The sequence below is a fragment of the Thermobia domestica genome, chromosome 7, assembly GCF_964235325.1.
Source record: "Thermobia domestica chromosome 7, izTheDome1.hap1.1, whole genome shotgun sequence".
NCBI classification, from domain to species: domain Eukaryota; kingdom Metazoa; phylum Arthropoda; class Insecta; order Zygentoma; family Lepismatidae; genus Thermobia; species Thermobia domestica.
The window spans coordinates 66,408,606-66,480,694 of record NC_137460.1 but is presented as its reverse complement, the minus strand read 5'-3'; the positions used below and the strand labels follow the sequence as shown (position 1 = coordinate 66,480,694).

Below are 72,089 nucleotides of genomic sequence, written 5' to 3'. Positions count from 1 at the left end.
AATAGCAGTAGTGGTATTCGCTGTCGTATTAGTATAGTAATAAGTAGTAGCAGTAGTTGTAATAGTAACAGTAGTAGCAGTGGCGGCAATAGTGGAATTAGCACTAGCATTCGTAATCGCAATAGTAATAATAGTATTAGCAGTAGTAGTTGTAGTATTAGTATCACATACGGTGTAGAAGTTTTACATATCTTCTCTGTTACTTGTAATGCATTAATGAGTGTAGTATAAGACTTTTACGTCCATGAGCTGTATTATTGTATAGTAAACATGGCTGGATAGAGCAAGCACAAATAACAAATAGACAGACAGTATAGGGATATAGAAAACAAACCTTGGGTAACTTTTCACACGATTTTCCTATTTGAGAAGGACAAATAGACAGTGCAATATTATGACGACATATTTCTCATTTTCCATTACATATTGAAGGATTGACTTGATTTATCAACTTGGTTGTTCTCAGGCCGGTTACGCCCGGCCCGTTTAGAGCCCGGCTCCTTTGTGCCCGGCCAGTTTAGAGTCCGGCCCATTCTCTGCCCGGCTCGAGATTCGGGCCGGATCGGGTCGAGACGGACACAGAATACAGATCCATCCGGGCCGTCTTCGGGCCTGGCTTTGCAGGGCTCTGGTCTACAGACACACGGATAAAACCGTTTTATAAGACTTCCAGCATTTATGCACAGCATAGGTTTGAAGGTCATTTCTATATCAACTTCATGAATTAAAGGGAACTTGTATTCCTCGAAAGGCATTTGTTGGTCCTTCAAGGTCAATCGAACAATGAAAAAACTGATACTAGGAGTATTTTAACACGCCACTCACTACAACGATATAACAGAATGCTGCCTCCGGCTGTTAATAAAAGGCTTAACTAGCTGGAACTCGCTAGTACAGGAGCAACGTTATATGCCAAACAACGTTGTACTGTGTAAGAAATGCTAGGGGTTGTTCTGTCTATGTGCGCCGCCTCCTTGGTGTTCCCTGGTTAAAGCACTCACACAAATAATCTTGTCAGGGCGCTGCAGGCAAGATTTTTAGTTTCGAAACCTAATAAACATAATGAAATAAATATTTCTCGCTTGACACTATTAAAAAATAAACAATTAAAACATAGAGATGGGAGTTAAAATTTCTAACCTCTAAAACATAATTGATTGTTTCAAATGTGTTTTTGCAAAGGCAACCAAGGAACACACTAAGTTAGTCACTTTATACTTTATGTCCACAACAAAATCCTTGCAGGGGGCGCGGTGGCTCAGTGGTAGAATATTCACCTCTGGTGCTTGGGGCCCCGGGTTCGATCACAGTCCCCGCCAAGTGAACCTTGTGGTGGACAAACACCGTGCTCGTGGGTTTTCTCGGGGCACTCCCGTTTCCTACCACTTTCTTCATTCCACCATTTCATTCATCTCTCATCATCACCGTCTCCTTTAGCCTAACCGGCATAACCGTGGGACGCAAGACTCAAAGATTTCATTTTCAAAATCCTTGCAAGTTCTTTTTGCAATACCAATAAAATTATTTTCTTTTATGATGATATTTTCATTTTAATTTGTATGAATGTAGTATTTTCTTTTAGTAACGCTTGATAATATCACTGCCTCTTGCACTCATTGTGCATCATGTAAGTTGTTGAAAATATACACTAAATACCACGATTAGGGTATATATATGTTGGGAATATGCATTACAGGAATTAAACTTGAACCCGGGTTTCAACCTGTTTCTTTACGTTTAAGTCAGCCGTGATACCGACTGAGCTAGGACAGTCCCAACTTATCCTTATATTACCGGTATATTTTACTTTATCACAGTACAGCCCTTTATGACAGTGTTCATAAAAGATTTTAACTAAAAAGAAATCAAAAAAAAGAAATCGAGACTCCCCTAAAAACATATAACTCGTCCCGCCATTTATATGCACCCACATACATTTTGGAAAGTCGGCGCCGTTGGTTCTATCTGTTGTGTTTGAAATCAGTGTTTCTTTCAGAAACTATGTTCCGGGGGGGGGGGTGACACTTCGTATTCCGGGGGCACTATCGATAACTTTCTATTTTTTATTATATTATAGATGTATTATTTTAGTCTCTTCCGGGAGGCACTCTCAGAGCTCCGGGCGGGCAGTACCCCTAAAAACACTTCTGGAAGAAGCACTGTTTGAAATACACCTAATCTAATATAAATAAAATAAAAAGTTTGTTTGAGTGTCTGTCTGTCTGTATGCATGTATCTGTGTGCTGCCTGGACAAGAGTACCGAGTACCAGACAAGAGTACCAGACAAGAGTACCGAGAGTTACCAAATTTTGATCTTGGGTACCTTGGCCCAGGTTCCGGATCAAGACGAAGTGTTTTTTTTAAATCGAACCAGGAAGTCTCAGGAGACGTTTACAGGGACATGTAAAAGTAGTAGAAGATAACCGATATTAGTGTCGAATTCAAAGTTTTGGCGGTCGCTGAGATCAATGGTGAAACTCCGATTGCATTAACTTCCAAATTAACCCCACTTAGTTGAGGGTCGGGGTACCGGAGATGATAACTGACATGTAAAAATAATCCAAAATGGCCGATATTAACGTCAAATCCAAAGTTTTCGCACTAGCTGAAATCAACGGTGATACTATAGAGGCGTTGACTTCCAAATACAGCCGCCATGCGAATAATGGGTTTTTCTGATAGTTATTAATAAATGCAAGAAATAAATTATTAATAATAAATGGGAACAGATAGGAATGCATTTTGAAAGAAAGAAACGAAATTGCAAACATACATAACCATGTCTGACTTTACATAATCTATCCTAAACCACGATCACTAATCTAACAAGAAGAAAGTAGACTTTGGTAAATTAACTTCGGGGTCATTTTTCGCGAGGTAGTATTGCACATTTAAAATATGAATATTTAGGGATGCGCACGAGTCGAGACATGTCTCGAATCTGGACTGAAATTCGAGTTGACCCACTTTGTAAAATTCGAGACGAGTCAAGACAAATTTATTTCTCGACTCTAATTTTCGAGCAGAGACACGAGTCGAGTCGAGACTTTTCGTAAAAATCTCGACTCGACTCGAATGTGTCGAAAATCTTTCTATAATTTTTAATATTATTTTGAAGAAAGTATTCAGTCAGAAACAGCCTTGAAACCAATTCCATTATTTATTACTTTAGAAAGGTAGCGAAGCATAAACTTAATGTTAATCTTTCGAAATCAAGATTTAATTTTCAGCTCAATTCCGTTAATTAAAACTAATAATTAATGTCGTGATATTTGATTGTACTTCAAATATAATAATAATAATAATAATAATAATAATAATAATAATAATAATAATAATAATAATAATAATAATAATAATAATAATAATAATAATAATAATGCTCTGGGGGACATACACGTGAGCATGTATCTAGTATAGCTCGAGCAAGGCACAATGACGACCGACGCGTATCGCACACTGCTTGCAGACTACGTACACCCCTTGATGACGACCATGTTTCCCAACGGTAGTGGCATTTTTCGACAAAATAATGCACCATTTCACAAGGCCAGGAGTGTGATGAAGTGGTTCAAGAAATGTTCAACAATGTTCTATATCTGTTGACGATGTGCGAATTACAAGGGGGATGAGGGAAATCCCCATTGGTAATACTATATACTCCTATAGCCAAAGGAGATTTCCCTCCATGTCAAAGAACTATGTGCTGTGTAATTAAAATGTATGAGTTGTTTTATCTGTTGTGTGTATGAAATAAATTATTTAAAAATGCAACAAATAAATTATTAACAATACATGTGATCAGATAGGAATGTATTTTGAAAAAAAGAAAAGAAACGGTAAACATACGTAACCGTATTTAACTATACATAATGTGACTAAACTAACCGATGGTAACTAATCTAGAATAATGTAGGAAAGATGCAAGAAAGCAATTAATAATAATAAATATCAATATATAGAAATATATTTTGAAAGAACAATGTTTCCCAGAAGTAACTTTGTAAATTTAGGATTTAGGATTTAGATTTCTGGGGTTTCGGCATCTGAGACCATTTAACCCGTCACATTCGAGGGGTGACATCTCTAGGCGAACACACTTTCCGGGGAAAGGGAAGGAAGAAAGGATTGGGGAAGAAAGGAAGTGATCTGAAACCTAAGGTATCACCCTGGCATCTTCCTGGTGTGAATGTGGAAAACCAAGGAAAATCTTATTCAAGGTGACTGGCCTGAAAAACTTTTAAATTTTTCGACCGAGTGCCCCCACCAGGAATCGAACACGGGACCGCCTTCATGTAACCATATAAACGTATGTTTGTCTATTCCATTACATTGCGAATAGGCGAAATTGGAACAATGTTGCATCGGAGTCAGTCAATTAGTCCGAATAAAATCTGTTATTCATAGCACAATCCCTTCGAGGACATTTCCAAGATCGAGGCAGTAACCCACATGGTCGAAAGTAGTGTTTCCACGAGATGAGACGAGAGAAGACTTCAAGCTGTCTAGTCTCGTGAGACGAGACACGAGAAATGTCCCGTCTCGTGGCAACACTAGAGCGGATGAGGCCCACAGAAAGGAGCTGTTATACAAAGTGGTTAAAATTACAGCTTTTAACCACTTTTGTTTGGTTATCAACACAACACACAACACGACTACAATCTTCCAATCAGTGTGTCTTTCAGAAAAAATGTTCCTGGGAGGGTATATTTAGGATTCCGCGGGTACTGCTGGTATTATTCTATTATAGATGTATTATTTTGGTCTCCCCGTGGGGGGTACTCTTAGAGTTCCAGAGGGCAGCACCACAAAAACATGTCTGGAAGAAACACTGCTTAAAACAACGACTACTTCGTTTCGACCACGAGCGAACGAAGGGAGGGGGAAGGGGCCTGGCCGCCCTTGCTCACGAAAATATATGTGTAATATAGCAAACTACGTATATTAAATATCAGGCGTAATATAGCAATCAAGGAGATGACCCCCTTAAAAATTCTTCGGGCGCCAATGGTTTCCAGTAATGAATTATTACGACAGGAATATTTGTCAATATTGTCGGTACAGTCGAAAGGCAAGCCTTCCCCACTTATTCTGAAATCTTTTTTTTCAAAACCTCTGGCGCCACTTCAAAATATAAGAAGGCCCATGTGACTTTCTGATTTCAAAAATGACTTTGGTTCGAATAACATCATAAAATAATAAAACGAAACTAAATTTTATTGTCAAACCAGCATCCTTTCAAACTCAGTACAGGAAAAGGCCTACACGTTTCTGTCTTTGTTCGGAACGAGAAAACTCATGAACAATAGTTAGTTGATGATGAAACTGGCATTAAGAGAACTTGTATTTCTATAAAGGATTTTTATACATAGATATAACCACCAGCCCTCGGAATGAAATATTCTGAAACACTGATCTCAAAGAATGGTTTAATATTTTACTTGAATCTGGAACAGTATCACTAAATATTTAAACTTGAATCGGTTGGAAAATAGAAATGAAAGCTGTTTGTAAGAATCATTTAAAAAATAACTTTAGGTCTTCCTTGTTCTTTTAGGATAGTCCTCATTTGAAATAATAAACGCTGGTATACTTTCGAAGGCAATAATTTATTCCGAGTTAATAAATTTTTAAACAATTTCAAAAAAATGTATTTTCATTTTAGAGATATGAGACGATACGAGGAATTTCAAGAGACGTCTCGTCTCGTCTCGGAAACGAGACGGGACAAGTAGTCTGTCTCGTCTCGTGTCTCGTATCAAAGGTTTCTGTCTGGTCTCGTGGCAACACTAGTTGAAAGAAAGAAACTAATGAAATCTTTGGGTTTTACGTCCCACGATTATGCCGGTTAGGCTAAAGGAGACGGTGATGATGAGTAATGAATGAAATTGTGGAATGAACAAAGCGGGAGAACCCCGAGAAAACCCACGCACACGGTGTTTGTCCACCACAAAGTTCACTTGTCGGGGACTGGGATCGAACCCCGACCCCAAGCACCAAAGTTGAACGCTCTACCACTGAGCCGCCGTGGCCCCAAGAAAGAAACAAATATGTAAACAGTGGCGGCGGTTGGACGTTAAAAGTGGGAGGGCAAGACATGATCTGAATATTTGATATCAATGTTAGTTTTCCTGGTTGCTTGTAACACTTTGACGAAAGGTTGTATAACTAATAGGATACTATCTTTATCAGTTAAGATACCGTATTTCATATTTTAATAAGTAAATTGACAAGAGCAACGCAAGTAGATACTAGTCCTTTGTACTCATAAACAACGAAGGTGTAAGAAGAGATTTGATTCCTTGCTCATTAATATCTGTCTGGAAAATTGTGTGATCAGATTAGATGCCTATTTAATAACAAATTTGCAAAACAAATAAACAGAAAGGATAATATTAATCAAATAATCATAGTAATGAATAATGAGCCTTGTTCTGCAAAAGTTATATTGTAACTGGGAATTAATGAACAACTTATATTTTTAATTCCATGCATGCTATTATATGTGTTATTACTCTTAGGATGACAGTGAATACTACAAGCATATGCTACGACATTTAAAGAAATACTTTTGCAGCTTTCCGAAACATGTTCGCTGCCATTAAGTACAGTTTTCACTTTCTTGGAATATATAAAAACTCAGCAATATTTAGTCACTCCACATTTCAGTTATACAAAATAACAGTGGCGTATTTACGATTTTGTTTCGGGAGGGGCTTTGCTAACTTTCGGGGGGGGGCTTTGCCTGGAAATGTGAAAATTCTGCAAGATATTTCATTTACTTTACTATACTAAGTAACATTTCGTGGGGAGCTTAAGCCCGGAAGCCACCCCCCTAAATACGCCACTGCAAAATAATCCTGAAACCTAGAATTATGCTAAATTTAATAAATTTAATTGTATATACAAAACTGTATATGTACACCCATAAACTCCTATATTACACTGCAAAATTAATATTCCTTACTGAGCTCCTTCGTAGCTAAGCGGTTAGCGTACACGCCTTTGACGTGGGAGACCCGGGCTCGATTCCCGGGGGAGCTCACGTGGTTCGGACTTTACGTCGATCATTAAGTTCACGTCTCATATAACTTCGCTGCTGAACAGAATGTTAAACTGAAAAACAATCAAATCAAAATATTCGTTATTATTAGAAAGAAAAAAATACATTTTAGGAACTTGATTTTTGTGCAATTAAAGAATAACTTATGAAGGACTTCTTTTCTTGCGAAATGTTATCTCAATTAGTTCCAGAGCGGCTGACTAACATATCGAGCCCTTGCAAGAAGAAATTAAAGTACGCTCGAATTGTGGCTCCAATAGGTTAATTTTTGGGCCATTTTTAGTGGCAGTTCAAACCAATTCCTGTAGCTTTCTTAATTCCACGGAAAGACAACCAATACGTACTCATGGAATGACAAATATTTAATGGCACCATTTTTATTCTATGAACCAATAATACATACGAAACTTTATATTTCCAAATGAAACTCTATACATTTATGGGTAATTTCAAAAAAGTGGGGGGGCAACTGCCCCCCTTTGCCCCCCCTAATCGCCGCCCATGTATGTAAAGATACATATATGAGTACACACACACACGGATAAAGTAGTCATACATGTATTTTAATCTTCTGACTACTTAACCCCGACTAATTTAAGATTGCAAGAAAGTAATTATTAAGAAGAAATATAAACATATAGAAACGTATTTTGAAAGGGAAAAAAAGCAAACCGTACCAGCCGTGATATGAATCTGGGTTGCCCACTCAACAAGCAGACACCTTACCGAATTATCTGCGGCAGAACTTGCAATTTGTGGTTTTGAAGCTTTATTTATACTGTGTGTGTTACGTAACGACGCTACGGGATGTCATTACTAGTGCGACCATCTCATTCAAGACCCTTTTTGTAAATTGTTTGAGGAAAAAAGAGTGATTTCGTAAATCAACAAAACGGATCTTGTATATAGAGGGTGTAACTAAAAGGTACGACAAAACTTCATGGGTGGATTCCTCACTGGTAGACAAGCAAAAACGTTCCGATGACCATATGTCGGGAAATGCATCGTTCCAGAATTACGGCCTTTGAGCCGACTACTGGTGTGAAATAGTCACATTCTGGTCGCTCCTTAATGTGTCTCAATTTAAACCTCAATATATCAAACTCTGATTAAGATAGGAAGGTAATTTTAGTAGCAACGTGTTCTGCAAAAATTAAGCTTTCCGCTGATATGCATTTTATGAGTGTATCCCCAAGGAATGCCATCTCCAAAATGCTGATGAAAAATCAAACAAAAAACAAGTAATTACCCTCGCATGTCCACCGTGGTACTCCCACACATACATAAAATATACAGGGTGAGTCAAAAGTCCTTGGACACCTGCATAAGTGAAAATCGACGGGAAAAGTAAAAAGTAATGATGGGAACAGAGGTTTGATGAGGGGCCGCAACTTTTGAAGTGTATGTCATCTTGAAATCCGCCATTTTGGATTCACGTCATTTTTTTAAATGGGAAGGGGGTGTACGACCCATCAAATAACACTAGCTTGAGCTCAGGAATTTAGTGGTGTAATTTGTTTTTCCTATCTAGTACAGTTTAGAAGTTATTAATGTTCAAAGGTGGGAAATTACCTTGATACTGAATGCTACAACACATGTTCTACGTGTTGTCCATTTCGTACAATGCACAACTGTAGTCCCTGCAACCACTCTGACTGGAGTCTCACACGGAGGAGATGTCTCCTGAAGTTTGGTCACAGGCTTGTTGGATGTGTTCCTCCAGGTGTCTCAAATCACGGATTGTCTCAGCATACACTATCTGCTTAAGATGTCCCCATAGATAAAAATCAAGGGGCGTTAAGTCAGGGGATCTGGGCAGCCACTCCACGGGACCACGGCGACCAATTCACTTCCGTGGCAGTTGTTCATCCAACCATTGACGGACACCAAGTCTATAGTGTGGAGGGGTCCATCGTGCTGAAAATAAGATGGGAAAATGCCGTCAGCGTTCAGTGTGGCAGGGAACACAAAGTCCTGCAACAGCATTAGATACTGTGGTGCAGTTAAGACGTTGTAACTGAAAAATGGCCCAATGATGCGGGTGTCCCATATGCCACACCAAACCATCACCTTCGCTGGACTATGTTCTCGACTCGGGTCAACCCAGATCGGATTTGCGTCACACCAGTGTCGACAATTATGTCGATTAACCTCCCCGTTCAAAGTGAGATACGCCTCGTCACTGAACAGTATGCCCTTGACAAACTCAGGATCCTGTTCGTGTTGCTCAGTAGCCCACATGCAGAACTCCAACCGACGATCAGGGTCATCCTCGTTCAGTTTATGTTGCATGTGCAGCTTGTAAGGATGCCACTGATTGGTGTGCAATATCCGGATAACGGAGGATTGGCTTATTAGACATGCTAGGGACACACGACGGGTACTTCGTGTAGGACTTTTCACAAACGACGCAACAACCGACGTTGCAGTTTCGTCATTGGTGGCAGTCTTTGGTCGCCCACTACGTGCCGTATCTTGAACAGAGCCCGTCTCCCCGAATTTGGTGATCACGTGAGCCACCGTGCTGTGCGATACCGGTTCTCTGTCTAAGTGCCGTCGGTTGTAGTCAGCTGCTATTGTTCGGTAGCTGCGTTCCACTGATATAAGGATGATTTCGATCTTCTGTTCACGTGTCAGACCTATTTTAGATCACCTGGAACAGAGAGAACTGGGTCAGTATCAAGGTAATTTCCCACTTTTGAACATTAATAACTTCTAAACTGTACAAGATAGAAAAAAAACAAATTACGTCACTAAATTTCTGAGCTCAAGCTAGTGTTATTTGATGTGACATACACTTTCCCATTTAAAAAAGACTTGAATCCAAAATGGCGGATTTCGAGATGGCGGCCATGAATGACATACACTCCAAAAGTTGCAGCCCCTCATCAAACCTCTTTTCCCATCATCACTTTTAACTTTTCCCGTCGATTTTAAAACTTATGCAGGTGTCCAAGACTTTTGACTCACCATATATATATAGGCGGAAAGCATCGTCCTTTAGAAATACATAGATATCAAAAATATCTTCCTAGGTTAATTAGGGTCTGAGTTATTGAGGTTTAAAATGAGTCACATTAAGGAGCGACCAGAATATGACTATTTCCACCATTAGGCGGCTCAATGGCCGTAACTCTGTAATGATACATTTCCCGACTTATGGTCATATGAACGATTTTGCTTGTCTACCCATAAGGAATCCACCTCTGAAATTTTGCCGTACCTTTTTGTTACACCCTGTATATATGTGTGTTGGTGCAACAATAAGTTCCCAAGGATATAGATTAATTCATTTTTGATTTTAATCTACACAACAAATGCTTTTTATGAAAGCAAGGAGCCTGCGAGTTAAAGATGGTTAAAGACCGTAAATAAAATTGAAGATCTGAATTGCAGAACACCCGAAGTCCACCGGAGTACTTTTTTGTTTTTAGAAGAAAGACAAGAAGATTATACTTGGAATGCTATTCTGTTTAGCTGAAATTATTTTGATTTTTTTTAAAAAAAGTTTTGATTTGGACTTACGTATTATGCAAGTGAATAGCCCTGAAACATAGATGCTAACATAAAAAACAGAAAACGAAAAATAGGAAGAAAAAGAGTGGACTTGGGATGTTTTGTAATTCAGGTTTTCAATTCAAACTTCAAATGGAACTGGGGTAACTCGCAGACAATGGCTGACTTAACACTTTGATAATAACTGGTGTGATGGCTTGTTTGAGAACACAATTGATATGGCCTCAGTAGCTAAGTAGATTCCCACCCTTCCCCCTCAACATTGGATACGGAAATGAAAAACTTATTTAGAATTTGATTGTTGATTCCAGTATATTTCAAGCATCACTTCTCGGAATCTGGGCCTGTGATATGTTGATATATCGCTATCATCGATATCTATATTATCATATATCAACATTCGATATCGCAAATATATGGACATGAATATAATCATTCTAAATTTTCGATATCGATATTCGGGGAGTCGGGATGCGAGGTATAAAGGTCCCCTAAGACTTGCGATGGATGAAGAAATTAAAGTTACTTTTTGCAAGATTGTTTTCTAATCATAATAACTTTATTACCAAACATTGCAATGTAAATACATCCACTTGCAAATTTGCAATATTATATGATGTAATTTCTTAGGCGCTAGAACTTTTTTGTTTCCTGAAGAAAGAAACAAAAAAATCACGTGGAAAAGCAAGTACTTCGAACTTTGAACTAGAATTTACCGTAAGAATTTTTTTGTTTCTCTTTCTTGGAGATTTCCATCCCTTTTGGCCTTTGGGACCGCTAATTGACAAAAGGTGCACACATGATCACTATATGCATTTATGCTCTGAGGCAGAGTCAGAGATTTAGAAAAGGAAACGACTTTTAATAATAATAATAATAATAATAATTATTATTATTATTATTATAACAATGGGGTTTACAACTAGAGTCTTGTCTCTTTATCTTGCATGGGAAGGCCGCAAGTCTGCTACGCCACTGGTGTTTCCTATTCTGTGTTTGTCTTTTTTTGGTTTCGTTTAGATATTTGTTTTTGTGCTGTTAGGCTTTCATATGAAACTTTTATATTATGTAACTTTTTCTTTTTATGAGTTTCTTTTTTTGGGTGGGGCGGGGGGAAAGAGAGAAATGCTTTCTTCTGATATCTGTTTCTTACCATTCATCTTGTTTGAACTGCTTAAGTAAGTCATCCAACTCCATCACAATAATAAAATTGTCATTCTTAACCATTTGTTTTATTCCCTTATTTGCAGTTTGCCACACTGATATATTTGTGAGGTTTTGTCCAACGCCTTTCGAATTCGCAACCAACCCAACCGCCGAGCTTTTTGGGTTGCCTGCTATTGCAGGAAAAAGAGAATTGCAGGTGGTAATGCACTTTTGGAGTCGTGTATACAATATTTGTTTCAAGATCAAATAAAAACGACTTGCAGATTCCGAAACCTCATTGAACTGTGAATAACAAGGAAAAATGAACATTAGTAATTTATGAATAGAGGTCATAAACATAGTAAGAAACCCTTTGGTGAACAATGTTGTTGTATTTGGTGCACACATCTGCATTTGTTTAATCTGAATAGACGCATCTGGTGCCGTCTTCTAGTATAGTAGGAAGTTTGATTTTGCTGTAATTCTCGTAGGCAGTTTAGTTGAATAGAACACATGGTGCAGTGCGTGGCGTTAGATGTTTTGGTGTATGTTCATCTCATGTGTGTGGTATTACTCAAATGGAATCAATGTAGGCGTACATATTTAATGAAATGGCAGATAAGCATCTAATGTATGATCCTACTTATGTGAACTCACATGAAGCGTAAAGACTATATCATAATAATTTTCCAAATCATGTTCTTCCCGACCGTAGTACTCTTGCTGCTATCAATACGGCATGAACGTGCTACACATGATTCAGTTAGGCGCCCTTGGATAGTCTTGACTAGTGATCGAGAAAGATAATTCTTCAGATAATTAAAGAAGATCCTTGTACCAGTTCAAAAAGGCTAGCAATGCTAGAAGGTGTTTCCCACAGGACCGTGTGGAAAGTGTTTTTCACGAATAACAACTATATCCCTACCACTTGCAACATGTGCAAGGAATAAGAAAAAGATGTTTCCTGCGCGAAGACACTTTTGCGAGTGGTATTTTAATCGGTGTGTAGAAACTACTACGTTTCCTTCAATAATTATATTTACTGATGAGATTGGATTCACGCAAGATGGTGTGGTCAACATCCACAATGAACACCAATGGTCAGAAGAAAACCTTAACGCAAATTTACCTATCCGATACCAACATCAATTTCCGATTAAAGTTTATAGAGAAATATTGGGGCACGAACTTCTACGGCCATAAATTTTATCATAACGTCTCACAGGTGCAACATACCTCCAATTTCTTCAATAAAATCTTCAGGAATGGTTGGAAAATATTCCTTTCTCGAGAAAGTATCAACTTTGGTTTTTCAAACGATGGTGATCCACTACATTTTCTCCGTGATGTCAGTGTATTTCTTGATTAGTACCTCCAAGTCAGAAGAATAGGGCGAGGATGACCCATACGGTGACGTCCTCGCTCCCTTGACCTAAATCGTAGGTATTTTTACTTGTGGGAATAACTCAAAAGTATACTGTACAAAACACTAATAAACGAATTGCACAAATCGGAACAAAAAGAAATTCCAATCCTGTTAACTCGTGTAGAGTATTGTCTTAAGACTGACGGAGGACACATCGAGGATCTGTTATAATTACTATTACCGTTATCTGAATTCTTGTTCAGTATAGTACCCAGAACACAAAAGATGAATATTCCATTAATACGTCATAGTACGTAAATTAGCGTTGGACGATATCAGTTAATGAGTTTACTAGAGATCTCCCGTTTCTTCCAAAGTTTCATTCTATCATTTCTTTCATCATCATTTACTCGCAATATCTACCATATCTACTATTAGATAGAAAAAGTGAGATGTCAGTGAAGGTACCATGCTACACTCGCTCTTCGGTAAATAGTTTTTCGAATCCCTTGCCTTGATGTTCGTTTCCATACCATTTCGGATTTCTGTATCTCTTCATTTTGTTTATCATCTTTTGTATATATGACCCTTCACTTGCTTAGATCACTGTTGTCAAATGATATTTAGTGGTAGATCTTGGTTTTCAAGTGTTATCAACCACTTTTATTTGATGTTAAACTTTGTTATGTGTGGTTGCATAATTACATATATTACAATTAGTTGCAGTGAGAAATTTACAAAATAATGATATACATGCCATAAGAAAAATGAAATGAAATCTTTGAGTTTTACGTCCCACGATTATGCCAGTTAGGCTAAAGGATACGGTAATGATGAGTAATGAATGAAATGGTTTAATGAATAAAGTGAGAGGAAACGGGAGAACCCCGAGAAAACCCACGCACACGGTGTTTGTCCACCACAAAGTTCACTTGGCGGGCGCTGGGATCGAACCCGGGACCCCTATCGCCTACATGACATAAGAGCTTAATAAACCGATAATTAGACTTTTTCTATAAAAATATCTTATTTGTTCTTATCTGTGGTTAAATCAGTCTTCCGATACCACAGCTCGCTCTATAACATTCTTTGCGCCAGTACGACCTAACTCGGAAACATGGATATTTAGATAGAAAGTGTACTACTTCCTGCGATATTTCTGTAACTATCTTTAATATGTTTTATACTTTCCGAGCTAGGCAGCCTTAAAGTTACACTTTCCTCGTTTTCGGCATTCCCGGTTTTCGCCCTATGTCCATACTGGCTTTTCTTTTTTGTTTAGGTAATAGAATGTCACCAATGGATTTTGGTTACATAATAGATGAACACACTATATACTTAGGTATATATATATATATATATATATATATATATATATATATATATATATATATATATATATATATATATATATATATATAAGGATCAGCACATATACACAAATTATTCATCAAACCTGTACTACCTCTCTCGATTTTTTTAATTATAAATATCCCCACTACTGAGAGGCTACTGGGGGGCAAGCATTCGAGTAGGAGCCAGACCCCAATAACTCCGCCCCTGTAGATTTTCCTCCAGGTTTTTTGTTTAAAATAGGGACTTCTACAGATATTTTAAATTAGATCTACTGATATTTTGTCTTCGTGACACACCAACGCTGTTTCAGCGCACGATGAATCGTGAGTGTGAACAGACGCTGTACTTTCCCAGTGAGCTCCATGTGAGGACCATGAATACGCGTTGCCATTACGTTTGGGACATCACCGAAGACGTTCTCAATGACGGGTAGGTGTCAAGGTTATTGTAAGAAGGGAAAGATGAACCACTGGCCTTTCCTGAACAATACATTATTATTTGGTGTTCATTTGCTCACATGTGGGTGACAATTGCTGGAGGTTGCACTAAAGGTCGCCCTTTTTTCAGTTAGGGTAGCATGAAAGATCTCTCTGTCCAAGTACTACCCGATGCATTGCACGAACTTCGAAAGCACGCCTATCATTAGAAACACCGTTAACTGTTCGCAAATAATAATAGCGGGAATTCTGAGAAACGACAATCCGGCATCTCGCAATATCTGTTACCGTCATAAACACGTTCGAAGCAACTCAACTGCATAATTAGCGCTTCATGGCTCCTATTGGCATGGCTGCATGGTATTGCTGATGCAGATTTTAAATCTTACATAATAGAACAGCCATACTCCTAAAGTACTACTTTAATTAAAGGATAGAAACCGATCTAGACCACGCCGATCTAAACTCAGTCAGGATATTGTCTAATGACCGTAAAATAATAACAACATTCCCATTAAAGACTTTGCCATCGGTCTGCCTTCCCTTGGGCTACTGTGCTAAGACCTTGAATCTAATATCAGCACGCCCTCTAACGACACCTTTTGTAGTGCAAATATCATTTCAGTTAGGCTATATGTGGACAGGTTCTTGAATGTATTTATACAAGCACTATTTAAAAAGTTTACTATTAACCATTTGGTTGTATTACTTATTTAAACAAGAAATAAATCTTAGTCATAAAAGTTGTATATGTAAACTTAACTAAATTATCCTAAAGTGTATGCGCGTAATACCACATAAATATGTAAGAACGTAGCTCGTATTTTACTGAAATTTCATCAATGACGAGTATTACTTCTAAATTACAGATTGCTATGGGTCATACTTTTTATGTTGTGCATCATCTTTACGTGTTTTCTCATTCTCAAATCGTGGCAGAAATTCCAAGAGAACCCCGTTGTTGTCACAATAGAAAGAAGTTATAATGAGTGGATAGTTCCTTTACCTGCTACTACGCTTGTTCCTCCGAAGTTTTTGGCACAAAGCTTGAGCAAGATCATTACTGGGTGAGTAGGAAAATGTAATAAGTCTTTAATGGAAACATATACTTTACCTTCGGAGAAAAATATTATGTAGCTAAATAGTATGATACCTTGTTTCTGTTTTTTTTTTTTTCAATTTTAATATTTCATATTTTCCCAATATAGGCCTACTAATTCTTAAATGTATTTTGACATACTCTAAACCTAAACTTATACTGTACACTATATTATAAACACATTTTGATATTGATTTTAAATATAATAATAATATTATAATTTAAGTAACTGTTATTAAATAAGTAACTGTTTTGGTATAATTTAACACAGAAAGGAAAGTCGGATTGCGAGACCTCGGGGCGCCATCTTGTCCCTAGTTTGAAATACAATCTGCGGCCCAGCGAGCTAAATCTATGGAGCTAAACATTAAATTACCTGTGATTAATTATATACATCATTTTTGATATATAATTATATTGCATGTTGCACTAAGTTGCTGTTAGTTATTTAAAGGATTATAGTTTTTATCGCTACAATATTCTAAGTTGGGGGTCGCGAAGCCTCAATGGTAGAGCGCTCACCTCTTGTGTATGGGGTCCCTGATTCTATCGCAGCTCTCGCCAAAAGGGCTTTGTTGTGGACAATAATCGTGTGTAATGAATGGTTTTCTTAGGGTTCTAGTGCTTCCTCCCATTTTTAATTCTAACTTTTCATTCATTACCATCGTCACCGTCTACCTTGGCCTCGGGGCATAGTCGTGGGACGTTAAACTTAGAGGAAAGACTAGGTTTAATTATGTTAAATATTTCGACTACTATCACGCAGCAACAACACCTTTTTAAAATGATTTGACAAGGTGGTGATGAAACATGAAGTTAGTTTGAATGAAATAAACTGTAAAATGAGTATTCTGGTTTGTAGTAGCAATACTTAAGAGAAAGGAGGATAGTACAGTAATTGTAAATTACGAATACGGTTTTCAAGTAAGTGAAAATATCAAACACATTCAAAATAATGCAGTATATTCGCTGTGTTAGTCAGTAATGTACATTTCGAACGAATGTTGAAAGGAATGAAAGCTGTATGGTCATATCCACTAATTTATGTTCATTTAGTTCGGTAAATATTTGTTTAGTTAGTATTAGTACTAGGAGTAGTAGTAGTTAGTATTCGCGGTTTTAAGTATCAGAAATAACGATGGTCAAACAGGAAACTGGCCCAAATCTTCAGCCTGGAATATGTGTTACACCCAATTTTGTGTGTCGAATGACATAAATATGGCTGGTTTAGGAGCTGGCGTTCAGTCCAATCTGCCAACTGCAAATTATGCCGAAACCCTAAATAAAAATATATTAAATTTGATAATGGAGCAAATGGAATTAAAAAAAACAGTATTTCCAGAAGATAAATCATATTCGTGGACTTTGGCAATACTATGTTGGCCTGTTGGTTTTTAGGTAGAGTGTAAGGATTTTGTTAGATTATTCCATACAGTAAACTAACTTTTCTGACATTTTAAACATGCCTCATCCGTTGCCTTACAAGGATATTTATAAATATATGTTACTCAATCAAATTTTGATTTTAAAATTGTGTATATTTAATATTTCCCGTTACATGCATTTCAAGCTTTTAAAGTCACTTATTCAATATGTCAAAATGCTTAGTGATATTTATTGTGGTAGTACCAATCTTAGATTTTGATTGAGTTAAACCTGATTCTCATTTATAGTTAATGAAGAATTATATTATTATATAAACTCTGTTATAAATCATGTCCTTAGACCAACCATTATCCTTAATCCAATAATTGTTCCAATTTCCCTTACCTAAAAGAGGGCGTAACCCTCTAACAGGGTGCTAGCCGTTGGCTAGCTTTAAAAAAAAATCATGTCTGTGAATTAGTCTTATGCTCTTATGACAGCTTTATCTACATAATTGAACTTATTACGAAAAGCTAGCACAGACATACTTCTTTATTTCTAAATTCCGAAATTAGTTCTGGAACTTCTGGGACCCGGACTTCGATTACTGCACGCGGCTTTACGTCACGTCTTTGAGCTTTTAGATTATCAACGTCAGTAAAGATTTTGATATAAAATATTAGGTAATTTCAAGAAAGAGACAGATCTGGGAATTTATGCAGTTTAGGTATTTCATGGAGTTGGTTCAGCATCTCTGTCTATCGTCATCATGGTCATAACGAAAAGTTCTACTCTTTTCAAGTTTAACACCGCCGAAACAGTGGGTGTTCCGCATAACCACTATACGACTAGTAAAGGACTACTAGTCATCAATACTCTTGTTTCCGAGGTAATAATTCACCACCAACAAGAACTATGTCAGGGTTGGAGCTTAGCAGTAATTAAAAGCATGTAATTGGAAGATTCATCCTTATCAGAACTTACCAGGTATGTGTTAGAGAAATCTGTTTGTGCTAGGCTGGCTTTCCAAGTGCATAAGGCAATTCATTATCAGACGCATAAACTCGCATTCAGAATTAAACTCTATTACAATTCCTTTACGTTTGATTTATGACATTTAATTATTGTACCTCTCGCAATACACCCCCAAACTAGTACTTAGAAATAGAAACAATTTCATATATCAACATTATGTACGTTAACACTCTATTCTTTGAAGGATATTTGGAGACGATAAGCGAAAGAAAAAATACTACAAGAATTTTTTATCTGAAGTAGCGCACGTCAGTGCATTTACATTCAAGAATTTCCTTCAGTATGAGGCCGATGGAACACTTGCAAATCTTAACTTAACTGAAGTACAAAATAAGGTAAGTTCTTGTTCAAGTACTGATTTATTTGAAGTTATTAAGTGAATTTACCGAAATCAAGTGCTATGACGAATTTCAATTGAAAAGTACAAATTTCTGATATCCTTTTTAAAAATAAGGTATCTCTGACGCCGTGACTATTTAATAAATTTATAACTTTAAATCATTAGATATTATGATCTCTATATCTTTGTATCTCTAAGAGTGTTTTGTGAATAAATAAAACATTTCTTTTCCTGAGACTATGAAAAATCTACTAATTGTATAACTTCAATATCAATAATTATGACTGGGAGATTTGAGCTAATTGTAACATTAAACTGTTTAAAATGCATTGAGTTTAATCTTAGGAATTATTACTTTCTAATTTTAGAAATTTAGAATTCCTTATTTCCACATGTCAGCTGAACTTTTATTTAACTTTTAAATGATTACTTCATGAAAAGCTAAGCTGGTGTCAGGAATCAAAATGTAAGAACCAGATGCACTTGAATGACTTCTAGGTACATTTATATTTTACGCTTGTAGATTATTCATCAATCAACGCAAAGAGAAAACTTTCTTACTATTAGTTATCCTGTTAAAAGACAGAAATTAAGATATTATGCAAGCAATTATGAAAAGACAATCAATACTGACAAAAACATAAGGTTTAAGCTTTCACGCATATTAGTTCATAATCATAAAATTTTAAGTGTAAAATCCCTCTGAAGTAATATCACTAACTACTGGCGTCTCTGGCATGTAAAATTTGGGGGGGGGGGCATCAAAGAAAGTGATTTAAATGGTACTACCTAGCCCCACCTGTTTATCATCTGCGATTCTATTTGTTACCTTTCTGCTTATCTTCACGGACTCCCTGAGGTATATATCAAGAACTCTGTTATAATCGTTTCACAGAATGAATATCATATTCCAAATAAATATAATTATTATTATCTATATGTTATTCTGTCGTTAGTAAATAAATTAAATTAGAATAAAATATTGAATATTTTGAACTTCAAAATATTGGATCACGCGTCCCCGTCGTCCCCCCGCCAGAGACGCCCGTGCCACTAACACAGCCAGAAGGGACGAAATTAAAGTTTCATTATGCATACATAATTACAGTAATATTTGAAAGTAATTATTTATCTATCCATTCTTCATCACAATATTTCGTGAATATAGTATCACAGGCCAAACAAGTTCTGACGTCTTGTAACGTGCTAACTACCCAATAAATGGACTTCCGCATGGTATTAAGAAACTACCTTCATATTGTAATTAATGCTGGATTTATAGGCTGTAAGTATACTAATAATAGTAATATATTCGAAACGGGCACGAATGTACGAGCATAGGACAAGACCAAAATTTCCAGAGAAATATATGGTCTCAATAAAAGGATAAATGACTAAAGTTATATTACTGGAATTAAATAACAATTTATACATCATAAAATCTCCGGAAATGAGAAGATCAAACAAGAACATGAAATGCAGTTGAAAGTTAAAAAAGGACCTGACAGAATGCCTTAAGGGCTCTAGGCTACAATTATCAATATCATTACACAAAATGATCAATATAATTACACAAACACATACACACACACACACACACACATACACTCATACTGACACAATTTACCATGAGCTGACACAGCCAGAGTGTGGGCTCTATTGTCGACAAAAGCCACCAACTTGTCAAGAGATGCTTGCTCATTGTTATTGAGCGAAACCTCCCTCTGTGTTCGCGATTTTCTGTGTTCACAGTGTGGCAAAGTAGGATGGCATCCTAGTGCTTGCACTGGTTGTTCAAGCTCTTATATACATAAGGATTTAGCACATTTCATTGTGATGTCGTTTAACTTGCGCAACACTACTGATGATTCCTGGTGAATTACTCGTTGCGTGATTACAAGTTTGAGATTTCACAATTTCGCGCATATTGCGATACCGCTTTTTTCAAAATTCCTATGCGTCTTTGTATATTGCTATCCGTAGTTTGAACTGTCTGAAGTACAGTAGTCTTGATTATTCGAGCTAATGTTGACCGGATCTAACTCAAATAAGCAATAACTCGGTTAACACGGATGGATACATAGAAAATTTTGTGCAGTATTTGTTATTATTCTTTAATGATTTACGTTTTTTATTACTACTATATTTATAATTTTTATTTAACATACAGTATCATACATACAAACGTACGTAAGTAAAACACAATACAAATAAGGCACTGTTTAGCATACACAAATAATTCTTTTAAAAGAAGTTTTTCGTAATTTTCTGCTCCATTAAACTGTTTCGTTTCTTGGCCGCTAAATTGCACAGACGTCGTAACATTATAATATCAGCTGGTGCCGTGTCACCTTGCTGTTTGACTCAGAGCTGTACCTACTTGATCGTGATCAAATCATTCGTGTGACTGATTCGTTCAACATTTACCATTTTATTTTCATCTTCGTCATTCGAACTGTTATCGTGTGTCACCAAATTTAGAATGGTCTCATCAGAAAGTTCATACTGTTTATCACCTCGCATCCAACCACTCACATCTTTCTTTTGTTACTACCTCTGTAACCTGTAGCCTGTTTAAGAAATCTACTAATTCTACATCATTTGAAGATTTTTGGTTTTATGTCATCCTTGTGCTATCAATATTTGGCAAAATATGGTTCCAGCTTTTTAGAACGATAGATTATTTCACATTATCCCAAGATTCTGTCTGCCAGTAAATGACGTCTTTTACATTAACCTACTTTAGGCTTTCGACAACTGTATTGTTATTTTCTAGATCTTCCAATAAATATTTCCAAAGTCACACTGAACAAACAAAATGTGGCCACGTCAGGTGTGGACGTTATCTTTACGCCAGCTCCACTTGTGTTTTGTTTAATTTTCGTTGTAACCAGATTAGGTTTTAAAATATGTTCCTCCTTTGTTTCGATTAAGCTCGGATAACACGGAACCTCGGTTAATCGAAACTCGGATAATCGGGACCACTGTAGTTAAGATAGTTGTTTTTAGGTACTGTGATCTCTGCGTACCATATAATTTATCATTATTATGTACTGGCGTTCCAAAAGCATCGTGAAAAGACAAACGTTCAAATAAGTTGCTTGTAAATGTAAACAGCTTTATCTGTAGCAATTTCACTTCACTTCGTTGCAGTTCCGAAGAGGACGCTGAAGTATCTTGCGGAATTTCTAGATCTCTAAGTGCCACACACATTTGCACTATCTTATTATCAATCTTCGACAACTCCTCTTGTTCTTCCTCGAACTGTCCATCCGTGGAGATGGCCGCAATGTCTTCCAGGTGCTTTGAACAATTCCGTCGGAGTTCCTTGACTTTGACTTGATGCACCACAATAGCACTGATATCTGTTGCTGTTAGGCGGCAACTGCTTTTTCCGCGAGCGTTTTCTTTTTTTCTTTTTTTGTTTGAAAGTCCGCTTCTTTATCACTAAAGTCTCCATGATGGTTCACAAAAATCACAACACTGTCAAAAGCATAATGGTCAAAACGCATTCATTGTCTCTCATGTCACTTTCTGAACATTTTCTCCTGCGGCCCGAACAGGACCATTAAAATGTGTGCATCAAACATAGGTATTCTGGTTTGCACATATGAATAAATTTGTAGTAAACACAGAGTTTGTCATTAAATATGTTTTAATGAGGTCTTATTTTAAAACAATGTATTAACAAATAAGTGGACTGTATGTTTTAAAAGTTCTAAGTGTAAAATATGATTTGATTTACACAACACGAATACACAATTCATGAGAAAGGCAAGATGGATACATTATAATGTTTATCCATTCAGCTTGAACTTGTCACAAACACTGCTTGGCAGGCCCAAATAACACTGTTAAAAGCTTAGAGTTTGAAGTTGAAGAAAACTTAAACACAGAACCCTCTAGCGGACTACGCGATATTACCGCATATTTGCAGTTGAGGGTAATTTTCCTGAATAATGTGAAATACCATATAATTGATATCACATCCAATCCATGACTTAATCACACGTCATTGTTTCTCAACACATTTTTCAAACATTTTAGGATTTGTAAAACCCTCTCAGCTTTACAGCTGGTATGACTGTATGTGTATGAATTCAAGTTCTTAAGTTTATTCTCAAAACAGTATTTCAGGAAATGTTTAAATCTATCAGGTGTTATGGTACCTCTAAATACGAAAATTTGAAAATCTTGCTCTGGCTTTTCATTGGTGTCTTTTGTGCTAGTAAACCCCTCCACCCATTAATAAATCCAATTAAGAAGCACATGATAGAAGAACTCATGTGTTCAACAACACTTTTTTCCTTCTAATATTTGTTCGAAAATATATGCTAAACACAAAAATGTCATCCATCCGAGGAAGAGAAACGACATACGCCTAATAGTACAATGGTTCGAGACCCATCTGTTAATTATATGTAATAGTGAAGGAACCTCATGAAGTCTACCAATATTGCAGTCTTTGTTCCGGCGCGTTAAGATAAGCTCACACATATTTTTCACAAAGTACCGGAGCCCACGACTCGATCACAACCTCGTCGAGTCTAATCATTGTTGAAAAGCCCGTAGAATCCAGGGAGGGGATATAGTTTCAAAGATGTTTAAATCAATTTTACGTGTTGATCTACCAGTTCAACTACTGGTCCCAAAAGTACGTGTTAGTTGCAATTTGGGAGCCAGATCAAACCCCCAGCAGGGTACCAACAAGATTTTACTTTAGTTCTTTTCCTACCATTTATACCTAATTTTAAGCGCATTCTTAAGCCGCGCTAGTTATGTTAAATAGAAACCTCATCGCCACTTCATTTACAGGGGCTAAGTTTGATCTCTACAGGCTATACTACTAACACACATGAACGATATTTCAAAAGCTTATATTAAAAGATCATTAATTCACGTATACGTCATTAATTCAGGCACCATTTTGTAGCATTATCTTTAACTAAAGCAAACATTTTTTATTCTATAGAATTTTGAACAGTAAAATGACACCTAGGTTAAATAGAGTTCTTTACTTTTTTCTATCCTACTTCATATTTTTATACCTAAGTATAAGCTACATATCAAGAAGAACACGGGGGTACCCAAAAGAAACGGAATTATTGTGTAAAAGCTATACTTTCAAACTTTTTACAGAACAACTTTATCCGCTTCAAAATACTCTCCATTGCAACTAATACATTTGTTCCAACACTGCTTCCACTGTTCGAAACATTGTAGTCATCTTGAGAAATAGCTGACAGCTCCTACCTGTTTTTCTCCTTGACCTCTTCAATGTTGTCAAATCTGTGTCCTTTCATGCCTCTTTTCATGCGTGGAAGTAAGAAAATGTCGCACGGAGCGAGGTCAGGCGAGTAAGATGCGTGAGGCGGCGGAACCATGTTATTCTTAGCCAAAAACTGGCAAACAGAGATGGCTGTGTTTGCGGGTGCATTGTCGTAGTGGACGAATCAGTCTCCTGTCTGCCCCAACTCGGTTTTTTTTTGTGACGAATACTGTTGCGTAGTCTTCTTAACACTTCCAAATAAAAGGTTTGATTGGCCGTCTTACCTGGCTGAACAAACTCTGAATCAGAAAGAAGACGAAACAAGAACACAACAGCGCTAGCAAAAACACTCACTGCAGATGAACACAACAAGCCAGGTAAACAACACAAGCGGCACTGAATTGACAATGAGTTGCACTATATACGCCTAGCAGCATAAATGCATACTACAGAAGCTCCGCCCATCACAATGCTATTCCGGTTTCTTTTGGGGTACCCCTTACGTATGTTTTAGCCACTTTAAACTTAAAACGTCTTAACATAGTATATCGTAAACTTTAAATCATTTTTGTTAACTGATTATAGAAAAAATCGTTTTTGGTAATGTATTGTTTCAAAGTATATTAAGGTTTGTTTGTTTTAGGTCCAAAAGCCTCCCAAAGTTACCGTAATGGATATGCAAACTATGAACCCATATAATGGTTACGTTCTTAATACTATTTATGGCCCTTCTATTACATATAACTCTCTTCTGGCTAAAATTGTAAGGTAAGACAACTGTTTCTATGTTGGCTTTTAGTCTTCTCTGATTTGTGTTATACTTTCAAATTTGTAACATTATTTTCACTAACGTACTTTATCTTCCATATAATCATTGCATCATTTGTGCAAAAAGTGATAAACTTTTAAAATATCAAACGAGGAGCTTACTTTCAAAATGCAGTTTGTCCATTATGTTTCGTTTCGAGAAATTCACGAAAAACGTGTATCTCAACTATCGATATACCTGGAACGAAAGTTGTTGGCTATATTTGGAGATATCGATGATAGAAGTAACCAGTAGAAAGGAAAATAATCCTGCCTCAAGAATAAAGTGACTTACGGAGCATTGTTGTCTGGATAAGTTGCATTTTGACCCAAAGTCAAGGACTTGTTGCATTTTGAAAATAACGTCAAGTGAGTCATAAAACGTAAGCTGAATAGCCTTTCAACCATTGACTCTTCTGTTCGGATGATTATGTTACCTCTATTTTAAAGATAAGTTTGTACGTTTTGTACATAAACATTATGATTGTTATTATCTTTTTTATAGTAATGTTTTTTATTGCTACACAAAGTTAATATACCGAAATCGTACAAATAGGCTACAAGATTCAAAAACACAAAAGAGGTGATTGATATAAAAATGCTTCAGTGGCAAATACATGTTTTCCGTGAAAGTAACATCAATGTCTGTGTAAAAACTAATGTTACTTATTGAGTATAACAAAACTTTTACATCTCCAAATGCGAACTCCCAGGTCATCATCAAGGCAATTACATTCCTCTTCTGGATTACATGTTGTAGTGCCAACCTGTAGTATTTCACAATACCATTTTAACTTTTCAATCTTCAACCATTCCGTTCCAAATTGGAGGTTAAGCAATTTCTTGACATCGGCAATCTTTTCTGGCTTCAAATGGCTCTTGCATTAAAGTTCGTCTGGTTCCTGTACAGATGCCATCCGTTTTCCTCTCCGTAATACTAAGGAGAATTGTTTGGAAGGATCATCAAACCTGAACGTGGGTTCCATTTTGATCAAGAGCTTCACATTATCTGTTTCAATGTCCTTCGTCAATATGATTCTCTTCACTTCACTGATGCCGTCAACTTTCCTAAAATATTCGGTCAACTGCTTGTAATCTTTCACATTCCAGTTCTTAATAATATATCGCACCTTCCCCGTTTTTAAATATATATTATTATAGTCCTCAGGCAGTAATATTTCTTCATGTTTTTCAGTTCTCTTTCAACACGACCGAAAACGCGATCTGCAGGTAGGTATGAATGACCACGCACTGGAAAATGCAACACAATGCGTCTAATGTGAGAAGGTGCCCATTTGAACAATCAGAGCAGAAGTGCGTGTATTACAGACGTATTTTTATTCTGTCCCGAGCAACCATCTGAAAATAAGCGCATACAAAAACTGCACACATCACTTGCTGGAGTACCAAAACCAATGTTGAATTTTGTGACGAATATCTTACGAAAAAACTCTCCGTTACCTTATAATCAACCTCTACACTTTCATTGTACCAGTTCCACAATTTTCGTATGCTTAATGTGGATGACACATAAAGTCTTTTACACTTCTTTCTAGAATAGTGACATTCGTTTGCTTTCAGTTTTGATATAAACTCAATCACCTTTAACCTTTTACCTGTAAATTGTTTCGTTTTTCTATCCCTTCCTCTTCTTTCGCTGATCGGGTCCCCCTTCATCATGGTTTGCGCAATAGTCAAAATTCTCCTTTAAATTACACCAAATAAACTGACGAAGAACGATGCACACACATACTTCAACCCCTTTGAAGTTGGCACACGATAACGCACGTGAAGTTGATTTGGTCTCTTCTTTTTCGAATGTCTCTTAGGATTGCTTACATGTAAAAATGTTGAAAGGAGTATATCTTGCTCCGTTTTCTGTGGTCGTTTATATATTTTCATATTAGCTTGCCTTAAATCGTATGCTGGTATGCTTCTGCATTGAAATCGCTTGTTAATGTGACTGCATTTTGGTTGAAAGTTCATTAGATGTGGATCCTGGTCTACATACTTTCGTTCCTTTTCCTTTTCTCTCTTACGTCCTCTTTTCAATTTCTTTCTGCTGCCTTCACTGCATTCACCAACAAACACATTTCCCTCCATCTTACAGTTTCCTCCGCACAGCCCAACTACTGCGACACAACAGTATAGCTACAGTGTTGCCAATAACCTACACCATGTGACCAATTAATTTATTACGCAACATATGGACAAGCTGCAATTTGATTGTTTAACCCGAGAATAGCTTTAAAATATAAAGGGACAAGTTGCATTTTGCAACAATTAAAGACAAATTGCTTTTTGAACAGAAACTGTTGACGGACATGTTTCAATTTGAAGTATACCCCCATTTTTAACCCGCTATAGCTTCGGCCAGAACAGGACTACTTGCATTTTGTTGCTTTTATATGGTGTAAAGTCTCACGGAAATGCCATTTCAATCAATAACTCATTTTTTAAAGAAAGTGGACATGTTGCGTTTTGAAAGTAAGCTCCTCAAATTGTATAATCAGTTATCATCTACGTCCTACATGACCACAGAATACGTAACGCTCAGGGCCGTGCTGGGATACTAACGAGGGCGGTGGACAAGTACACGAAAAGGACGCCCATGTAAACGTGAATACGTATTATATATATGTAGTGTAACTTAATTAATATAGTAAACATCAGGAGGCGATTCCTGTCTCCGACATGAAACGGACCTATGAAAACCCGAAAATTTTCGGAAAAATATAAAAACAAAATGTCGGATCGAAATCGGGTAAAAGAGAATGTCCATTATTTTTAGTCGTAGATTCCAATAGTGTATAATCGAACTAGTGCAGTGGCAGTGCAAGGGTAATTCCCAAAGAAAGTGGAATATTCCTTCGAGTATTTTTATCAAACATTGAATGAGGAAAATGAACAACGATCAAGCACAAGATTTCAAACATAATAGTACAGCGGTGGACACTTCTAAATGGTACACCTTAGCCGTAAATCTCCATATGGCTGTACCATTTAGAAGTGTCCACCTCTGTACAATTAATCAAAAGTAATAGTACATCGTTCAAATTAGAACACTTAAAATTCGAAAGAAAGAGAGATATACCAGATTGTGTTTGATCTATTTTGTCTCAGTCAGAATAAACTCTCGAAAGAAGAACTTAAATGAATAGAAGTCTTTTAACGTATCACAATTATATATTCTAGGCTAGTGGTGACGGATGACAAATGAATGGCTTCCTGTCCAAGTTAAGGGTGTGTTAAAGTGGAAAAAATTAACTTTGATCCAGATTAGATGTTATAACAACAGTGCATAGGACAGTGAGATGGCGAAAGATCACGTATGATAAACGAGAGTACAAGGGATTCTTCACATGACAACAGTGATTCCTACAAATTATGTGAATAAAATTTGGGCGAAAGTACTGCATTAAACCATTTCCTCTTCGTAATACGTAATTCCGTGGAAGATAATAATTCCGAGCACAGAAGCAATGAAACTCGACGAAACACAAGCTGTTGCGCGTGTTGCACAATGATACAAAGAAATACAGATTCAAACTACCGATTTATTCTGTTTCGTACAAAGCAGGGCAACTGTGAATTACTCAGAGATACCTTGTGTAGTACGTGTGCAACGCGGTATGTGTACACGAGACTATTGTGAAGAATAACAGTTCACAGTCTGATATTATCGACCGTTGACCGCTTTGCAAAGATGACATCGACGAAGAAACTTTTTCGGCGTCCGGTCAAACACATCCGAAATTTCGGAGATGATTATTAACTCGAGCAACAAGTTCTTCGGCAGTCGTGGCTGGTGTTGTATACAAAAGCCGTTTCAACCCCTCCCCCTCAAAGAAAAAAACAAATCGAGTGGCGTGAGATAGGGTGAACGAGATGGGAGTTCTTAAGTTGACATAACCACAGCAACAGGACATGACGTTACTTAATGTCGTCACTACCCTGGAGCACTTAATGCGCAGTGTATCCATAAGCAAGGCAGCTCTGTTGACAGTATTACTGCTGAGATAATATGCCAAGGTGGATTATATTTTAAGACATACCTGGAATTTGTTAATGTACTGGTGGACAATAAAAAACACATTATGTTGTTACAGCGGTTGTGTGAGTTGCGTTTTACATTCAACAAACGAACAAGATTATACACAAACAATGCACTGAATAATGCGTAAATAATTGCGGCTTGTCCCATCAAAGGCGGGAAGAACGCCGGGATTTTTTTTAAATCTCATTTCGTGCTGCGCACTGATACGTGTATCAAGATTGAAATTTCAGGTTTTCTCAGTTATGTTCTATTTTATAAGTGTACTGACATTCATGATATATCAATTTGTTTTAGCACCGAATCAGCTCTTGTAGGTTTAGTAAGTGTTTTGGAGTGGCAGAAACAGGATTAAGAATACGTGGACATTTTTAAAATTACAATTTACAGATAAAAGGTGTTAATTCAGAATGAAAGACAAATTTTTAGGGAATTTATTTATGAAGACGCAGAATACGTAAGTCATCTGTGAACATAGATACAGCAATAAGATGTTGCTTTAATTCTATGAAACTCTCCATAATGGCGTCATTCCAGGGCTGCAAACTAATGTACAAGGGACTTGAAATATGACTATTTCGCTGCCTGACCTACCCTAACCTAACTCGAACTACTACTACTCAACTACTACCATTACTGCCTTACTATACTACTACTACTACTGCTACTAGCCTATTATTATACTATCATTGCTACTACCAGGGCCGAAACCAGCCACAAAGGTTTGGGAGGACCGTGAATATGTTACGGGGGCCAAGTCTTTAAAATTATCTTATAAATATCTAAATTGTGTTTTTTGTATTAATAATAAAATTTTGAATTAAAGTCTGGAGGGGCCACAAAAAGTTTAGAGGGACCTGGACCCCTCTGGTTGCGGGCCTGGCTACTACTAAACTACTACTACTGCCTTACTACTACTATACTATCATTACTACTATTACTACTACTAAGTGTGCACCCATAATTTTTTTTTAAATGTATTGAACAATTATCTCTTGTAGCGCCTCTCAATTTTACCTGTTCCTGGTGGATCACTGGCATGCGCCAACACATGTACAGTCTAGAAGGCGTGATTACACTATTTTCATCCAAAAATGTGAGTTTCAAACTAATATGAATTTGTCCACGTTTTATTTATCTGAACTGCGGAAACTGCTCTATCCCAATTTAAGGATGCACATTAACACTGATGTAGTAAAGTAATTATGCAGCCTATACCTAAGCTACACGAGGTTTACGTTTACGCACCCACCGTTTCAACTTTTGAAGTATTTCGTTTTATTAGCTTATTGACGTCGACCATGCCCTAGACGCCTCATGGACAAAGTCGCACATAGTACGAACTATTCGCAAAATCAAAGTAGGCGAATCACTTATCGACAATTTTCGCATGTATTACTGCCTTAAAATGGGGAGGTCCTTAAGTGACATGAATTCCCGCCTATATCTGTGTGCGTTGTGGATTACACGCACAACATTTAATGCATTTATCAAGAAATACTGAACCCACAGGTTCAGCACTTACATAACTGCATTACTTATGAACAAGGGCGCCCATCAAGGGGGGCAAGGTGGAGCGATTGCCCCCTAAGAGGAAATTGTACTTGGGAATACTGAAAACCCAATAGAATTTTTACATTACTTACAGCAAAATTTGAAACTATATTTGAAACATCGTTTATACTTGCCCCCCTTGGAAACCACAACATGGGCGCCCTTGCTTATGAACTGCACACTAAGAAAAATCCGTTCTCCGGACAGCGGTATATTGTACAAATATACAAAATCCTCTTGCTTACTACAGGAATCAGTATGGAGCATATGTTATCCATATGCTACATACGCACTGCCCTTAGATGTTACATCATGCCATTGCAGGATGTCTGACATCTAACAGTTTTCCGTATATCACCTATGTTACATTCTGCAGCTATATTCTATTCTACTATGGACATTCTGCGTCGATTTGTATGTGAGATACTGACCGCCTATCAGGGGCGGATCCAGAACCGACTACTTGGGTGGCGGTGGGTTGTCATACTGCTACTTTTAAGGGCTCCAAACTTTGGGATGGGTTTTATTTATATATATAAAATAAGAAAGTTTCCTCTTCTGGGGGGAGGCGATCGCCCCGATCGCACCCCCTGGATCCGTCCCTGCCGCCTATATTGTTTCATACGGAAAGTACGTATAGATGGAACACTAATACGGAAAGTAAGTATTATAAAACATGCGTTTTCAGTTATACGTTTGCTGTACGTTAACTCCAAAAACTACAGGAATTACTCATGTAACCTACCGTTTTGAGTACTCTACCTACATTTTTTTTGAGTATGTGCTTTGAAAACTAGCCATATGTCGGATTACTGGGAGAAAGCATTTTTTGTTGAAAATTATTGCTGTTTTCTTAAATGTTTTTGAGGTTAATCTACCTAAAGCCAAACACACCACTAACTAAAGAGTTTCAGACAGTATTGCTGAGCATGAGTAGTCGCTAATTCTCTCGCCTTTGGTCCTGGGCTCGATTTCCGGCAGGGTCAGTCGGTCGAAAAGGTGTCACAGCTTTTTCAGGCTAGCTATCCTAAATGAGGTTTTTCCTGGGATTTCCTCATCCACACCAGGTAAATGGCGGGATGGTATCTAATTTACAGCCCTCAGTCCGCTTCTTTCCTTATCCGTTCCTTATATCCCTCCCCCGTGCCGTGATTGTGTGCTCGCCGAGGATGTCATCCCTCCAACCTGACGTGCTTAAGGCCATAGATGCCGGTAATGGCCATGACTTGTATCAATAAATAAATAAATAAATAAATATTGACGAGCGAGCGCTAGCAAGCGAAGTCGGGTTAGAACGCCGCAATGCACGTTATATTTGTCCATTCTAATTAATAGCAAATCGTAATTGCAAAATTTTCCATTCCGCACACGGCATTTCCAGTCTGCTCAGTTCACAAATTACTCACATATCATTATCAATTATCTTTCCGCAACATAAACTCATTCCACCCATAAACATTGTATTTTTACGTAGTTTTGGTCCCCGTAATCCTACAGAACCCGAGATATATATATATATTACATACTTCTTTCGTAAATTTTGCAAATTCAAGCTCATAAAATAGGACAGCACCATCGTTTTCTACATACAGTAAACGTTATATAATTTTTAAAAATTAGTAGTACAGTCCTCTTTTACACGCAGTCGTTCGTTTAATCATAAATTACTGTTTTTATGTTTATGTATTCTACACCTGCATCCATTTATCCAGCGCCGTAACTTAGATTGTTTTCTTGGGAAGGGAGTAAGCATTAATACGCGTATTTGGTGCTCCTAGAAAAAAGTTGTTTCTCTAATCTTGGGCTCCCTCTTTCCATCTTTCTCTTACTCTTTATGGGCCCGGGTCGTTAGTTACACCTTTGATCCCGTTCCATACATGACAAGAATTAAGGGGGCAATATTGACAAATATCAAAGCCATACAATAAACATTACTTCTAGGCCCCCTAATAGAAACTTTTTTTATTGAAATGGGCCCACGACTCATTTTTGTTTTATTTACCTTTTATGTGTTGTTTTGTTTATGTAATATAGTGAACATATTCGATGCTTCATTTATAATTTCATGTTCGTATCGTATACGGAGTAAGAAAATGTTGTCTTAAAATGGGTCCCCTCGAACGGCGGAGAGCTTCTTTGGGGAAGCATTTGCCCTCTCCCTCCTCAAGTTACGGCCGTGTCACTTATTACATACTAGGCTGGTAGCCAGCCCGAAAATCTAGGGGAAGCCCGGTAGAAGTTTGGGAGGGAGTCCCGATCCAAACGTATTATAGTTAATCATCATATTATAGCTCAGCATACAAATTTTTGACTAGAAATTGGCGACTAGAAATTTAGAGCTAGCGACCAGTGTTCAGTAGGAATGGTTTCTCTTGAACTCACAGGGCAGCGCATTTTCTGTTTCGTAAGAAAATAATTGTCACTGAGTGAGAGAAAACACGAAGTCTTTCTTTGTCAAACCAAAGGCCGTTTGGGGGGAAGGGACATCTCAATTTGTACGTGATAGATACTGTCGACCATTATTTTTGGATTGGCGAGTGCGTCTGACTTTGAAATTTTGCACCCTGTTATAGTTCATTTGCAAGCGTACTGTGAAAATTTTAGAGGACCAGTACCGTAAAAATTTAAAGGGGCCAGTCCCCTAGACCCCATGGATAAGGGCCTGTCACATATTAATATGATGTAGACCTATCATTAATTTTTATGTCAATTATATATTGTGGATCTCCAAATTTTTGTGGCAACAAATCTTTCGCGGAGCATATCATCAAATATCGCGTGTGGAAATGCTATGTTTTCATTCAAATATACAAATATCTCTTTAAGTATATTACTTCATTAACAGATAATCATTTTTAAACATATTTTCTTTACCGGTCTGTTACTCTAGTATAAAATGAATAAGTTGACACCAAATCAGTTGCAAACACTGCTCAACTTACTATCACATTTAGTGACGTCATATTGTGTGGTGCTCTGGTTTTGTCAACTTAAGATCTCCCGAACGAGATGATCATAACTCACGTCCTTCTCTTCAATCTAACAATCTGGGAACGTTTCATTTAGATAGTCTGCATATTGCTGTCAAAATGTGCAGATGCACTGTCATGCTTTGTTTCACATCTGCTGTCTTATGTTCAAAGGCACATGTTCTAACTATTTTGGGAGAAAATAACGTAAAAATAAAATATACGTACTTCCACACAGGCGTGGTAATAAATATCCACACCACAAAATTATCCAACATACCGAACCATATGCTCTTACTAAATCTCTGCTGCTTATCATTCACTAGAGTTGCATGTGGATTTTTACATCCTACATGTGGCTACTGCTACAGGACTGTCTCTGATCACTCTCAGTACGCTGTCTTGTAGCGGAAATTGAAGAGACCCTATCTCTAAGACGAATATGGAAACTTGGACAAAATACAGGAAAATATAATCTCCTTTGAGGGTCACTGTCACGATATAAACGCCTCGTCTCTGGGCTACTACCTCTTGCTTCTCTATAAATGAGGTGTAATGTGGAAAATTCCTTGTACAGTCGTTCAACACATATGATCTTTGCATTTTTTGATACTACATGTTATGTTTCTTTACATGTTTCTTTACATGCACAATAATTTTAAATCTAATCTGGATCAAAGTTATTTTTCTATTTTCACACACTTGTAACTTGGACAGGAAGCCGTTCATTTATCATCCGTTACCATCAGCTTAGAAGATATAACTGTGATACGTTATAGACTTCGTTTCATTTAAATTCTTCTTCCGAGAGTTTATTCTGTGCTGAGACAAAAAAGATCAAACACAATCTGGTATATCTCTCTTTCTTTCGAATCCTAAGTGTTCTTTTAACTTGAACGGTGTACTATTATTTTTGATTGTTGAAATTTTGTACTTGATTGTTGTTCATTTTCCTCATTCATCCTTTGATAAAATACTCAAAGGAATACTCCAGTTTCTTTGGGAGTCACCTTGCGCCGCCACTGCATTATATCCGACTATACACTATTGAAATCTACGACTAAAAATAATGAACATTCTCTTTTACCCGACTTCGATCCGACGTTTTGTTCTTGAGATATGGCTGTTTGTACATTTTTCCGATAAATTTTCGGGTGATCAAGGCGCCTAAAGGAGGAACTTTTACATCCAGGTTGGTGTATACCTTTCGTTTTACCTCGGTGTCAGGAATCATCTCTCGACATTTGTTATATTAATTAAGTTATACCCTGTACATATATGGGCGCCATTTTATGTATTAAAACAACCAAATTTGTTTAGTAAGGTAAATAGCTAAACTGCGAAATTTTGCTTACTAAAGAAAAACTTTTTAATTCTTGTGATTTTTTTATCAATCAATATCGCTATAAAAACCAGGCACTGATAATTCGAACACTGCTCTAAACCACACAGGAACAATCAAATTTGTAAATAAAGAGCTTTAAAAAAACTCGAATTATTTAAACTGCGCAATATCGATTGCGCTTAGCTTCGGAAAGTGTTTTTTGGCAATAAATGAGTAGCAGCACGAAATACTTCTATATTATCTTACCAAGTAGACCTACATGTTAATTGCTTTACTGGCTTTATACATATTTTTTGAAACGTGATTGCACTCTTTAGATGTTCTCTGCCAATAGCAACACTATAAATGTATGATAAGAAACTGGTATACAGAAGAATTTAAAGATTTTTTATAATGTGATATTTCGCAGAATGCCTTTTATAAGGGTGAATTTACTATACAGAACTGATATACAGAAGAACAACTAAAAACACTTATGCATAATGTGATGCTTCGCAGGGCGCTCTTTGCATAGGGCGCATTGTACCCTTCACAGGTTCTTTATCAACAGTAATAATATGTATTTGTTATGCAGAATTGTTGCTATACAGAAGAATAAATAAAACTCTTTTATCTTAGATGTGGTTTCGCAAGGGCGTCTTACGTAAAGGGCGCATTGTACCCTTCACAGGTTCTTTATCAACAGTAATAATATGTATTTGTTGTACAGAGTTGTTGCTATATAGAAGAATAAATAAAACCTTTTATCTTAGTTGTGGTTTCGCAAGGGCGCCTTGCGCAACGGGCACACTGTACTCTTCACGGGTTCTTTACCAACACTAACAGTATGTGTTCATTGTACAGAATTGTGCCGTACAGAAGAATAATTAAAACAGTTTACCTTTGATGCGGTTTCGCAATGGGCGCCTTATGTAAAGAGCACACTATATTTATCACGGGTTCTTTACCAATAACAACCTTAAGAATTTACTATAACATAATTTGAAAGTTTATTTAGGTCTATAATGTGATGTTTCGGAGGGCGCACCGGGACATGTCCCGGTGTCCCGGTGGGCCAGCACGGGCCTGGTAACGCTGCCACTCGAAGAAAAATTTAGCTTTCTTCTCTTTTGAAATGACGTTAGTTAGATGATTATCCATTTATAATATGTAATAAATTTACATAGAGAATGAAATATACCTGTTTAACTTTCAAAACTGACATTTCAATCAGAGGTGAAATGTTACTAGAAATCTGGGATCAAGTAGGCTACATTTGTGACATTTTTTATAGTCGACTAAATTTAACGTTTCTTTTAGCACAAAGGATTTTTTAGACGTAAACTTACTCTTTGAGGAAACATTATTCGAAAACAAACCGATAAGATTAGTAACGTAACATTTTACTCGTGTTTCTCAAAACTGCAGTTAATAAAAATGTACCATTTAAATATTGCAAGCTATAGGTTGAGGATATCAAATGTTAAAATGTCTTGTTTAATAGAAATCCTCAAATCTATCAGTAGTAATAGGGTTACTGAAGATAAAATGACATCAAATAAGCTCAAGATTGGTAAAGTTTGGAAGTTAGGACCATGTTCTTTCTCTCGGTCGTTGCTCGGTAGTTTGCTTGCGTGCTTCTAATCTTTTTTTTTTTTTTTTAAAAAAAAAAAACCTGAGCCAAATAATATACTGGGCTAACGTGCACTTCTGGCAAGAGTATATTATATTAACTTTCCCGAAATTATGCCTTTTGAATACTCTCTTTCATGATTTCCATGTTAAAAATATTGCTGGAAAGAATTAAACAGTTGTTTCTCTTCTAAAATTATCAACTAGTCTTCTCCTAAAACTTTGCCAGAAAGTTTATTTAAAAATCTTGTAAATTTTATTTTTAAATTTTAGTTGCCTGTCACCAGTTTCAAAAGTACTCATGTCCAATGCGGCAAGAATCACATGCCCAAGTACACTCTTGGGAAAAAAATTGTATGTAAAGATTGGTATATTTACATTTTAGATGTTGAATACCAATTTCGAAGTTTTGCAAATGAGCGTACATGACCAATCCAAAATTTTAGGAAAAATTCCAAAATGTAATGGTCTATACTAGTAGTTACCCAGTACGAACCAATTTGTCTTGTAGCCCCATAGAATTTCTAGCGAAACTATCAGAATTTAAAAATTATGAAGCACTATATACTTGATTACAATCAATTTGTGACATATTACGCCAGTCAACGCCTACAATGGTAGCAATAATGCTTAATAGATTCATTGCTTCATAGAAAATTGTAGTCTCATTCTACTATAATTCATATCATTATTATTAATAATAAATCAAGTATGTCACAATTTTGTATTCGTTCAGTAAAGCGTGTAGGCATTAAAAAAATTGTTGGGAACCACTGGTCTATAAGTTCAAGTTTTAGTATGTAGTATTCATGCTTTATAAATATTTGTCTGTAATGGTATATATCTTCAAATGTTAGATGTTTGAACCAATATTGAATGTAAACCAAACTTTTGTAAGGTGATCTACTCACATTTTTTGTAATAGCTTGTTTGTAAAAGTTTGAGTTTAAATTTCAGATGTACTTCTGTCAAATATTGAGAGTTTACTTACATATTCCATTCAAACTTTTGAGAACATCCGCTGCAATTACGTATTTTCAAATTTCAGTTGTTCGTCACCACTTTAGAATGATCACTTTTCAAAGTTTGGGAGGTAGTAATATTTCTCTCTAACATATTTTGGTATTTTCTGGTCCCTAATGGTTTATTTAACAATGTCTAATGAATTCCTATTAAATTTGAGTAAAAGGAAGTATACTCCCACTCAAACGTTTTGGTTTACAAATTGTAGTCATATTTTGGCTTATATCTTTACATTTTAGTTTTTGAGTATGAATTTCGAATTTAGCTCTATCAATCGTTTGAGTTCACGCAATGCTCTTTTCAATTGTTAGCATGTTTATACTCTGAAGTTAAATATATCACGATTGCAAAGTAAAATCCAAATTTGTGCATTTCTCGACCTCGTTTTATTCATTGATGTGTTTCATTTCGTTCGAAACGCTGCATATAATGTAATTTCAAATGTTAAAGTAATTAGTCATAATGATTTATACACAAGTACTTAATAATGGACACACATCTTTTGATGGATCATTGTACGTATAGTATATAAGGTTACCAACTACAAGTCTTTATTACTGGAGGTCCAGCAGCCAAAAATGCATAGTTAAAAATAACTTCGGAAAAACTGCAAACATGTATGATTCAAGTGCAAATAGTAAATCTGTTCCGTAACTGAATTATTCAGTGGTGTAAAACAACAAAGTGGAAAAAGTGGATGGTGCAAAAGAAAGTAAAGTGTTTCAACAGGCTATTTCTACTTGAATCTTCTTGCTAATAATTAAATCTTGAGCATTAACGTAAGCTAAACCCTTATTTTGGCTTTGAAGTTTCTTCAAAATGAAATTAAAATAAATATAACGATTCAGCAATTTTAATATTGCAGTTCAATTTACCTTTATTGGCAGAAGTTACATTTTTAAAATACGGATAAAGCAACTAACATGATTTGTGACTAGGTATGCTCTTTTTCTTCTTCCACAGAGTAAAATCACTGTATCTCTAAGCACTATACAACTCTTTACTACGTATTTAAATTAATAACATCTTAGCAGAATGAAAGAGTCTTGGGGAATAAAAATGTAATTTTGTTTTTCCTTTTCCATGATTTCAAAATTATAGTATTAATAAAATTTTTCAAACGAGCTTTGTTTCGCAGAATGTTACTTATTATTGCATATACAATTACAGCAAATTAATATTAATCGAAAAAATACATTTCAATATATACTTTTTAAAAATGATTCTTCGCTGGTGTTTACAAAATTTAACTTTTTGTAACTGTGGCTAGTAATGCCAACCTGAAACGTTACAAAATCCCATTTCGAGAGGCAGAAATTCCCATTTTGCTCTTGAATTTCCCACGCTATACTAATAAAATTAACTTAGACTTAGAATAAACTTAGAAACCATGAACAGTGAAATCAGTGTATACCAGTCATTTTCTTCAACATATGAGTGAATGATCAAAAAAAAAATGATTTTCTACGTTGATCAAACATCGTATGAACACGCATTTTCTTAATCGAAAGAGATAAATACATTTTTGTTGAGTCTAGTATTTCCATCACCCTTTTGTGCCATGATCTTCTACTAAAAATAATTAAACTATATAAATTTTATAGCTTAGTCATTTCGCATGGAATGCTTTGGAAATTGACGTTTCTAATTTTATCTTCTTTTGTTAATGGTGTTATTTCTTTCATTTTTTCTTTTTTTTAAATATCGGAGTACAATTAACGTTCTTTGCCAATTGTTTTTTGAGATTCTGAAGTCTCAACATAAATCACTTTAACACTAACCTGCATTTTGTACTATCAACATTTGACAATTAGCATTAATTTCGCGTTTATTAAAGACTAAATTGTCTACTCGCCTACAGACAATTTTGCTGGTGTCAATGGAATAGATATGTAAAAAAAACATAAATCCTGCCAATTTTGACAAAAATTCCCTTTATCCCATTGCAAGAAATTATTGTCAAGAAACTTCACAATATGGGACTTTTCCCACGGGTTGGCATAACTGAGTGTGTCACAGTCTCAGATTCCGTCTGTTGTTCATTTGTTGTTTATTTTCTTTGTAAGGTCTACCGCTCACTGGCAACATTTTTTCAGGCAACTATCTTGTTGCTCTGGCTAAATGCGTTGAGTCTTATGGGAGTCCGCTCACTGCGGCGACGGCGACAGAAAAGTTGCCAGGGACCTCCTAGCCGAGAGAGAAAAAATAAATGTTTTCTACAAGGTTTTTCACATAACAGCTCGTTCCATGTGTAGCGCATGAAAAGAAGTGTTGGCAATGAAAGCTAATACATGTATGTCTTTAATTAGTGATAAAGACAATGAAAAATTGAGGAAATAGATAAACTTCCAGCATTATATAAAAAAAAAAGTTTGCAAGAATATTCAGATATAAATTGAAAGAAGAAATTGTGGAAACAAGTGTGTTTCGCTATTGTAAAAAACTGGAATAAGTTTTCGAGACAAGAAAAAAAATAACACAGGACTCTATTGCATTTTGAAATGAAAATGAAATGAAACCTTGGAGTTTTGTTCCATGGTTATGCCGGGTAGGCTAAAGGAGACGGTGATGATGAGAATGAATAAAATGGCAAGATGAAGAAAATGGGAGGAAATGTGAAAACCCATTCACACCGTGTTGGTCCACTACAATCCCCATTTAGCGCGAGCTGTGATTGGACCAGGGACCCTATGTACCAGAGGTGAATGCTTTACCACCGAAACCTATTAGATTTTGAATCTTATATCACAGTACAGCTAAATGGACCAATGCCATTAGACGGTCTGATTATTATTAACGATTATATTACAGATAAATCAATCTAGTACACACATAGCACACGCTTACCTTAATGTCACTACTAGCTTTTCTTCACGTGGCACAGCTAGTCTGAAGTTTGTGTTAATCTTTGTTCTTGCGGTGCTACTAGAGACAACAGTTCATCAAAGGTAATCACATTCATTCTACAGTAGCTGAAGAACTTCGAGGGATAATTGCGTAAATCATAATATAGCGTGTAAACGTTTCCCTTTCTCACTGTATATAAAGGATGTACCCAGTATTTCTTTTTTTCTTCTTAAATCCAACATTAGCGCACAAACAAAAGCACATTCCAGTCCATCGTACTGTGTCCAATCCCGCCAAATTGTGAAATTAAATGCCCGGTAACTTTTCTCTTGCTGTCGCCAGTGAGCGAGGGTGTGACAACAAAAATGTTCTAGTTATTGACGAAAAGTTACCTTTGCTCAAAATTGGTTAATCTCCACCTCTAACTTCTAGAATGACCTTGAAATCCATTAATAAGTTTTACACTTTGAATTTTAAGATTATAAATGTAGTCGAAAACGGTCATTTGTTGAAAACCGTTTATTTCTAAGGTGTAATCTGATTAAGTGATCAGTTTCAAACCATTGTATATTTTTTTCTAAAAGATTTATGAAAATTTCGAATGTCCGAATTTTGTTTAAACTTTCAGTTCAAAAATTTTGGTTTGAAATTTTAGGTTCAAAAATTTGATCTGAAAGTCTCAAGTTATAAACTTTTAGTTCGACATAGGTTGAAACTTTTAATTCGAAAATTTAAGTTCGAATTATTTCGTTTGAAAAGCTTCATTTCATTTTTTCATTCGAAAATTTAAGTTTCAACTTTCTAGTTCTAAAATTTGGTTTGCACTTCTTTTGGTTCGAAAATTTTGATTTCATATTGCGAAAATTTTAGTTTAAAAATTTTAGTTCGAAAATTTCAGTGTAAAATTGTTTGGTTTGAAAAATTTGAAATCAAACATTTTTAATTTCATTCATTTAGTTCGAAAATTTTGGTTTCAAATTTTTTAGTTTTTCAAAATGTGTTTCGAAAAATTTGTTTGAACAATTTTTAATTCAAAAATTTCAGTTTGAATTTTTTTGGTTTGAAAATTTGAATTCGAAAATTTTGATTTCAAGTATTTTGTTCGAAAATTTAGTTTGATGTTTTTAATTTGAAAAAAATAGTTTGAATATATTTTATTTGAAACTTTTGAGTTCGAAAAACTTTTAGTTTCAATTTTTCACTTGAACTTTTGTAATAGCTGCAAATTAGTGAAGACTCAAAATTTAATCGAATTGTTAAAAACCGTTTATTTCTTAATCGAATAGTTAAAAACTGTTTATTTTTAATCGAATAGTTAAAAACCGTTTATTTTAATCGACAGTTAAAAATCGTATAAGGTTTGACGATTAACCGCGAAACAATTCCCTCTTTGCATTCACTGAAAAATTTTCGCACGTTCTAAAATATTTTCAGATGATGATATAAACTAAACCGTCAAGGTTATTTAAGATATAAATCACACGAGCTAACACCAGGACCAAGAAAATGACCTTAAAATTTCATATAGCTTCGGTAGTTCTTTCTTATCAAAAGCTTAAGAGGAGTGCAATAAGGTACGCATATCCTCATTACATTTAAATAAAGTGACAACAAATTCTTCTTTGAAGAGTTCACGCAACGTCTATGTAGAGCATAAATCCTAAATACCACAAGAATTTAAGTTAACATCTAAGTCATATAAGCTCTCATCGAGATTCAAACTCAAGACCTTCGGAGACTAAATCTAGACAGTGCGAGCGTATAATGTAATAAAAAGATTACATAAGGCTAGAAACTTTCCCAAATTATATCTTTAGCAATTTTAGGTGATCAAATCTAAAATCAGTTCTGGAAACCATGACTTTGGTTCTGCAAATTAACCCACCAATCGCGAAATTTTAAAGTAATATGACGTCATTTTTTATTTTAATCCATGAACGGGAACGGAAGGTACTAACTAGGTCCAAAATCATCTCATCCCATACCTTTTCTCCTTCTCAAAGAATGAATTTATCTTTACAAAGTAAACCATTACACACTATTTGACAGTTGAAAATCATATTTGTTCGATATGCAATAACCAACAATGCCAATAATACTGACAACGAATACGTAAGCATATGTAACACGATATAGCTGACGTTTTCTTTTAAACATATGATTATAAGTCAATATACAAAGAAGCTTTTTAAACTTTGCAACAGTTTTATTTAATCCACAAACGAATACAATATAAATTATTGTTGTTATTTATGAGGTACTAGCCAGGTCCGGGGACGACCCTCCCCCTCTTTTATATGTCTCAAATAATTGTATACTTTCCTGGACACATTTTTTACAATTGAATATCGAGTCCCATAAGTAATGAAAACTAAACCTTAACCAAAAGTTAAATATTCCTCACAAAGTTTTCGATTTTTCACATTAATACTAATACTAATTCATTCTATTAATATATAATAATTCATAATATAATAAATCATCAAGAAAGAAATCAAAAACCTTGTTTTAGTAATTTTATACCCATAAAGAAACGAAACAATAAGTCATAACCTCCAATCTAAAAATCCCAGTTCAGTGACGTCATACGAAGACATTAGCTCGGACGAAATGCCTCTAATTCATTCGCACCAGTGTTCGTCTAAATATATAACGATATTGGATAATAACATCTCATCAAAGGGGATAAAAATCTCCAAATTTTGTCATAAAAGGGAACGAAATTAAAAAAACATACATAAAGACTGTACTAATTCATAACGTAATACGCCATCAAGAAAGAGATCAAGGACCATGTTTTTAGTTATTTTATACCCATAAAAGAAAACAAATAAACAATCATAACCTCAGTTTAAAAAAAAAAACAATTTAATAACGTCATACAAACGCATTAGCCGGACGAAGATACCTCTGACTCATTCGCACCAGGTGCATGGCCTCTGAGAAGCATAAGCAAAAATTTCAACATGTAACGCGATAATCGGGCCGAACTATCTCTGACTCATTCCTACTAACGCTACGCTACATGGGGCCCCTGAATTGGATAACCAAGAGGGCGATAGGCTTAAAAAAACTTCAAAATTGATATTTTTATACTCATCAAAGGGAACGAGGTCTTATAGGCTCCCCTCTCATTTGAATCAAGGTGATCTTACGTACCCTGAGTGGTGCTATGCATTCCCTGGTCCCTGGCTCCTGAGTAAGCATAAGTAAAATTTCAATAGGTGACGCAATCCAGGGCCAAAACATCTCTAACTCATTCATACCAAGTAGGGGTGACTCATTCGGGCAAACGGGGGTCCCTACTACTAATGTTTCCCGTGTTTAGTGGAGTCTAGGCTGCAACGTAGGAATAAAGTAGAAGGACATGTAAACGTCGAAAAATGTTTCATAGTAATACCGAAAGGTTGGTGAAATACTTATTTGGTGCTAGAATGAATCATTCGGATCTGGTATGTGGTACTTGGAATCCCGACGACGTACAGTATGTAATTATAAAATATTATGAAGAAATAAAGAATGAATTAAAATTTGTGCATTTTAAAATTATACTACAGAATGCTAGTAATCGTATTACGAGACTTTCGTCAAATTCTGGTGTAGTTCTGAATGTATTGGAGAAATGAAATATTAATAAAAACATAATGATTATTTGTCATGTATTTTTTTAAAATCTGTTAATGATTGTAGATAAAGTTCAAGGTCTCTTGCAAATTAATAGAACAACTTTGATACCGAAGTATGGAGAAAAATTGTCTCAAGTTCCAATTAGAGACCAATTGCAATTTCATCACTTTCATGTAGAGTGTTCTCGGGGAGTCTGGAGGAAAGTCTAAATAAAGTATGGAAAATTCAAGCATACATAAAGCACAAAAAGGAATTTATTCAGAGGAAAAGCAGTTTGTTTTTGTTTTGTGGACTGATAGAATGTTAAAATTGGGAAAATCTAAATTTTTATCGCTATATATGTAACTGATTGACAATTTGCGTGAAGATACTATTACAGAATTTAATAGATTAGATGTAACACTTCGAGTTAATAAATGAGAACATTTTAACTTAATTTCAGTGGTGAACACACTTATAAAAGTAACATGATCTTAAACACTTCAATAACAAGCAGTGATCTGGGACCAAGATTTGTCATATTAATGCCTCAGGAGCAGACAAAGGTAAAAACAATATTTAACTTATACATTTTTCTCGTAATTATAGGTTCTATTGATAAAGTTCAAAATAAGATCTCCTACAAAAATTTGGCGTTTTCAAAAAAAAAATCAACAATATTATCAAAATAGTGAAAGAGTTAATATGAGGATATTTTATTTTACTTATGAACCTAAAACGATTTATTTTCTTTATGTCAGCCAGTACTAGTGTAGATGTTTAGTATTAAACTAATGGCAACTTTTTACTCTTTATGAACAGCACAAGCTACATCATCATCATCATAGGTATTCTTACCTTTATTGGCAGGTCACTTGCCGCAGCTGAGAAGCTTCCATGTTCCACGGTCCTCCGCTATCTTCTTCATCTTCGCGTATGATCTTTCTGTTTATATATCATCGATTAAATGTAGTCTCCTTCGCCCCCTCCCTCTCTTTCCCGCCACCATACCCTCTAGGACGTCCCTCATGATACAATCTCTTCTTAGGCAATGTCCCAACCAGTTTCTCTTCCTAATAATATCTAAAAGTGTTCTTTTCTCACCCACCATTTCTAACACTCTCTCATTCGTTTTCCGCTCTACCCAACTAATTCTTACCATTCTTCTCCACCAGTGGTACAGCTTTCACCTCTGGTGCTTGGGGTCCCGGGTTCGATCCCAACCTCCGCCAAGTAAACTTTGTGGTGGACAAACACCGTGTGCGTGGGTTTTCTCGGGGTTCTCCCGTTTCCGCCCACTTTCTTCATTCCACCATTTCATTCATTTCTCATAATCACCGTCTCCTTTACCCTAACCGGCATAATCGTGGGACGTAAAACTCAAAGATTTCATCTCATTCTTCTCCACACCCACATTTTGAAGGCTTCCAGTCGAATTTCATCACTTTTACGTAATGTCCACGTTTCCGCTCCATACAGTACAGCACTCCACACGAAGCATTTTATAAGTCTTTTTCTCAACTCTTTATTCAAGGTCTCACAAAACAGACTTTTCTTCCTCCTAAACGCTTCTTTCACCATTCCTATTCTTGCTTTTATTTCACGTTTGCACTTCATGTTATTACTAAGAATACTACCCAGATATCGAAAACTATTCACTTGTTCTATTTTCTCCCCCCCCTTATCTTTATATTTGACACAGACCCCTTCGTTCCAATGACCATGGCTTTTGTCTTTCTAACATTTATCTTCATCCCATATTCTTCAAAGCCCTTTCTCATTTTTTCTAACATTTTATTGATTTTCTTTTCAGATTCTGCAACAAGCGCCATATCGTCTGCAAATCTTATACATCTAATCATTCTACCTTCTCCCGAAATGCCATCATCATCATATAGGCTCTTTTTCACTATCTCTTCTAGATAGACATTAAATAGTGTTGGCGAGAGGCAGCATCCTTGTCGAACACCCCTTCCAATTGCAATCTCTTCCGTCAGTTCTTCCCCTATTCTAACACTTACTTGTTGGTTCATGTATAAGTTTCTTATGAGTCTTCTATCTTTCCATTCCAACCCTATCTTTGTTAGAACTCCCAACAACAATTCCCAATTCACGCGGTCAAAAGCCTTTTCTAGATCAATAAATATTACATACACCTCTTTTCCTATTTCTATAAATCTTTCACCGATCGCCCTTAATAATCCAATTGCATCTCTTGTGCCCTTGCCTCTTCAGGACCCGGACTGCTCCTCCTCAACTTCTTTATTTGTTCTTTCATATAACCTTCTGTTCAGTATTCGAAGATTAATTTTAGCCGCATGAGATATGAGACTAATAGTTCTATAATCCTCACATCTCTTCGGGTTCGATTTCTTAGCCATCGGTATCATGATCGTTTTCAGAAAGTCTTTTGGCCATTCTCCTGTTTCATATATTTCATTGCATAGTCGGAACAATTCTTTCTTTCCCTTGTCTCCTATATTTTTAATGAATTCGATTGGTATGTTATCTATTCCGGTTGCCTTTCCATTTCTATAATCTTTTCAAACTCATCCCGAAGAATACTAAATCCTTTATCATCCTCGCCTACTTCATTTTCTACTCCAACACTTAGGCTACACGGTCTATCCCTACTCTCATATAAGTCTTCAAAGTATTCTTTCCACCTTCCTATGACCTAATTTCTCTCGCTGAGTACCTTCCCATTCTTATTTTCTACTGCCTTCACAATACCCCCTTCTTTCCTCCGAAATTCCATAGATTTCACCTCCTTGTACATTTCTTCATATTTCCCAACTCTTTCTAATTCTTCTATGTCCTTCCATTTTCTTTTGTAAAACTCTTCCCTCACTCTGTCTGTTTCTCTTTGTAATTCATTATTTAACTTTCTGTACATCTTTCTGCCCTCTTCTGTATTAACCTGTTTCCACATCTTCCTCTCCTTCATTTTCTGCAACATCTGCTCTGTAACCCATGGTTTCTTAGCAGTTTTGTGTCCGCGGTAACCTACTGCTTCTTCTGCAGCCTGCTGTAAGCAACATTTAATATGTTCCCACCATGCGTTACTACCTGCGCCTATTCGTTCCTCGTTTGAACATTTTTCTTTGAATTTTTCAACGAAAAGATTTCTTATTTCCTCGTTTTTCAACTTTTCAGTATTCAACACTTTGTTACCTACTTTTCTTCTGCCTACATTTTTGAGTTGAATATCTACTTCGGCCAGCACAAGATTATGATCAGAGACAATATCAGCCCCGGGAAGGGTCTTCACGTTCTTTAAGGTATTCCGATACCTGTCCTGAATCATAACATAGTCTATGTGATATCTTCCGCCATCTTTTGGTGATTTCCATGTATATCTTCTTCTCTTGCGCTGATTGAACCAAGTGTTCCCAATTACTAGTGAATTCTGTCTACAGAAATTCACCAGTCTCTCTCCCCTTTCATTTCTTTCGCCTAAACCATATTTGCCTGCGATACTACCTTCCTGTTTTTCTCCCACATCTGCATTGAAATGTCCCATTAGAATTGTGCATGCACCCTTCTTCTCCCTATCTATAATTTCTTATATTTTCTCATAATTTTCCTCTACTTCTTCAGTTGCATGCGAAGTTGTCGGTGCATACGCCTGTATCACCACTAGGTCCTTCGTTTTCCCTTTAAGTCTTAACATCATAACTCTATCATCAATAAATTCTACTTTCACTACCTTCTCCTTTAAGCGCTTTCCAAGAATTATTCCTACGCCATTATGACCGCCCTTTTCATTACCTGAGTAAAACATTCTATATCCTTCGCTGTTCAATAGCCCATTACCTTCCCATCTAACTTCACAAACGCCTACCGAATCTAAATTATTTTGTTTCATTTTTTCTTTAAGATTTTCTAATTTTCCTCCCTGTAACATAGTACGTACGTTCCACGTCCTATCCTAAACCTTTTGCTTTTCCTTGTCTTTCTTTCTCTGCCTGTCTTCCCCCTATTATTACTTTTTGTCCAATAGTCCTTCCCAAGCCATCCCCCTCCCGGAGATGCGAATGGGAGGATATTTTACCTCCGGAACTATATTTTGACCTGCGAAAGACCATTGTTCATATGTTCTCTTTTTGCTGCCAGCAAACTAGGGAAAATAGAGTGGTGGTTTCCCGTTGCCTTCCACCCCGCAGTATCCCAGCCGTTAAAGTCACTCTGACCACGCCTGGGACTAATGTCCAACTTGCCGTACCAATCACTATGATTTCCGCGAACTTGGCTACTGGAGAACTGCTGCCTTCTCCCAGAACACTCTTCGTCTGGTTAATCCATTTAGACTAGTTCGGTAGGGGTGGCCCTTCTGGTAGTGAACTACCACCGACACAGCTCTAAATTTCACTGTAGCACGCAATCCTCCCCACCCGACACATAAGTGTCTTCGTAAGTGTGAACTCATTTCCAATGAAATAGTTAATATTTGTTATTTGTTCTTGTTTTGTTCGTTATTTCTCAGCCTCGAGGCTGTATGGGAGGTGGAATAACATTCCCTTCCAATCTTCGTAAAATCCCGCGAAGCACATCGCAATGCAAAAGCCGGAATAATCAATTGTAAGTGCTATGCCGATTATTACAAAGTAAAACGTACATTTTGAGTTGCGTTGGCACAAACTAGTAAAGTATGATACCCGTGTGCATAAGAGTTTAAGGCAGAATTATAACCACCGCAACACATAAAAATATGAATGCGCTCAACCTGGAATCGAATCTGGAGCAGCGCGCACCTGCAAGTCACTAGAACAGTCATGGTTGCTTTCTATATTCTCTTGTATATTGCTGTGGTAACTATCGATCTTTGATCTCATTTGCTTAGTAAAATAAGCGAACCACAATGCAATATAAAACATACATTATGAAACTATTGCTAACAAGTCTGTGACAAATTATGCGGCGAATTGAATATTCCGAAAAGCAAAAAGAAACATAACACTAACGTCAGATCGAAAAATCAGTTTGTAATAACAAATATTACAAAATTAAGCGTAAATTTTGCCTCGCATTGCTTAAACACAGAACTATGCGGAATGACTCGTCACTACAAGTAATATTCTTGCAATTGAAAGTCTAAAGATTCAAACACTGAGTTCAATAATGTGATTAAAATATTTCTAGAGTATTCTTCCATCTCGCAATTAATCCAAATTTCCATTTTCTTTGTTAATATTATTGTTTAACTAACAAATTTCCTTTAAGGTTATACCTGAAACTTTAAAAGATATAATAACAATACTAAAGATGCAGTCTAATTCAAATGTATGTTTATCAATATCATACATTAAACTATTTTTCTTTTCAGCTATTAGTAGAAACGAATGAGCTGATAAGAAATTTCTTTTACTTACGGAAATAGACCTACATTTTCTTAAGCTTATTTTAGACTTGCTATAGCGTAAACTATTGAGCCCAGATGTATGACAAATATTTATTTATTATTTGTCTGTTGAGTTACCGTTTATTTGTCAACACATAAGATATTACAACAGTAAAACTATTTTTTTGTATATTACGAATAGACATCTATGAAAGTGCTTGCCTTAGTAAAATTTATCTAAAGGAAACGGACATTAACGTGTCATCCGGACATCCGAATCGAAGATGTGTATACCAAGTTACACTTTCCTAAGTTGAGAGGATCGTGCGATATTATTATTATTATTATTATTATTATTATTATTATTATTATTATTATTATTATTATTATTATTATTATTATTATTATTATTATTATTATTGCATATATTTTGCTGGATGCTTATCCCAACATTATTCATGAACTGACAAGTCGTAACTCTTGAAAAATCTAATAAATTTTAAAAATATGAGCCATGGCAACAAGAGTGCCAGTTGGAATCTTAAAACATGCGGTAAAAATTAGAAGTGTTGCCAATTTGAAAGATCGAATAATGGACGTTAGGTGCACATTAGAAGCAGTCCTAAATTCATACTGGTTAACTATAAAACAAAAATAAGCATACCATTAGCTTTTTGGGAAAAACGCAATTAAAATGAGGTGTCACATGCTATGGTTTTAATTTTTCGAAACTTCACTTTAACTCAAAATGGCGGATTTCAAGATTGCCGCCGTCAAGGTTACCCTTCCCGTAACACTTACCTCTAGGCATAATATGTATTACCAAAGCTTTTATCCACTTATTATCATTAATACGCGGGTTAGAAGCGGAGGTAAGGGAGTTACGCACATTGTAAGTATCAACAATTAATATGCCTGTAACTTTTCCACAAATGTGCGTATCTTAAAACTAACTTTACAATTGTTTTCCTGATTAAATTCTAGCCTGAAATTATAAATATGTATCATATTATCCTACTCCCATTTTAAAAACTTGACCCAATTCAAAATGGCGGATTTCAAGATGGCTGGTGTCAAGCTCATACCTACCATGTAACTCCCCCCTAATCTACATGGTTTTCCTTTCATTAACACTCCGTTTACAGAGGGTAGTAAGGGACTTGTGCAGTAATCTCTAATAACCATATCACAACTCTTAAAAATTATTTAAATAATAGAAAACATGCACCTTCTGTCATCACAAATAATGCATACATGCCCTCTATCAGAAAACAAAATTTCATTAAAATCTCAGCCGGACAATTGAGTGATGTCCTTTGTAAGAAATACTATTTAATTTATATAACTTCCCCACTAGATTTAATTTTCAAGGTGCCATAATATATGTATGAATTATGGTAAATCTAGGCAGTAGTGTACGCAGAACATTGTCAAGATTGGTGGGGATTTCAAGCTCCCAAATTCATGTAATTTCAGGTGTTCTTTTAATAACTTAATATTATAAATCTTTATTTTTGTTCAGGGGTGGTTCAAACTCCAAAACGCCTCTTGGAAACGCCACTGAATCTAGGTTTCTACAAACATGTAAAATATTTACAGCTTTACAGCTTTATTGTTGACGCAATTTTAGAAATCCAAAGCTGAAAAAGTAATTTCAACGAAAAACACAGTTTTTTTAAATGCGTATGTGAACAAGTTTCCCGTTACTTATTTCCGTTAACGCAGTGATGTATGCCTTGTTGTTTCAGATTTTCTTGTCTTCCCCATTTGCATATCCTGATAAGATGACCAAGTATTTTGAGTACAGAAAAACAAGCAAGAATATGTATGTGTTTTTATTTAGTCTGACAAGTACAGTGAGCACACCAAATATCAAAAGATTGTCACCTCGTCAGCGCAAGTGTTATTTCCGAACGGAGAAGAAGTTGGATGTTAGTCCCATTTACGATCCTGTTGCTTGCAATCTACAATGCCAATATGAAGAAGTCATGCATATATGTCAATGTTCTCCACCAATATTCTACAATGGAGGTGTGTAAGATATTCTTAATAATTTGCTTTAAATTTGTTTAATGATTACTGGTATTTAACTTACATTAATTTACATTTCATGCCATGAATTGTTCTAATAGTCAAATTGACAAACAGGATTATTCAACAAGACTATTTATTGACTATTGAAAGGAGTTCATATAATTACCCTTTGTCTAACAAATTATATAAAGAATAGCAGGAAATTGTAAGGCACCAGTTTTTCTTTTTAAAATTTGTCCACCGCACTGATTCTTTTGGCAAACTGTTATAACTCAGAAGATGATACCTTAATATTCGTTATAGAACCAGACTTTCAAATGATCTGGGTTTCTTCTTCTATATGAAGTTCGTTTCCTGTCAGAAACGTTGTTAATGGACTGAAGTTATGGAAACTGTATAATGGAACGTTATTGGTGTATATATTTCTCTACTATTTTTATTGCTTTAAAGATATCATAAAATAGTTTGAATTAATTAAGAGAAGTGTTAGGATAAGTAACAGAGGCAATTTGGAAACAAGTTTGGACCTGAAAAAATACTTAAACACTAAAGAGGGATTGACTTATCTTTGTTTATTCACAGTTGGAATCTCCTTTCCCCACACACAGCTTTGTATGTTCCAGTAAGTCATGGCATGTTTTCTGAAAGACTGTAATGGAGTTGAAGCTTGTCGCCATTGCTTTCTATATGGTGGAAATATCGTCATAAAAGCCGTCCTTCAGTAGTGTTTACTTTGTGTTTCTTGCACACTTCGTATACTTTAGGAGCTTATAACGTAGGGCCCCATACACTACAAAATTCGAAGTTTTGCTTTAATCTATTACATTGGAAACAGACTAAAACTTCTTTCTTGCATATCAGTGAAAATACCCGATCGTAAGGAAACGTTTTAACGCTAATTTCAAATATTTAATAAGTTTTTCTATATCACTCACAGTTTTCACTTCTATGAATAATTCTCTGAAAAAATCCAGTTTTCAATTTTTCATATCCTCAGACACTTTCCGCTTAGAAAACATACCGAAGATAAACATTAATATATATTGAATAAAATTCACAGTATTCTTCGAGGATAAATACTCACATTATTGTTCGAAGAGAAATAAATATATTTGTATGTATGTTGTATGTAATCTTCAATTTATCATATAATATTGCTTTCGAACATGTTTAATCATATGCGTTATTTGGAGAAGTCAGAGAACCATTTGCTCACCTGCGTTTGATAATAGCTTTCATTTTAATGAATATATATATATATATATATATATTAATATATGAGAGTAAGTCATGACGTATGTACACTCTTGCTCTAAACATCTATAGGTTTGCTGTATGATTTTCCGTATTCTGTGGTCTCAAGCCGATAAATAGCATCATTGTCTTCCCTTATGGTAGGTTTGAGCGTTAACATTTCAGTTCTCCTTGTGCTGTTGCAAACTGAACATGCACGCCACAGTCCATTTGGACCACAGAACAACTTCCGTAAACATTTTTGTGGTCTAGGAGCTGAAATTAATCAAAGATCTTCAGCAAAATACGGGCGCAACGTTTTACCCCAGCGAGGTGTTTACGAATAGATTAAAAAGTTCAAAAGCTTTCTGCTCTTTCTTCGTTCTACCATTTTCCAACATTTGTGACAGCTCATAACTCTGTTACGACTCCGTATTTCGCTATGTCATATGGACCTTTCTTTCATGTGTAAAATCATTTCCCATGCGTTGTAACATGAATTTTGTTACATATGTATAAAAACAATAAAAGCAACTATCAAAACCATATTTACCGGCAATTCAACACTCTAACCTCAGACGTTCTGAGTATAGCCTGAGAGGATACTCAAAAAATTTTATACGTAAGGCTTGACGATCGAAACACACTCACGTTCACGATTTATTCTGATAAATTACATCATCGCCTTATCTTCTTTCATCCAAATTTGAGCCGGAAATGCCTGGTACTTTGAGCACGACAGAAAGTGATATCTCTAGTTCAGTTTCTCTTTCTTTTGCTTGCACATTTTCATTATATGAGAAAATATATTTTTCTTGGCACGAAGTGTTCAGGATATCACCAAAATTAAATGAATGGCAATGAAAATTTTTTAAAAAAAATATAGAAATTTACGCCAAATGACGAAAAAATCATAGAAACTTAGGAGAAATAACTAAAAAGGTATGAAAACTTGGAAAAATTAAATAAAAGCGAAATATTGGCAAAATATATAAAATATGAATTTTAAAATTGCCATTTTTTTTTTACAACGAAACGTAATATTATATGTATTTGACAGACATTGTGTCCACGATACCAAAAAGAAACGACATTTTATTAAACTCGGCCCCTAGTAATTACATATTGATGTTAGAAATTTTCTTCTTGGCGCTTTATTTCAGGAGAAATTCTCAATTTCAAGAAGACATTATTTAATTGAATAACTAACAATAAATTATGGTAATATTATATATCTTCTTCAATAAAGATATATCAATATTTTTATTTTAATAATTATTATTAATTGTAGGACACTACAACTCATGTAACATTAAAGGACTAGCATGTATCGCTCGAAATCAAGGTAAGTGTTATTATTATCAAATACTATCTATTTAATCAGTTTGCTTACTTATATGATATAGTATCGTTGAAGAAAGATATTGGCAGCCGCAAACTAAAGGAGAAGTTGTAAAATGAAATGCTAGGATTGAAAAGTCTTTACTATAGACAGTAAATTTTAGTACGCAAAAACGTATTTATTGATAGATTTACTAAAAATTATCAATTCCTGTTTATCTCAAGAATTATTTGATCATTTATCTAATGACATAGTTTGTGCGTACAAGACAGAGCTATTCTACTTTGCAGTTCTTTGTATATTCAAAATAAAACAATTGCCATTACAAACAGGTTTTTATGATTTTTGTATTAATTACAATGCATAAAACAATTACTGGACTGTATATATATATAAGAATTCTCAAGGTCAAAGATCATTTGCTTATCATAACACTATCAATAGAAAGACGAGATGGATACACCACGATGTATAAATACTCGGCACCATAAAGCATAAACACTGCTTGGCACAGCTGAAACGACAAACGTTTTACGGCTAAAAATCAAACATTTCAGGATATAATAATATTCAACGGACGGAGAGATATTATCATAACATATTGAGGGTAACAGAACCTAATACAGCTCTCTAACTTGAAATTCTCTCATTTGCAACACTTAACATCAAAAACTAAATATATAGATAACCAACACTAAAAATCGAAATGTAAAAGCAGGAATAAGAATGAACAACATATAATAAGCACAATAAGTAAGTTCACGTTGGTTGAGGCATTAATGTTTCTACTTTCTAGTGAACGGTAAACGTGATAATTTCACGATTGCATGCTTGCCATCCGCAAGAACTGTTGTAACTATCACAATACATACAAGGTCATTATATTCAGTGTAAATATCTTTGACCCGTCCAAGTCTGCACAGTTGGAAAGGGAAGTTAGCTTTCTTTAATAACCCCATGACACTATTTTTGGTGTTGTCTTTTCCACCAATTCGGCTTTCATTGGAGGCGAGATAGAAAAAGTTTGATTTTAGTGCTGCCAAAATGTACCAGCTGTTACACTTATAGCTATTTTTCAGGTGGGAAACTTTTGAAAAAATGAAATGAAATCTTTGAGTTTTACGTCCCACAGTTATGCCAGTTAGGCTAAAGGAGACGGTGATGATGAGTAATGAATAAAATGGTGGAATGAATTAAGTGGGAGAAAACGGGAGAACCCAGAAAAACCCACGCACACGGTGTTTGTCCACCACAAAGTTCACTTAGCGGGGGCTGGGAACAATCGAAAAAGTGCATGATATCGTGTTGGATGACAGGCGAGTGAAGGTGAATCAGATAGCTGAGAATGTGAGGATATCGGAGGAACGGGTGCGAAACATCTTGCACAAAGAACTAGGGATGCGAAAGCTCTGCTGCGCAAGATGGGTGCCGAATTTGCTGACTCCCGACCAAACGCAAATGCAAAAATGATATTCGCAGCAATCTTTGGACCGATTCAAAAGGGATCCGATCGATTTTGTGCGGAGATTTGTAACAATGGATGAGACATGGGTCCACCACTACACGCCAGAAATGAAACAGCCTGTCCAAACAGTGGATGGAAGCCGCTGGTGAAGCACCGAAGAAAGCGAAGACGATCGTATCGGCCGGGAAGGTCATGGCAAGTGTGTTTTGGGATGCGAAAGGGATCTGTTAATTGATTACCTTGCAAAATGGAGAACAATTACAGGCGAAATATTACAGGAAGGATTTTTTTGTTTTTATTCATGCTTCTTAATTTTTGTTCACTTTGGAGGATTTGAAAATCACCAATTCAATCAAGTATTGTCTACAGTATTCATATTTTTATGTATGATCAATGTAGGATGTTTTCCAGACAATTAACAAATTGTTGCCTCAGATGAGCTTGTTCACAACCACCCACATAAAAACTGATGTAAAGGATAGTGACTAGTCCCTTAATATTTCAACAGAATTTGAAAGAATACTAATTTCCTGATTTTCTTGTACCATACACACACACAGAAAGATGACTCTTCTCGGTTTTCTGTCCTTAAAACTTGTCTGGCATTATCATGAATAATACCTTATATCCTGTACAGTATACTAATAGAAAATACATATATATAACAGCAAGTTTATAAAACGTAAGGCTCTAATCTGGATCGTTATGCCGTACAATAATATGATGGTTACTATTGCGTTATTTTGTGGGATTTTTCTTCATTTTTTCTTTCAATTCTGGATGTTCATTCCCCTTTTCCTGCAATTTGTGATACATATCACGTTTTGCAAATATAATACTAGTTGTATCATTTTTAGTATTGCAGTTTTCCTTAATACATGGCATCACACATTGACAACTCCCCTTTTGTTGGTTTTCTGAATGTACTGATTTGATAACATCTTCTGTGGAGAATAGAAAACGACTGGAATATATTTGTTAAAAACTACTTGAAAATTTCATTTAAAAAAGGGTACAAATGACAAATCTTTAGCTTTGATCAGTTTTTTATTAAAAAGATAGATACAAATTGACCATTTACACAATTTTCGTCATTGTTTTTATTTGATTGGTTGGAGTTTAACGTCCCTTTTAGCACCATTATTATATGAGACATGGATTTACAATTTAACGTGGTACCCGAGTCAGCTGATAGCCCACCATGAAGTCAGCCCATTTCTCTCGGGCTGAAGGTGCGTACGCTAGTCTTATAGCCACAAAGGAGTTATTCAGGTTGTTTTCTTTCATTTCTTTGATTTCAGGAGTTCATATACATACAAAATAATTATAAATCATAAGATCAATAAAATTCATGTGAAAAGCGGATTATGAAACGTTTTATATTTGTCTATCCTTATGACTTTTACTATATATTATTAATGACTATCATTATGTACTTCGTTTAAAGCATTATATATATGTATTACAGATAAAATTCGTCATGGAAAAGGGTGTCAATGCTACACAGGATGTAATGAAGAATATTATGATTCTCGATTGCTAGGAGCAGTCACGTAAGTAGTTTAAGAATTACTTAATTACGGGCAAAGTAAATTGGATTCTTTAAGTAGCTTTAACATGTTTATATTATGGACCTCAATAACTGAGTTTTGCAGGCAATAACTTTCAGTTTCCATAATTATTGGTACATAGTCTTAGATTAGGTTTCTCATTGTACTAACTAACTTTGCATTTAAATAAATATCAAATAATGAAAACTAATCAAATGGTATGGTCATAATTATACTCTCTTACAGTGAATTTCTATTTGTTGTCATCTTAAATCGCACATTAGCAGTTTGTATATTTTAACTGTCGAATTTTGCAACATTTTACTTTCGAAAACTTTTATTATTATTCATGTCTTGTTTGTTTCTCTAGTTTTAATAACAGCCGAATGAGTCAATTCAAAATAATTGTAGCATAGGAGTCATTATTAATTTTACATAACTAAAACTATGGGTGGCAAGTAGATGATATTTTACTAATAATCCATTATAAAGGAATTACAATTACCCTGAATTAATTATGGAAGCGAGTTGTAGACGAAAGCAATCAATAGGGAAAATCTTTAATAATATTTCTTCATGAATTGACATTGTTAATGCATAAGCTCGAGTAGAAAAGAATACATTATTATAAACGATAGTTTTACAATAATTATAAACTGCAATACGAAATCATTATAGTTATATACTGTATTATTTCTTTTCTTCGAATGTGTTTCACACACATCTTAGCTTTAAGAACAATGGTGTCAATTATAATATGCCCACATTTCCAAGGCTGAGGTATAACCGTGATGTCTTATATGGAGATATGGAGATGCTAGGTAAGACTGATAATAACATTTATCTTTTGTCATTCTGTTTACTTCTTACTGCAAATTAAATAATCGTTAGAATTTTGTATTGGTACAATGATATATGGTTCATGATTACATGCGAGGTGTAAACTATAAGAAAGTTTCATCCAAACCATTCAATGTACAGATAGTTATTCTCATTTGATATTAACGTATTGTGAAAATCGATATAAATCGAAGTTTAAGTTGCTGTGATGGAAATAGAACGTATACAATTAATCAGCTCATGATTTATAAAATAAGCAAAAGTATAGGAAACTGTGATTAGAATTATATTTTAAAATACAATGTAAGAAGTTGATTTCTTGTGACAACCAATTGATTTTCTACAAATACGAATTTGTTTGCACAATAATATATATTTCCTATACATATTGGTTACTTATTGTATGATACATAAATTAGCAGATTACTTTAAATGGTGACAAAGCTGTAGGAAGAGCTTAAGCTTTTTATTAGCAGCACCGACAAAGAACAATTTAGGACTCCAGTGATTATTATCGAACTTGTGCGTGACTATAAACCTATTACTTTTTAATGGGATATGGAAGTAGTTTTGTCGGTAATGAGTGACGACCAAACTACAAGAGTTGTTGTTGAGTAAATATATGCTTGCTTATTGCCGATCACTGCGAAACTCAGTTGGATAACCCATACATATAAATAGACAGATAGAGATTAACATAGATTTATTATTTTAACATCATATGAGGTTGATATTAGTAGCAGAAACGATTACCTACACATTCTTAGGTCGTTTATTCGTAGATAGATTTGCTGAACAAGAGAACATAGTGAAAGCAGTCCAAAGCTGGCCAGGTAAATAATTTCTTAGATAAATGAAGAATGAAATATCCTTAAAGTAAAGGACACATTTTATATTTATCAGGATATTTACAAACAAGACTACTAACCGGCCAGTTAGAGATTTCAAAGTTTGCATCATCGTAAAAGAAGATACCTTTCCAGTATTTAGATATTCAACTTTACTGTATAGGATACACAAATGTCAAAACATCAGCTATATGTGAAATATAATAATGTATGAATTAGAAGAAATTATTCTGAGTGAATTAGCCAAAAGTGGTGGTAACGAAGGCTGAAGTATGGAGGTCACTATAAGTAAATGTATAACTCAGAGGGCATTTCAGGCATTTCACTGGGTATCCAAGGATGTTTACGCATTTCAGACTATATTTTGGCATGAGTTCGTTGATCCTGGATCATAGGGACAAGTCATAGAATTAGGGAAGATATTATGCTTTTTCTTCTCAGAGTTATTACGAAAAGGTTAATTAATTGCCAAAAAGATTCAAATTTGTTATCTATGAACCGACATGGGTACCTTGATGTACACCTTTCAAATTTTTGCAAGGGTAAATGGTGACCTCCTGAAACTTCCAAAAATAAAAAGGATAAACTCCGTCTCATCTGAACTAAATTATTGCTTATGGTAGATTGAATCCCAGTTAATAAAACATCTATCCGTGTGAAATTTAGGCAGAGGTATATGACAGACCTTCTGAGAATACAAACTGTAGTAGGGATACATTATGACTCATCTGAAATATACTACAGCTTATGGAAGATTGAAAGATAGGTTCTTGGAAGATAGGCCTAGGGTTATATAATTTGTGGTTTCTTTAAATTATAATTGTCTAAAATCCAAATTGAAATATTTTATCCCTTGATATAGGATTTCAATGTTTTATGAATTAATTTGAAAGAAGTGCGTCATTTCGGCAACTTTGAGGCATCATACGATCGTCGTATATTTCGGTAAAGGAATATATTAAAATAATTTGGCAACTTAACGGGTGCGTATAGGAACATTTCATAACTCTTAAACTGGCGATGAACATGAATTGGAAGTTGATACAATAAGGTACACGTCAGTACTAATACTTCTAGATGTACTCTAGGTTTACGTAGACCTAGTATTTAATTTAGCACTTTCGATCCTAAGCCCGAGTCAGACTCGGGTTGGCTGTATGTAACAAAACCCCGAAGCCCGAGTCCAACTCGTTTTTTACGTAATAGAATCTATGTAAATAATTATGGGTTCCGGTCGGTTTTCGACCGTGCTAAATTTGATTTGATTTATTGACATATAACACAACAGGCACAGGCCTAATTACAGTGTTACATAGTATATCGTTATACAGATTATATAGGTTAATAAAGCTATTGGTCATAATTACATTTGTCTTACAAAATTAATAGACTTCTTAAAACTACTTACATCCATTGCCAGTACATCCAGGTTGAAATTTTCTTTAACTAACGTGTTGTAGGTTGCACTAACTCTCCATATAGGAGATCTGCTTAAAACGTTTGTTTTCGCTGTCATATAAAAAAATGTATTTTTCGAAGCAGTGCGCAATTTAATAGATGGTACTTGGATACATATTTTTTCGTTAAGATCAGGACAGTCTATTTTGCCATGAAAGAGTTTGTGTAAAAACAATAAATCAATATTTCTTCTCCTGAGTTCTAATGTTTCAAAATTAAAATTTTCAACAAGGTTAATGTAGTTTTCAAATTTTGGATAGAATTTTGTTTTCTTAAGGGTAAGAAGCCTTAGAAACTTATTTTGAGTACGCTCAATCAAGAATGAGTGTTTATGTATATTGGGGTTCCATATATTACTACAATATTCTAATTTTGACCTGACGTATGCATAATACAGCACAATTAAAGTTTGATCATTTTGAAAATCTTTACTGACTCGATAAATATATCCAAGATTTTTGTAGGCTTCTTTGCAAATAGTTTCAATATGTTGAATAAAGGTTAATTTTGAGTCAAAAATAACTCCCAAATCCCTTATAAAATCAAGCTTTTTTAGTTTTCCCCCTAATATTGAATAATTATATTGAATATATTTTTCTTTTCTAGTGAATGTTAAATAACTGCATTTACGAACATTTAACTTAAATTTATTGTTTTTACACCAAATTTCAAGATTTTGTAGGTCACTCTGAAGTTCTAAACAGTCCTGAATTGTTTCAATTCTGTTGAATATTTTAAGGTCATCAGCAAAGAGTAGATTTTTAGAAAACTGAAAGCACTCAGGAAGATCATTTACCGCCAAAATGAAAAGTAGAGGTCCCAGATTCGAGCCTTGAGGGACTCCAGATGTTGCAGGAAAGATTTGAGATTTATGATTACGATACAACACAGTTTGTTTACGATTTTGAAGGTAGGAAGCAAAATATTGCAGAGTTGATTTCGAGAAGTTAAAGGATGCCAGTTTGTTTAAGAGAATGTCATGGTCAATGACGTCAAATGCTTTAGAAAAATCAGTATATATGACATCTACTTGTCCTTGCTTCCTTCCTTCCTTCGAAATGTAGTCTGCTATTAGTGCTAGATTTGATACAGTAGATCTGCCCTTCAGAAATCCATGCTGACTGACAGATAATGCAGGTTTAACATGATCCATTATTCGCTTATGCAGTATATATTCATACACCTTGGCAAACGCAGATAAGATAGAAATTGGTCGGAACTGTTCGATGTTGCTAGCTGAGTTTGTTTTGGGTATTGGACACACAACTGACTTCTTCCATTTTTCAGGAAAGGTACATGTTTTTATAGATAAATTAAATATAATATTCAGAGGTTGTAAGAATATATCTGAACAGCCTTTCACAATGTACGTTGGGATCATATCTGGGCCACTTGCTGTTATCGATTTCAACTTCCTTACTGCTTCTTTTATTTCTTTTTCAGATATGAGAGGTAGTGAAAATATATCAAGATGAGCACTGGAACGATCATTTAGAGACATGCTCGATACGTCATAGTCCGCTCTTGAGGAGCCATAGACTGAACTAAAATGTTGCCCGAATGCTTTAGCTATGTCCCTATCATCAGTAAGGTCGTGACCATTGTACTGTATGCGATCAGAAGACAAGTGACGCGATTTATTTTTAATGAAGGACCATAATAATTTCGGATCATTCTTCAATTTATCTTCTGTGCTGCTTAAAAACTCTTTATAAGCAGCAGTTATTTCTGCTTTAATTTCTCTACGCAGTTGACGAAATTGCTCTTCATGGTACTTAGTGTTACCTACACTGAGACGACTTTTTTTTACGATGATAAGTTTTACGTTTAATTTTATTAATAACATTCAGGGTAAACCATGTAGGGTAGATTTTATTAGTTGCTCTTTTACGGGGAATGCAATCATCAAATATTTGATACAATACTTCATAAAATAGGTCGACAGCGTGATTGACATCCTTAATATTCTGCAGCATCCCCCAATCCACAGCTAATAGGTTTCGGTAAAGTTTTTCAAAATCTGCTTTCCCAAAATTATAACCTACTGTGTTAGGCACTGTTTTAAGTTTGGTTGAATACAATGCTGTAAACTGAATAAGAAGGGGAGGATGATGTTTATCTTCTATTACCAGTGGATCGCATTCTCTTTGAACTGTTACTTTTGAGAGATTTGTGAGAACAAGATCTAAGGTTCGGCCATTGCTATTAGGAATATTATTAATTGAAATCAAATTAAAGAGGGACATAAAATTGTCAAGACTTTTACATTTAGCTGATGACGTCATTAAATCGAAATTTGAACTAGTTATTTGTCGTAGATTCAGATCCCCTATACAAAGAATTGTGCAACCCACAGGACAATTTGATTCTACAAATTCAAAAAACTGTTCATATATATGAAGTGGTGAATCAGGCTCTATGTAAACAGTACAAATATACACGGTAATTGAGTCCAAAACCAGTTTGACAATTACACTTTCAAAGTTAGTTTCCCAGCTATTTACTTTTTGAATATTATATTTTTTTAGCGCAGCAAACAATACTCCCCCACCCTTAGTCTTTTTTTGTAGTTCAATATTTCTGTCTTGTCTCCAGACCACATATCTATCATCAAAGAATTCTGAGTCAGAATAATTTGTCGTTAAAGAAGTTTCTACCAAGCTAATAAAGTCATAAGAGTTAGATAAAACAGCATTATGAAAACAACTGGCTTTAGTACGCAGGCCATTGACATTTTGAAAGCACAAAGAAAATGTTTGGTTTCGATGTTTTGATTTTGATGGGTCACTGATTCTACCAAAAGAATAGTTACTTACTGGAAATGTTGGCGTCTGTTGTCTCTGATGGCAATTTTCCCGGCCATTTATTTTGGCGCTTGAGCTGCACCCCTAGTGCGAGGGTCCTGTTGTTTCCCTGCCCCGCCTAACACTGCCTTCCTTTTGTCCCCGAGGGGTCATCCACCTTCCGTGTTTTCCGCCTTTGGATTTCTCTTGAAAGCTGTTTTCAGTATTGCTAACCACACGCACTTTTTCTCTATCCACACTCTCGCCTTTATCTTCATTACTGGTTAACACCACAGAATTATTAGAAACACTAGCACTAGCACCAAATTCACTTCTCTTGTTATTTTCATCACTGCTACGACTTTCACGGAAAATTTTAAACACTGTGTTACTTGTTGTGTCAGCACGATAGATATCCCCTTCAATCTTCAGTTTATTAAACACTAACACTGCGTACCTTCCTTCCTTCCTTGCCTCTTGTAGTTTTTCAGACAATAATCGTCTTTCAGCAAGCACTTTTTCTGAAAACTGCTCATGAATATACACACGGGATCCCAGCAACTTGGGTTTCGCTTCCAAAATTTCTGCTTTCTTTTTGTACCGCAGAAATTTCACAACTATATCCGACTGGTTACGCCCCCTACCTAAGAGATGTGCACGTTCTGTGTCATCATGTTCTATGTTAATCCCCAACTTTTTTTCTATAATATCTTTCACAGCCGCCTCACAGTCTTTCCATGATGGTCGCAAGCCTTCACTTTTGACCTGCACATTTCGGAAGATAAGATTGTTTCTCTTGCTCTGATTTTCGTTATAGCCACACTTCATTTCAAGTTCATCAATTTTCTGTCGCAAATCACTGTTCTCGTCCTGCAAGTGGGCCACTTTTGCTTCTAGATCTTTCACTTCCTTTGAAAGGTCATCAAACTTCGACTGTAATTTGTCAATTTTTGCATCAATTAATCCAACCTTGTTCACGTTCGGTTCCATGCTGTTTAACATTTGAAGGATGTCTTATATTTTCTGTTCAAGAGCTTTGCTCACTGGCCCTGGATTTGTTTCAATGTTACCTATCAACAGCGCTATCAGCACAATTGCTAGGCAGATCGCCTTCCCACTTCTATATTTCTCCGTTGTTACAAGTTCTTCCTTCGAAACTTTCATTCCGAATGCTGCACTGAACCTGCCTATAGCAGCACGCCACTGCTGAATTGTAATGCCCATTGGGATGGAAACACTGATCACTCAGAGCTAATCCAAGACACGTCTGTTCTCTACGACGTCCCTATCCAAACTTACTGAGACTCAGTTCTTGAAGAAATACTATTAACCTGACATTCAGCGAAGAGTAAACGAAATTTTGCAGTTTGATTGTTGTGATTAACTTTCTTCCTTTGACTGCAACACGCTCGATAATATAGTGGAATATTTTGTTTAGAAAACTATTTAAGTTTAGGGAAGTTGTCTTATTTGAAGCAAGTAAAATGAATATAGAAGAAATATCAAAGATTTTTAGAAGAGTACAATTTAGATCCCGTTCGGAATGTGAAATTTACGATTCAGATTTAGATCCTGAATTCGAAATTTAAAAAGCAGGTGAGTTCATGGGCAGTTTGATGCTGTGGAAAATCAGCGCCCGGGGCGGCAGTATACGACGGCACCCTCCTGCCCGTATATATGAGTGAAGTCGACAGTGTAGCCGCGAAGCCCTACCATAGTTGGCGGGAAGCGAGGAAATTTCAAAAATAAACACTGCTTTTCCTTGATTTTCAGTACTTTTCATTACTTTTTTCCTTCCATCTTATATATATTTCCTTTTTCCTCCCGAATCCTCATAATAACGGAAATCAGCGGTCAATTCCCGCAGATTTCCCACTCCTTATTACACGCCATTGTCACTTTTCACACTTTATACGCAGCGGGAGTATTTTTCTATTGTAAACATTTTTTCGTCTGTTCAAAAAGTACATATTTCAAACAGCTATGTAGCGAACTACCTCTTCTTCCATCACCAAATTATATATTATTCATAATAAAATCTAAAGTCCAGAAACTTGTTTGCAATGTTTTTAGTGCGTCTATTATTATTTAGCAATGTGCTATATTTTTTAAAAAAGGCCTAAAAAACCCAGGATACCGGAAACAAGGTAAGATTAGCCCAGGATCGAAAGTGTTAAGATGTGTAGAAGTGTGTAGAAGTAGCTATAATCTCTAATTTGGTTGTTTTAAATGTTAATTTCAAAAATAATGTAAAAAGACAGAATTTAGAAAAAAACACACTATTTTCTCTTAAAGTGTCTTTCGGAGGAATTGGCAGCTTATTCTTTGGTTGCAGTCTAGTGTCAACAATAGAAATTATTTACCTATTTGCCCTACATACCATACGTTTGGTAATGGAGAGACTGCAAAGGAGAAAGCATGAAAACACAATGAATAGAAGAGGCAATGTAATAGAATTCCGAAGGAGACTAAACAGAGTACAAGTAATGCAACTAGCTGATAGTTTACCATTGGAGGTTTCTAACCAAAGACTGACTAAGAAGATAATATTCCCTAATGGATTCAGGTTTGATATCATTCGCTTAACATTTTCTTACATAGTTTTAAGCTCACAATCTATGAAAAACTAATTTAATTTTAACTTACCTTTGCGTGACAATGTGTGACTGGCATGATTGTTAGACATGAGTCCCTATGACACCTGGTACGGACACCTGCCACATAAATCGTTTGTAGTATATACTGCATATAATGTAAAAAGAGTTTCACATGTCTTTTAGCACTCTGAACAAGCATAGTCTAACGTACCTGTTTGCTGTATATCTATATCTATATATCTATAGGATGATTCACCTGAAAATTGCATTTCAAATAAGTCGGAAATACAATCGATGCGCTGCTTCCATATACGAGAAATACATAAAAAGGGCTGGTATTGTAGTCCGTATAAAACAAAAACATAGTCGAATGAGGTTAAAAATTAATTTTTATAATGAAACAATGTCTTGGAATGTTATGTAAAATAAAGTACAAATAAGAGAATGTAAAATATGTTTATTGGGGACGTCAGTTCAAATACATCAAGAAATATCTTCAAAAGAAGCCAAGGATTTGAACTAATACTCTACTCAACAGTACAAGTGCGAAAAGACTACCATAGGTCTAACGATATTATTACTTTCCCAATACAAAACCCAGTAATAAGTTATGTTAAAAGTGGCGTCTACTAGCTGCATTATATGCTTCCGGTCTAGCCTCTAAAGATAGCAGTACATGTAGCATTTCAGTCAAAGTGGAAGAACAGGATGCAGTAATACAATATTTCAAGTCGTCGAAAGTCATTATACGTTTTTGTACGTATAATTTGTTCCGTATAATTATACGTTGTTCCGTATAATTTCCCACGCAAAAAAGTTAAGAGATCAAATCTTGAATAGGCTTGCTAATTTTTGCAATTCAACAATGAGGAAACATTTTGTTAAGAGAGAACGCGAGCAAAGGAGCCGTTGTGATGGAACTACTTGTTCCTTCTCGTCTCGAGTGGAATGTCTTCCAATATCTGTGGAAGGTTGTTCCTTAGTAAGTGATATTCTTTTGAAAATCAATGAGAAAAGCAATATGATATGTTTGCCCACTATTTAACAGAATAGATTTACATTCTAAATAGGCTTTCGTTCTACTAGATGGAACCAATGGTGATTGTCGATATAATTATAATGCATGTCTTGGAGCATCACCTGTCTAGGTAATAATGAGTATGCAAGACACATAAGGTACAGACCAACCAAACTTTTTTTTTTAAATAGTATTCTTGAGAGCACTCAAGGGCGAACCATCCAAACCAGATACTTTCAATCTTTCGATTTCTGACCCATCAACAATAAATTTTGTGAGCGTGCGTGATTGTGGCGTGCGTAAAAGATACGAACTACACATGTGTGACTTAAGTAAGACCCTCTTGCGAAAGTACATATGCTAAAGTGAGTATCTACGGCGATAGCAGTTTGACCACTAACTTCACCTACCACATCAGCTACTGGTTTAGTATATATATATATATATATATATATATATATATATATATATATATATTGTTACATAAATATTTGTAATCCGAATTTTGGTAATAATACTGCACCTTAGCAATGTACCTTAGCATCACTTTGGTTATGTGATATTCGATAAATATACCGAATTTTATATATTTTATAACTTTTAACACTTCTATGGGTGTAATTCCTTGAATAGTTCCTTGAATTTAAGGACTAGAGCAGTGCTTAAAAGAGACTCGAGTCAATAGTCGGAACGATTAAAACAAACGAATAAACCCGAAATACTATAACTATAATAATAAAAATAATAATAATAATAATACCTACAGACCAGCCTTGGGTTCAGTAGATCTCAATCACCGATTGTTCTTAGACATTATCCTGGTTTTCCCAGTCACAATAGTTGAATATCGGGATGGTGTTTTTTAAATATCCAGACCTGGCCGCTATTTTGCTCAAGTCTATCAATTGTGAAAACAGTATAGAAAAAGCTCCTTCAAGATACCACTTCTCTAAAAAAAAAAAAAAAAAAAATAAAGCCATTTTTTTTCTCTGTGTGTCTTAACAAGGCGAGTAGAAGACATATTTTGCGTCTATCCATTGCAACCACCACAACACGACAAGAGTCACAAGGTTTTGTTTCTTCAGTTGCATAGCAACCCTGCTCGCATATTTTTCATTCGCGGCAAAACGCCGCGTGATATAAAAGAGTACACTTCTCACGCGGCAAACTGCCGCGGGCGGCGACGGCAAATCGCCGCCTCAATGTGAAAGAAGCGTTACAGTTTTAGTTTCCCGTACCTGGTTAAAAATGTTATGGAATAATTTTGGTTTTGTTTTTGTTTTATGCGTTCTATCAGAGTTTATCGTACACAACAGCTCAAAATATTGCCTACATTCATCATATATCAATAGTATGTCGGCATTTTCATCATTCTAAAATTCCATTTTCTCGAGCAAATTCAATACGCCACATTTCGCTGAATTCACAAATAGGACAAGGATATCTCGAATTACTACGAAACATAGATCCAACCTTAGACCACAGAATGAACAATGTTGTTTGGCTCATGATTCCTGTTTCAAGCTGTTGTTAGCAACCATTTGTTTCGTCGATATCTCTTGACGTATGTGGACAGGTGCGTGCAATGAACGTAATTGACGTTCTCACCATCTTCACTTTCCTTTACAGGACATTCCAAGACACTTTTTTCATTTAAAAAGTTTAAACTGGTTTTATACAAAATCTCATTCGACCATGTTTGTTTTAATGAGTTATACATATCTGCTCTACTCTACACTTGAAAACAGAGCATTGATTAGATTTCGAACCTATTCGCGGTTCAAGTAAAAATAAAAATGTTTAGTTGAAAGGATCACCGTGGACAAATGTTTCAACTCTTTTGAATTTAAAAGTAGATTTCGACGAGCTGTGTCCAATGGCACCACGTTTAATTTTTGAAATCGACCGCTTTAAGGTCAAATTAGGATTAAAAAATAAAAAAGTGGGACCATCTGGGTAATGCGGACCAGTGACCGACTGGAACTACATGGGTGTCATTCGATTCATATTTACACGTACATGAATAACCGATATGCCACTTCCGCGAAAATTATATTTTAACTTCGGAAAAGTATCGAAAATCTAGAATTTTGGATCTTGAATTTTCGTTAATTTTCCAAACCAAAATTGAATTTTCGGGGAAATGGCATATCAATTATTAATGTGTGTGTGATCCGTGTATGTGTAGTAATGTGTAATATATTACTATTCCAATAGTATGAGATTTTAAGTGTAATATAGTGGTGAAGTATAGATTTTTACGATCTTAAAATTGATTAATTTTGGATTCTATGGAGACAAAAAGTCAGTCTAAATATATATATGCTTATTATTTTTATAAATACTATTTTCCGTGTTTAAATTCAGTATGTTAGAAAGTTGTGTCAGTACAGAAGTCTAAAAATATGCAGCGAGAAAATCTGGTGTTTCATCAATATATACTATTTGTATCCTTCATATGAAACTGGGTCTAATCAAACATTTCCAAAGGCTTTGGGTCCAACAGGCAGATATCGTGCTGACAAATTTCCTAGTCTAGCAGAATCTAAAATTAAAGATGATGTATTTGTGGGACTTCAGATTGGACAACTTCGAAAATAATTAAATCTTTTCTGACCAGAGTATATCCTCATTTATTAAAATGAAAATAAGGCATAACAGTTTTAATAATTTAACGTTATCTTCATCAGACGTTAACTAGAAGAGAGACCTTCATAACTTTAAAATATTATTGTTATACAATTTTAATTGTTACATTTTATAATTTTCAATTTTTAATATGAAACAATCATGTCTTATTATAATTTACTGTGTTATTTTAAATTTATAATATAACTGTTTTCTTATCCATTATTATTTTCATCTTTTTAATTTTAGATTTTAATAAATTATTCCAGTTATTTTATTATCTTCCTATTCAATTTTTTATCCTATAATTTTATTTTTATTAGTTCCCTTAATAATTTCTCATATGCATGGCTTTTATCCTTCATTTCGTTCTAACAATCTATCCCAGAATTCATGTATTAGAAGTACATTTCTAAAGTTCTTTTTTCTTTCTTAATTCTTCGCGCTTCTTTCTATTTTCTTATTATTGTTCTATACCTTTTTTAATAGACCTTGTACCGATTTTCAATCTATATTATGCCCCGTTTCATTAACATATTTGTATATAGCGTTATTCGCTCTTTATAGCAGCGCATCATCCCTATGTTGTCTTACTCTTTCATTAAGATTTCCCCCTATATCTCCAATGTATATTATATTACAATTTTTACACCACTTCACTTCATACACTCTGCTTCATCCTCTTCATTTATGTCTTTCCTTCTATTTCTCATTTTCTTAACTATTTCTAAAACTCTCCTTCCTTCTTTTCTGTATGTCTCAACACCACCCTTTCTTAATAAGTTCTTTACTATCTAATCTCTTATGTGTATAAGAATACCTGATTATTTCATATTAAAAATTTTAAAATTCTCAGCGGCGTAGCATAACGGAACGCCGGTATGCCCGGCATCCCCCATTAATAAGAAAAAGTACGTATTTCATTTTAAATAAATTGTTTGCTTGTTATTATCTCAATCATTTCCACTGTAATCTTCTGGATGCGGTGTCGCGTCTTCCATGCGCGTCACTCAGAAGAACATTTTCTGTCTTTCCACTTGTTGTATGCCATGTTCCTTGGGCTTCCAGGCCTATACAAGCATCGGAGTTTTCTCCTGCTTTCTGTCGAATGCGCATTTGTAATTACTTGTTTTTTACTCCTTCTAATCCCTTTCAACTTTACATTTGCTTTAAATTAGAGATGCAAGGGCTCGGAAAAAAACCGGCTTTTTTGGAAAAAAACTCGGTTTTTTCTGCTTTGCTTTTTTGCTTCGGAAATTTTGGGCTTTTTTCAAAATACTGCTTTAAATTGATAAAACAGACTTTGTATCGCTTCTCTATAACACAAAAAATCATTTAATTAGTGGTTGATGCTGATAATAATATAAAACATCGAAAATAAACTATGAATTTCGAAAAAATATTTCAAACAATTTTTCTTCAACATATTTACGTTATGAATTCCACAGGATTAACCAATGTATATAATAAGAATTTTTTAACCTCCTATATACAAAAGTAAGCAGAGTTGGCAAGAACCGTGGTTGTTTTTGAAAATGCCAAAAACCCGTTTTTTGGGGGATGTTTAAACCAGGCTTTTTTGACTTAGATTTTTTGCTTTATGTATTTATATTACATATTCACAGAAATAGCCTAAGTTTGTTTCGCCTTGATGTTATTATGCAACAGCGGGGTTATGCTGGAATAACTCCCATAAGCTTAAAGAAGTGCGGTCAGTAAATTTCTTAAGTTGAGAATCTCCCGCCCTAGCCATTGGGAAAATCCCGTCATTACTTGAAATGTAAGACAATAACGGGAAAATCCTGTTATTGCTTTGCATGTAAAATTTAAAGGTCAACGTACCATAATCAGTACGCTAAAACTGAGGTATTAAATTACAAATTTAGTACCGGTACGTAGATATCATTGAAAGTCCAATCCAAGCTAATGTTGGAAGCTACGTAGGCAATCGATAAATTTTGCCAATTTCTATCAATATATTTAAGCAATATTGGCTTCTTTATAAAACAACACGCATTTAGGCATGTAGAAATATACAATTTGGTTTGTTTCGTATATTTAGGCTTAACATCCTTACGAAATACCGAGGTTATCAAGGAGAAGACTTTCGCTTAAACTGACATCCGAACCGCTACTTGGGTTACGCATGAAAGAAGGATTGTGGTTCGACCGAGAATTGAACATGGGACACCTTGATTAAAAGGTGAAAGGGAAATAAAACTATTGCAGGTAGTTTGATATCTGGAAACGTTACCATGAAGTTCACACGATTCGCATTTTTCATTCTTTTTATTTTTGTGGTTTAAACCAGTTATTAAAAAAAAAAGTTGGTGTAAATCAGCCAACCCTAAAAGTAACCACTTCTTTTTAAAGAATACACAAATAACTAGCAAAATAGTATGTAGTATTTTTACTTCAAAATATTCCATACCCTCTTTTTGAAACAAAATAAAATTAAAATAAAACATAAGAGAAATACTTAGATTTATATGATACACTTAAAGGCTGCACATCTAGAGCTTTTGGTTCTGTATATTCTTGAAATTCTACAGTTAAGTTTTATAGAACCACCATCACAGTTTACCCAATCCTCAAGTTTTCTGAATTTTTAACAAGAGGGATTCAACATATCATTACGGAACTCCCCCTCCCCCCAAAAAAGACTACGGAATATATTTAAGTTAAGCTAAATACAACTGCACAACAAACATGACTGAGTGATTAGCTTTTGCGCTTCTATCGGGAAGTCCGGGATTCAACCAGCATTCGACCATTCTGACAAAGCTTTTCTTCATTCCATCTGTGAATGTAGAAATAGTGCGTGTACTGTGAGTTGGGGGACTTCCTTTTTTATTGTTTTTAAATCGTTATTATTACTAATTACCAGCAGTGACGGTTTTGCGAAGGTTAGGGGGGCGGTCTTTCGGACTGAAGCCCGTTCCCCAAAGTTACGGAATGTCCGCAACAAACGAAATATCTATTATTTATGCCTTTACTCATAAACTTTAAGCTCCCGTCAAATAAAAATTACGAATGTTTAAAAAAAACTAAACATTAGTAAGAAACCCTTCCCAAAATACTTTTCTAAATCCGCCACTGATTCTCAGTATAAAATGATTTTTAAAGTTGTATCCGGAAGATTA

At 35.4% G+C, this 72,089-nt stretch overlaps 1 protein-coding gene across 1 annotated transcript; it reads left to right on the top strand.

Moving 5' to 3' along the window:
• The first annotated feature begins 14,764 nt into the window (after positions 1–14,764).
• Positions 14,765–61,376, top strand: LOC145689209 (uncharacterized). Its single transcript, XM_081763345.1, has 9 exons — positions 14,765–14,877; positions 15,755–15,952; positions 18,569–18,719; positions 24,637–24,761; positions 44,273–44,375; positions 50,899–51,181; positions 53,709–53,762; positions 56,693–56,777; positions 61,364–61,376. The coding sequence occupies exons 1-9, from the start codon at positions 14,765–14,767 to the stop codon at positions 61,374–61,376; spliced, it is 1,125 nt and encodes a 374-aa protein (XP_081619471.1).
• Positions 61,377–72,089: the final 10,713 nt, after the last annotated feature.

Bases quoted from the DNA above. Each gene is read 5' to 3' on its own strand.
- LOC145689209 (XM_081763345.1), top strand. From the start codon at position 14,765: ATGAATCGTGAGTGTGAACAGACGCTGTACTTTCCCAGTGAGCTCCAT. The intron at 14,878-15,754 runs GTAGGTGTCAAG...TCTAAATTACAG, and splicing joins GAAGACGTTCTCAATGACGG to ATTGCTATGGGTCATACTTT. The intron at 51,182-53,708 runs GTGTGTAAGATA...TATTAATTGTAG, and splicing joins ACCAATATTCTACAATGGAG to GACACTACAACTCATGTAAC.